Raw genomic sequence first — 61,455 nt, 5'->3', positions numbered from 1 at the left:
CATGTACTGTCTTGTGATGTGTTGCTATTGTGATCTATTGTCCTGTCCTATGTCCTCATCATGTTTTTGCCAGTTACCGGCCTAAGGACTGTAGATTTAAGTCCAGCATATTTACATCTATTGCTGTCGGATTAGATGTTCATTAATGTGAACTGTCCCTATCAAATAAATAATAAAAAAAACATATAAAAAGCCATCCTCCTCCTCAACTCCTCCCCACACACTCTCTCTCTCCCTCTGACTCTTCTCCAGCTCACACACAGCCACAGTACAGTCAACCTCCCCTTGCCCCCCTCCCCCATACTCACATACCAGAGACTCTTGGTTGTTTTTATTTATTACACACTCTTCCTCAGCTATAACTTGTAAATACATATTCCCTGTAACCTGTAACTACTGTTTACTGTTTACATTTGCACTTTAGTCACTTTACTTATACAGTCTGTTTACGTTCTCCATGGACATTTTGGATAGTCATAACATTTATGGCATGGTAACTTGTACATACTTTGTATTTTGTTCTGCCTCTGTTTTTTTTTTTTGCACCTTAAAATGTCTGTACTTGCACGTTAAGCTGCTCACTTGTGCCTTAAATTGCCCCCCGAGAACAAATAAAGTTTTCTGAATCTGAATCTGAATCTAAGAGGAGTTGCGGTTCACGCTTGAGTTTGAGTCAACTTCTACTATGATACAACTCCCTTTGCCCATTTACAACTATATTTACTACAAAATATTTTCTATGAACCAAAAAAAAAACCAAAGATATATTATTAATGCAAAATGCAGTGAGTGAATCTTGGATCTGAACGATCCCATTTTGAAAGCGGAACGGACTTGAAACCGCGTCCGCGTAATCCGGACTTCTAACAGCGTGACGCCGGCGGAAGTAAACAATAACGCTTCTGTTAGCGTTTCTCGCCGTCGAGCCGTTGATGAATATTTTCACTTGTAAATAAAAACCGACAATGCCTTCGGTCCAGTGTTTCAGGCAGTTTCTGAACGAGCGACTAACCGCCGCTGCCGAAGAAATATTCACGGTCTTTGAGAAAACCATCGCCGAGTACGAGGAGGAGATCAACCGTCAGAGAAAACTGCTGGAGATCGTTTTGAAACCCGAATTAAACGTAAACAAGATAGGTCTGTTAAACCAGTCATCTTTAAAACACCGACACAGAATTGCGAGTTGTAATAATAGGACATAACATTTCAAAAAATATTATTATTATTATATTTAATATGGCTGCAGTGGTTAAAAAAAATTAAAAACGGACACGCCCCGTTTTAACAATGGCGGCAGAGATGTGTATGAAGCTGGTTTATCATGTCAGGAGTCAGCTGATGGAGAAACATGTAGCCATGCATCTGTTTTAAACCATAATCTTTTGCAAAATTGAGCTGCAAGCACGCTGATAATGGAAGTAGACAATGATTTAATGTCAAGGGAACGGAGGCTATGAGTTGTAACGACTTTCAAGCTAGATTAACTGGACAGTTAAAACACCTCTGAGGTAAAATTAGTTTTATTTAAGGCAGAGGTCTTCAACAGGGGGTCCGCGACCCCTAGGGGGTCCGCGGAGGTACTGCAGGGGGGTCGCGAAAATGTTTTGATTGATTAGACATTTTTTTATATTCACCTCCACAATTTTTTTTAAACACACATGAAGTTCTTTTTAAATGTTATACAGCTTGGGGATTATGGGGAAAAGAATCTGTCAATGTTAGGCTATAGTTAAGTATTGTATGCATATGCACATGTTTTAAAAATGTCAATTTCAATATTTTTTGTGCATGGTTACATGCAATTGACTGACATTGATAATCTTGGTAGGTATCAGTTTGAGGTATGTTTATAAATGGCAGTGGCACGGCCACCCATACCACTGTACCTTGCATGTTCAAAATAAAAACATGAATATATTAACCTGTTTGTTATTTTAATATCTTAGTATTGAATGCAGAACAACAAGGTACATTTCTACAAGGCACTATAGGACCGGTTTAATATAAAACACAATTTTATACAATATATATATATAAGTAGGGGGTCCCCGCTCCATCTCTCCATCAGATTGGGGGTCCTTGGCCTGGAAAACGTTGAAGACCCCTGATTTAAGGAGTTAATTTATCCCACAGTGGAGGAATTTGTATTATTACTACAGCATATAGTTGAGGACATTTGAATGTAAACATTAAATAAATGCAACAGTATTTCTACGCGTGCAACAGACACGTGCAACGATAATTAAAGACAAATCCTCTGTGGTTTTGTGTAAGAGCAAAGAAGATAAGCACAGTATAAAAATCACAATTTTCTGTCATGTTAATAATCAATTTCTTTCTGCTGCTTCCTCCCAAGAGCTCAAACACCAACATGTCTGTAAGGAGGAGGACTACGAAGACGAGGAGGAGGAGGAGGAGGAGGAGGAGGAGGATGACGTTCTCACCGATCAGCGGCTCCAGGAGAGGAGCTCCAGTCTGGACATAGAGGACTCGGAACCTCCGCAGATTAAAGAGGAACCGGAGGAAGTCTGCACCAGTGAGGACGGAGAGGTGCTCGCGCTGAAGCAGGAGGCCGACACTTTCACGCTCTCCGTTTCTTACGAGGACGGCGACCTCAGTGAGGATCAAGCGCCGTGCTTGAATGAGGACGAAGCTCAGAGCGCGGCGGAGGAAGAGTCCGCGGACAGCCTGCCGGTTAAAAGCTCTGATGTACCGGAAGCAGACGCCGACCAACAGCTCCTGCCGCACAGCTCACGTTCGGCCGGGAGCCAAGGACTCGCACGGGGCAAACGCGAAGGCTCGGAATCGACAAAAAAAAAGACAAAACTGCAGAAAACAAATCATACCAACAAAATCCAGAGCGCCAAGGTGATAAAGACTGCCACGTCAAAAAAAAACAGCAATACGCAGACGGGTCAGAAGTCTTTAAAATGTGACACTTGTGGGAAAGCATTTCCATGTAACTCCAAACTGATCAGGCACCTGATGATCCACACGGGAGTGAAGCCATATTCTTGCAACATTTGCGGGAAGAATTTCACCCAGAAGTCGGCGCTGAACATACACAAAAGGATCCACACGGGGGAGAAGCCATACTCTTGTAACTTCTGCGGGTATAGATTTAGAGACACGTCGACTTTTAAAAGGCACCTGAAGAGGCACACGACTGAGAAGCCTTACCAGCAACTCTGCAACCAGGAAAGGACCGTGAGTCGAAATCAGCCGGGCCCGGAGCCTCCGCAGATTAAAGAGGAGGAAGAGGAGGAGGAGCTCTGCGCGAGTCAGGACAGAGACAGCTTGTACTGAAGCAGGAGCACAAGCAGTGCTGTAGATGAATGTTGAAGTGCAGAGGAGACATTTAACTGAACAGTTTGCACTCAATAAAGATTTTTAAAAATGCTACGACATAAACGACATGTGAGCTTGCCTGCCGACACGGTGTGACATGGTGCTCTGCCTCCTTTGCTCTCAAACGTGCGCCATTTACCTGCATATAGAAATGCTCAAACGTGACACAAGCTGGGACAACTGGACTCAAAGACGTTTCAGCATTAATCCAAGTAGCTTCTTCAGTTCTAAAGGACTGGTGGGGAGTTTGAGTGTAAATAGGAACATCTGTGGGTGTTAACGATTACACTAAGGTGTCCCAAAACTACTCAGACTACAATCAGAAACCAGAATGGGTGCCAAAATGTGTCCCATGCCTACGTATTCAGCATAATCACGCGTAGACACCTGTATAGTTTACAGTGAATCCATATTGATCGAACATCTGAGAGTGCACACACAGCAGTTAAGCCATATTCTTCAAAAACGTCTGTAGTAGAGGACAGATCAACTTCTCTAGGGCATTTGAGGAGGCCTTACCTTTGCAACACACGTGGGAAAAGATCTTGTTGGTTGTGAATCTTCTTGTCAAAGATTTCAGATGTTTTTGGATACTTGTCGGCCCGCGTGGAGTTATGCTCGACATCGTTTTAGTGTTGCACTTGTGGAGAAAGGATTCAGCCCTAACACGTATTTGCCATGTATATATGTACACACATGTAAGGAATTTGTTCTCTGCTTTCAACCCTTCCATCCACGGACGTAGAAGGGGTCAACCTACTTAAATCGTCCTTTTCTTTCTTCCTTCCTTCCTCCATGACACGGGGAGTTTAACGTACTTTAATGCAGTTTACTTTGTTAGTTACAGCTGTTTCTCTGAAACCATTTTTAATCTCCTATATCATGAAAAATGTGTTCATATTGAGTGCATAAAGTTCCTGCAAATGTAAATGACCGACCACTTACATTCATATTTATCTGTATACACTACCTCGGTTACAAAAGTGGTTTGTGTAACCCTGATGTTGAAGCTGAGTGCTAGTTGTTTTTGGGTCACCCATGTTGGCGTCCTGCTAACTGGAATCTTTTTTATTATTTTTTGTCACTTGTAATTTAATTTTGCATCTTAATGTATTTTTTATCTGCATCAACTTGGTGAATTTTAGAGATGAGAGGAGGAACGTGTCTACATGATGTACATTTGACACTGGGATGTCGTCGAACACGTTTAATGCATATTACAGCCAGTTTTGATTATTCCGATAAATGTGTCCTAAGTTTGAAGAATTTGACAAATGGGATGTATACGATGTTACCAATAGGATCATACAGTAATGCATACAATGATCTGTATCTAAATGAACATGGACATCAAAATGATGGTTTTATGATTTTATGTATTTATTCTAAAAATAAAATTGATAATGTAAGAAAATAACTGACAACATTTCCATTTTATACTAATTCCTATTGCTTTATAACCGTGTATTCGACTCTTTATGCATTCAATTCATTCATCTTCTGTACCGCTTGTCCTGTGAAGGATTGCGGGGGGGTGGAGGACAGGTCGCCAGTGTATTGCAGGGCTAACACAGAAAGACATACAACTATTCACACTCACACCTACGGCCAATTTAGAATCACCAATGAACCTAACCAGCATGTCTTTGGACGGTGGGAGGAAGCCGGAGAACCCGGAGAGAACCCACGCAGACACAGGGAGAACATGCAAACTCGTATTCAACTCTTCTTACTTGTTTCATACAAAGGGATAAAGTATTTGAAAAAGCCACCGGTTCAAATGAGTAATGCGGAGAAAATTACCCAAATTATGAGACTCGTGAACTCACTAACTGAAAACAGAAATCAAAGTGAACTCATATTCAAAGTTAAGTTCAAAGCTTAAAGCGCGACACAATTAGTGTCACAGTTGAACGTGTAATACTTCATTTCACCAAGTATAATATGCAAAGATATCATCAGTTTCAGTCATTGAGGAAGATTAAAGCTTTGTAATTTTTCATTCTTGAATAAGACAACAGACAGAGCACCACGTTACATCGTAATATTTTTTTTTTAGAGGAGTAGGGTTTGTGTTTGTTTTTAATTTCTCCACCCTCCAGTCCAGTTGGTGGCGGTAATGCGCTTTTAAGCTGGTTTGACAGCCGTCTTTAAAAAAACAAAAGAAGAAGAAAAAGAAGAAACAACGTGACGTAGGCGGAAGTACACACCAAAACAAATGTCAGTAGCGGTAGCGCCTTCACTGCGGTTGAACCGTAGATAAATACTTACCTTGTAATAAACCAACGATGCCTTCAGTTCAGTTTTTCAGACAGTTTTTCAACGAGCGACTAACAGCTGCTGCTGAGGAAATATTCACGGTCTTTGAGAAAACTATCGTCGAGTACGAGGAGGAGATCAACCGTCAGAGAAAACTGCTGGATGTCTTTTTGAAACCTGAAGTCAAGATACACAGGATAGGTCGGTGAACGCTTTAGGGCAGAGGTCTTCAACAGGGGGTCCGCGACCCCTAGGGGGTCCGCGGAGGTACTGCAGGGGGGTCGCGAAAATGTTTTGATTGATTAGACATTTTTTTATATTCACCTCAGTTTGAGGTATGTTTATAAATGGCAGTGGCACGGCCACCCATACCACTGTACCTTGCATGTTCAAAATAAAAACATGAATATATTAACCTGTTTGTTATTTTAATATCTTAGTATTGAATGCAGAACAACAAGGTACATTTCTACAAGGCACTATAGGACCGGTTTAATATAAAACACAATTTTATACAATATATATATATAAGTAGGGGGTCCCCGCTCCATCTCTCCATCAGATTGGGGGTCCTTGGCCTGGAAAACGTTGAAGACCCCTGCTTTAGGGTCTTTAAAAACTAGAAATAAATAAGTGAATAAAAAAAATAATAAAAAATAATAATAATAATAAAATAAAAAACAGCAGGATTATTACTCATTTTGGACCTCTGCATTTGTTCAGATGTGTTTTGCCTCATAAATAAAATTGCTTAATTAAAAAAAAAAAAGAAAAATAAAGAAAACATATAAAGGAGGATCTTGTGCACGGGGAACCTTCAGATTAAACTTTATGTCACTGACAGTAATTATTCATATTTCCTAACATGTTGCATGCACTTATTTATATCTCAATTATTACTGCTTTGAGTTCTTTCAGTCCTGCATATGTGTTTTCTAATATGTAAGATATAAAGATTTATAAGACACATTTTGTATAATTAAAAAAAATAAATAAATACAGCAGTTAAATACACCAATATCAAGTTAATAAACTCGACAGCTGCAACCACACGGATGTGAAATAGCTTAAACACTGTGGCCTTTTATTTGACAAATCATTACTTAGTGTTGAATCTAAAGTAAACGGCTGTCAAGTGATGTGATGTTGAGGACACACCTGCAGGATGGCTGCATGAAGGCTACTACAAATATTCTCTGTGTTTAATTCCGCTTGTTGTTGTTGTTGTTGTGTTCCTGCAACGGTGTTGTTAACCTACTTCTTGTGCGCCTTTTCCTTCCAGGGCTCCCACAACAACATGTGTGTGAGGAGCAGGTCCTCGCTGACTCACAACCCTTTAACCAGGAGTCAAACTTCAGTCTGGACCGAGGGGATTCACAACCACCGCGGATTAAAGAAGAAGAAGAAGTGGAGGAGGTGGAGGAGGAGGAGGAGGAGGAGGAGGAACTCTTCCCCAGTCAGGACAGAGAGGAGCTTGTACTGAAGGAGGAGCCTGGTCTAGTTTTGTTGTCTCTTTCTTATGGGGTAGATCACCACAATGAAGATAAAACTTTGTCCTTTAATAATGATGACGATGAGTATGTAGACAGCATGCCAGTTAAAATCTCCGGGGTACCAGAACAGAACACTGACCACCAGCTCCTCCCTCACAGCTCTCATTTGACTGAGAACCAAGAGGATTCTGTGTCAAGTACAAATGCACAACACACCGACGAAATGTTAAAATCTACAATGTCAACAATTCCCCGCAATACTCGGGTCAAAAAGTCTTTCAAGTGTGACACTTGCGGGAAAGTATGCGTATGTATGTCCAAACTAATAAGACACCAGAGAAGTCACACAGGAGTGAAACCGTATCCTTGTGATATCTGTGGTAAAAGTTTCATTCAGGCATCAGCTCTGAATGTTCATAAAAGAGTCCACACTGGGGTTAAGCCTTATTCTTGTAACATCTGCAGTAAAACATTCACTCAGACGTCGGTGCTGAATGTTCATAAAAGAATCCACACGGGAGTGAGACCATATTCATGCGACGTCTGCGGTAAAGCATTCACTCAGTCGTCGATATTGAAAGGTCATAAAAGAATCCACACGGGGGAGAAACCGTATTCTTGTGACATCTGTGGGAACAAATTTAGAGACACGTCAACTCTTAAAAGACATGTTGGCAGACACGCCGGTAAGAAGCTGTACCTTTGCTACACCTGTGGGAAAGGATTTCTCGTGAAGTCCGACCTCATAAACCACACTATAACTCATTCAGATGAAAAGACTTGTTCTTGAAGAGCGTAGAAATTTTTTCTTGATTGTTTTTGTTTGCACTGAGTGCAAATTTCTTACAATTGTAAATAATTGAGCTATTAAGACACGTTGCAATGCTATCCCACATGTTACCTTTCCTCACTATATTCTTTTTTCTCTGTTATTCAAATTGCGAACTCTGATGTTGAAGCTGAATTCTTGTTGTGTTTTTCTAACATCTTGCTAACTAGAATCTTTTCATCTGCAGCTTTACATTTTACATGCTTTACACATCTCATCCACATCAACTTGATGAACTATCATTATTTTGATCTTCATAAGCACAACTGTAAGAAATATCCCTTTTGACTCCTGTTCAGACATTTGGGATTTGGATGAATGGGGTAACTACAAAACTCCCCAACAGCAGCGTTGTCTGTGTGTTAATTAACTCGGACATAAAATAAAATACTTTTCTGATCTCGTGTTTTTCCTCAAAGAATAAAGGTGATCATATCAGAATACCAGACTGACACTGAAGCTTTGGATTTCAGTGTCAATCTATTAAGCTCACCTGCTGGAAGTTAATGTTTGAGAGGAAGTTCCTCCTGTTAAACAAACATAGGGTATATGCAATGGTTAAATGTAACTTAATACTGTACAGTATTTACGTGGAACATTGACAGATCTCAGACAACCAAGACTGCACCAAACCACTGCGCTGATATGAAACTTTGAAAAGTAGTAGTAAATTTCTACTCAACAGTAGTTCACAAATGAAAATATTATACTATATTGATTTCATTCACACCTATATAACCTCTAATGTATAAATAACATCTGATGAGCGTATAAAGCATAACACCTTATTGTAATTATTAAAAACAAAAACTGCACACCACTGCATCAGTAACACTCGCAGGGACTCTGTGAGTTATTGGTGCTTTTAATTAACTGTTGTAAGTTCTTGTCTGTTTAAAGAGGCAAAAGTTAAATCCAACACTGCAAAGAGGGTACGTGAACGCCCCTTTGACGAGAAAAGAACTGTAGTAAGTAAAAGCCAACCATGACGGACCACAAAAAGTGTGACACCAGCGGAAGTAAACAGCAACCCCGAGTAACGGCTTCGTGTGGTCGAATCATTGATTGATATTTCTGTTTGTAATAAACCAACGATGCCTTCGGTTCAGCGTTTCAGACAGTTTTTCAACGAGCGACTAACAGCTGCTGCTGAGGAAATATTCACGGTCTTTGAGAAAACTATCGTCGAGTACGAGGAGGAGATCAACCGTCAGAGAAAACTGCTGGACGTCTTTTTGAAACCTGAAGTCAAGATACACAGGATAGGTCGGTAAAACCTTTGATATATTGTGTGTCATTTTTTAGTACAATTTTACAATTTTATTTTACAGACAGCTGTCTTTTGATGTATGTATGTGTACCCTTTCAGCAAAGCTACTCGAATGCTATTTAATTTTTTTTTTTAATTATTATTTTTTTTGGTTTTAATTAAGGATTTCTGGCATACTTGGTTTGCTAAAGTATTATTTAGTAGTCATATATTTACTAACAATGTGTTTCCATACATGGGTGTCAAAACCTTTAGAAGTACGTAAGTGTCACTTTAGCTTCAGAGCCCCCTCCTCTGTGATTTCTTCTTCTGTGGTACCCCTTACATATTTGTTTTGCTCCTATAGGCTTTCCCCTTTTGTACAATTCACTTAATCCTCTATCTTTATAATTTTTTTCTTTTATATTTTTGTTTCAGTCATCATTATTACATCCATTTCTGCCTTACCGTGCCAAGAATGCGATATGCCGTTGATGCTAGAGTAATGTTTGCTAGCTTAAAAGTCACTGTGTGTTAAGCTAACTTTCCTCCCACCACTTACATTTGTTTTATTCACATAGGACTAGGAGCAGGCAGCTGAATTACATGGTGTTTTTTTTTTTCTTGTTGTTTAAATTTGCCTTTTGATTCACCCTCCAGAGCTCCCACAGCGACATGTGTGTAAGGAGGAGGACGTTCTTTGTGACCAGCAACTCTGTAACCAGGAGAGGAGCTCCAGTGTGGACCAAGAGGACCCAGAGCCTCCTCAGATTAAAGAGGAAGAGGATGAAGAGGAAGTCTTCACCAGTCGGGACAGACAGGAGCTCGTGCTGAAGGAGGAGCCTGATATAGTTATGTTGACTGTTTCTTATGGGGAAGATGACCACAGTGAAGATCAGACTTTGTCCTTGAATAATGATGGTGATGAGTGTGCAGACAGCGTGCCAGTTAAAATCTCTGAGGTACCAGAACCAAACACTGACCATCAGCTCCACCCGCATAGCTCTCATTTCACTGAGGGCCAAGATCCCAGAGGAGTAGAGCGCGAAGACTCAGACAAACAAAAGGAGACACATCACACCAACAAAATTCACAGTTACAGTGCATTAAATTCTACCATTTCAACAATTCCCTGCGATACTGACACAGGTAAAAAGTCTTTTAAATGTGACACTTGTGGTAAAGTGTTTCCCTCCGAGTACAGGTTAATGGGACACCAGAGAAGCCACACAGGAGTGAGACCATATACTTGTGACGTTTGCTGTAAAAGATTCACTCAGAAGTCAATATTGAACGTGCACAAAAGAATCCACACGGGCGAGAAACCGCATTCGTGTAACATCTGCGGTAAGCGGTTTGGGAACAGGTCACTGTTGAAGTGTCATAAAAGAATCCACACGGGCGAGAAGCCGTTTTCTTGTATCATATGCGGATACAGGTTTAGAGCCACGTCGACTCTGAAGCGGCATTTGAAGAGACACACGGGCGAGAAGCCTTACCTTTGCAACACCTGTGGGAAAAGATTTCGTGTGATGTCGAATTTAAAAAGGCACATCATAGTTCACACAGATGAAAAACCCTACGCCTGCAAAACATGCGGGAGAGCTTTCAGGTCTTCGGGTTATTTGTCAATCCACATGAGAACCCACACGGGTAAGAAACCATATCAGTGTGACACCTGTGGGAAAGCGTACTTTGTTGCGTCTAGCTTGGTAAGGCATACAAGATCACATACAGGTGAGTGACCATGTATTCATGGACAAAACAAAAACCCCACAGAGACCTTTGTTGAGAAAAGTGCATCAACTCTTCTTTGATACAACTGTATTAATAAGAGGTCACAGTATCTTAATGTTTAATTTAGTAATATAATACCTGTCATTTACTCATTACCGTCTGTAACAACATTTGTCTTTGAAATGTTCATATTGAGCGCATGTTTGCAAATGATGGACCTCTGAAATTAATATTTGTTACAGTACTATCTGTGTACTCTACCTCTGCTGTTGTACTTGTTGAGACACTCAAGTTGGTATCCTTCCGGCTAGAATCCTTTTTTGTTTTTTTTTCATTTTTATGTTTTAATTGCATTCCTTTAATAGACCTCTCACTATTTTAAGCTTTTGTGGTAAAACAAAAATGTACAAATCATGATCTTGGTAATGGTATGGTAAGATTTTCTTCTTTGAGAGAATTGCATAAATGGGGTTACTATAAAATCATCAACGGCATCATCACCGTGAAGCATTGAGTCATTTGTGTTAAGACGAATATGGACAATGAAATGTTGTTTTCTGATCGTATGTATTTATTCTAAGAATAAAGGTGACAATGTACAAATACCAAATTCACAGTGTGAAAGCGCCTAAAATTGCCAAAATGGGCAGTGCTGTTGCCATAACGCGTAAATGTGCTCCGTTTCTCAACTCACAGTTGTTTCATCAAGTAGTTTGTTCATTGGTTTTATGTCTGCTGCATCTAACAGTCTTTTAAACAAATTACAAGTGGCTCAAACGAGGCTGCAAGACTAGTTCTCGGTTGTTCTCCAAGAACTAGTCTGAACCTAAGTCTGACTCTATGAAGTTGTCAGTATTTTATAGGTCAATTGCGTTTTGGAACAGTCTTCCAGGTGAGGTTCGTGAAATTAAGGGAAAGGCTGGTTTTAAAAGAAGATTAAGAATGTATTTGATATCAATACCTTAATTATATCATCATCCTACTTGCGTGTGGTTTGGTTATGTGATACATGACTGTATATTGTTTTGTTTTGTTTTTTCATTTTTATATATTTTATAATTACTTGAGATTGTAATGCCTGTTGTGCTGTATTAAATATTACTGACTGGACCCCAGGAAGACTAGCTGTCACTAGTGATGGTTCAGCTGTTGGCAGCTAATGGGGATCCTTTTTAAATAAACAAATAAACAAATAAAACTGCAATCAAGGTGTATTAAGGCTGCAGATTTGCACGACCACAGTAAAACTAGTGACAATTAGTTCTCTACTCGAAAGTGGTGTGTCGTTTGTAGATTGTATAGTATTGTTAGGTTCTCCCACCTTCCCTTATATGTTTTATGTAACATTATTCTCTACGGAAATCAGATTAACTTTTGTTATTGGAGAATAGATGATGGTCAAACTGGACTTAGTCTAAATTATCGAAATGTTAAACAGTGGTTTAATGTCAAAGGATGGAAGAAATAGGCAGTAACAAATTTTAATTATATTCAATACAGCAGCTATAATGTGCACAGTTTTGTGAGGCAAATATACCCAAACACCACAGAAGAAGAACGATCCGGAAAAACGGAATAAAAAGTGAGGCCACTTTCCACCGTCGGACCGCACAACCGTGTGACACAAGCGGAAGTAAATACAAACTCCTCGTTGCCTCGTCGCCGTCGCGTCGCTTGTTTAAATTGTTTCACCTCTAATTCAGCAACGATGTCTTTGGTACAAATTTTGAGGCAGCTTTTCAACGAGCGACTAACCGCCGTGGCCGAAGAAATATTCACAGTGTTTGAAAAAACCATCGTCGAGTACGAAGAGGAGCTCAACCGTCAGAGAAACCTGCTCTATATGGTTCTGAAACCTGACGTGAACGCACACAGCGCAGGTCTGTACAACTTTAGTGCTCTTTAAAAATAACAGAAAATTAAAGGAGAACTCTGGTATTTGTTTTCATGCATTTTTTTTGTTAGTCAAATGTGACTAACAAAGAAAAAAAAAAAAAAAATGGCGCCCGCCTGGATATGCAAGCCAGACGCCAACTGTGTTCCTTTTTTTTAATAAACTGCCTGTATACTTGCAAAGTTCTCAATGCTTCGGTTTACATGTAGAGACCCTAGTTATGCTACCGTGTAAGTGTGGTGATATTATGAGCCTTGTTAGTGGTGTAGAAATAGCGATTTCTCTTTATGTGTTTAGTGTGCCCCGAAGGCTAGCGTTATACGCTTATTAGCGGTTTACAAGAAAACTGGTCACATTTGACTAACAAAACAAATGCATGAAAACAAATACCAGAGAACTGTCGAACTCGGTACATATGTGTTATTGACCCCAGGTTCATTTTGCGCTGGAGTTCTCCTTTAAGTGTCTCTAAGTATCTCTAACTTCTCTTTACATCTAGTAAAGACTGACAAATACTGTAAATTTATGTACATATACAACTACTAACCCCCCCCCCCCCCCCCCCTCTAAGTTTACCAGTCTATATTTTTATTTTTATTTCATTTTATTTCTCTATCGGTGTACATTACACTTATATTGCTTACCTTGTGTGCAAACTACTGTTTACTGTAGTACTTATATATTTCATTTAATACATTTCACTGTGCATGGGACAAATAAATTCTATCTATCTATCTATAACAACGAAGAGTAATCTCCGCTAGCTTAATGCTAATGTACAATGCGAAACACCATAGACAGGCTAACGGAACTAGCATCGCCATAGCGGCGGCAACATCAAACCACCGCGACCTTATACAAACAGCGGTTGCAGTAACACACATAACTATGCATTTATAATACTCACAGACATATGTTCTCTTAACTCTTGAACGATCGGTAAGGCTGATATTTAGCTATTTATATATTATTAATATATATATATATTTAGCTGAAAAACGACTTCTTCTCTTGAAACTACTACAATCGCAATCGCCACACTGCCACCCTCAGGTGGAGACGTGCATGCCAGAAGCGGCAGCACAGGTAGTCGCGGCTCTTTTGACTGTATTCTCTCTGTGTCATCAAAGTATGTTAAAACAGCCTCACCAATCATTAGAAGTTTAACCAACACACACACACACACACACACACACACACACACACACACCACACACACACACACACACTGACATTCAGTCATCAGAGAGAAATACTTTGGCTCCATCTGCTGGACAAAGTAGCGAACTACGTGCACTGATGATAGAAACAGTGAGACGGTGAAAAATTTCACTTTCACTACCATCACTGGCCAAAGTTTAACGAAAACTCACAATTTTCGCAGGGAGTGATCATAAGTCTGTCCTGACAAAATTTTAAGAGAATCTATAGAGCTCCACAGGAAACACACAACTCCAGGCCCGAGATAGAGAGCCGAAGTCCCGCCCCTTTACTTCCGGGTCATGGGACCTATCTTTCGAAAAAATATGAACGGGAGTCTATGGAGAGATCATGATTATTTTTTGGTCCCGTTCGAATTGTGGCATGAATTTCACATATGATGTGTGTGAATTTAAAAGATAATTTTTCACGTCAAGAGATAAATTGACGTAAATAAGCTGAACAACATTAGGTTTTGTATGAGATCGCTTAGTGAACTACATCTCTCGTCTCAAACAACGTACGTCACTAGAGAACTATGGCTGTCTCCTTGTTGAGCTTTACCGTCTTCTTCCGGGACGAAGGCAGAAGCATCAAACGAGGTGAAAATCATTATAAATCGGGTCATGTCGAGAGCTGTAGTTACACGAAGGGAGTTTTGGTCGGTTCTGTACGCGCCAGCATGCGGGACTTGTAGTTCGTTTAATTACGTATTTTCCATAGCGTTTTACTTAACTATCTTGCGACAAACTGTGACATTCTTGACATGTGAAATCATTTTTTATTCTGAAAAACAACATATGTATAATCCAAGGCACAAGTCGATCGGGACCAGAAAGTAATTTATCTTTCGCCATCGACTGCCGTTCATATTTTTTCGAAAGATAGGTCCCATGGAGGCAATCGGAAGGGGCGGGACTTCGGCTCACTATACTCGCAAGAAGAAGGAGGAGGAGGGACACACAGCAGTAAACATGCTACACAGTAATAGCACAGAATTGCATGACTAGTAGTAGATAGGAAATTAGAGGGCAAGAGCTCTGTGCCAGAGAAAAGAAAGTGGAGGATGCCAGAGAGGAGAGAGAAGAAAGAAGGAGGACATGTGTTTGGTGCACCGTCCCCCAGCAGCTTAGGCCTATAGCAGCGTAACTAAGGGATGGTTCAGTCCAGCCCTAACTATAAGCTTGATCAAAAAGGAAAGTCTTAAGCCTGACCTTAAAATAGAGAGAGTGTCTGCCTCCCGATATGTAAATCGGTATATGTAAATATTATGTTATGTAATATACACTATAGCAAATAATATAAATATATGCGTATATGTGTGAAACTATACAAGATATATAAATACTGTATGAAATATCAGAAACAACACTATAAAATAGCTTTATTCTTGCTTAAGGCCTCATGATGAAATACTTTTTGGCCCTTGCTTTGGTAAATTATTATTTAGTCTGTTTGGATTCTAAAATATAGAGCCGTTAAGTGATGTGAAATGTGCGTACACATTCAGGCCAGAAAGGCTTATGTGTGTTTAGCTTCCACTACCAGAAAGTTTTTCTTCTTGTCGTCATGTTAGTAATCTAAGTCCTGTGTCACTTTTCCCTACAGAGCTCCCACAGCAAAATGTCTCCGAGGAGCAGGTTCTCGTTCATCAGGAGCTCTGTAACCAGGAGAGAAACTCCAGTCCGGACCAAGCGGACGCAGAGACTCTACAGATTAAAGAGGAGCCAGAGGAGTCCTGCATTGGTCAGGACAGAGAGCAGCTTGCGATGAAGGAGGAGTCGGATATAGTTATGTTGACTCTTTCTTTTGGGGATCAAGACCACAGCGAAGATCAAACTCTGCACTTGAATCATGATGATGATGATGATGATGATGACGAGTCTGTGGACAGCATACCAGGTAAAAGCTCTGATGTACCAGAAACAAACACTGCCCAGCAGCTCCTCCCTCACAGCTCTCGTTTATCTGAGAGCCAAGATGACAGAGGAGAGGAAGATGAAGACTCAGAATCAGCTGCAAACACAGAGACGGAACCAAATAAGATGTACAACACCTATGATATTCACAGTTACAGCATGTTCAACACTGTGCCAAAGATCCCCCGCAATATTCAAAGAGTGCAAAAATTTTTCAAATGTGACACTTGTGGGAAAATATTTGACTCTAAATGCAGACTGATCGTACACCTGATAATCCACACGGGACTGAAACCGCATTCTTGTGACGTCTGCGGTAAAAAATTTGCCCAGAAATCTGTTTTGAACAAGCACAAGAGAATCCACATGGTTGTGTTGCCGTTTCCTTGTAATCTCTGCGGTAAATCATTCGCTCAGACGTCACTGTTGATCGCTCATAAAAGAATCCACACGGGCGAGAAGCCTCACCTTTGCAACACCTGTGGGAAAAGATTTCGTGTGATGTCGAACTTAAGAAGGCACACAAAAGTTCACACAGATAAAAAACCGTACGCCTGCAAAACATGCGGGAGAGCTTTCAGATCTTCGGGTTATTTGTCAATCCACATGAGAACCCACACGGGTAAGAAACCATATCAGTGTGACATCTGTGGGAAAGCGTACTTTGTTGCGTCTAGCTTGGTAAGGCATACAAGATCACATACAGGTGAGTGACCACGTATTCATGGACAAAACAAAAGCCCCACATTGACCATCAACTCTTCTTTGATACAACTGTATTAATAAGAGGTCACAGTATCTTAATGTTTAATGTAGTACTGTTTGAAATGTTCATATTGAGCGCATGTTTGCAAATGATGGACCTCTGAAATTAATATTTGTTACAGTACTATCTGTGTACTCTACCTCTGCTGTTGTACTTGTTGAGACACTCGAGTTGGTATCCTTCCGGCTAGAAATTTTTTTTTTTCATCTTTTTTTTTTTCATTATTATGTTTTAATTGCATTCCTTTAATAGACCTCTCACTATTTAGGCTTTTGTGGTAAAACACAGATGTACAAATCATGATCTTGGCAAAGGCATGGTAAGATTTTCTTCTTTGAGAGAATTGCACGAATGGGGTTACAATAAAATCATCAACAGCATCATCACCGTGAAGCGTCGAGTCATTTGTATTGAGATGAATATGGACAATGAAATGTTGTTTTCTGATCGTATGTATTTATTTTAAGAATAAAGGTGACAATGTACAAATACCAAATTCACAGTGTGAAAGCGCCTAAGATTGACAAAATGGGCAGTGCTGTTGCCACAACGCGTAAATGTGCTCCGTTTCTCAACTCACAGTTGTTTCATCAAGTAGTTTGTTCATTGGTTTTATGTCTGCTGCATCTAACAGTCTTTTAAACAAATTACAAGTGGCTCAAAACAAGGCTGCAAGACTAGTTCTCGGTCCAAGAACTAGTGTTGCAGAAATGCATGAACGTCTCAACTGGTTGAGAGTCAAGGATAGACTATCTGCTAATGTACTTGCATAGAATAATTAATACCCAGACTCCTAAATATTTTTATAATAATATAATTTACTGCTCAAATACTCATTCTTAAAACACTCGAGGGGCGAATAGTGGACTGATTACTCTACCACTACCTAAGTCTGACTCTATGAAGTTGTCAGTATTTTATTTGCGTTTTGGAACAGTCTTCCAGGTGAGGTTTGTGAAATTAAGAGAAAAGGCTGGTTTTAAAAGAAGATTAAGAATGTATTCGATATCAATACCTTAATTATATCATCATCCTACTTGCGTGTGGTTGGGTTATGTGATACATGACTGTATATTGTTTTGTTTTTTCATTTTTATATATTTTATAATTACTTGAGATATGTAATGCCTGTTGTGCTGTATTAAATATTACTGACTGGACCCCAGGAAGACTAGCTGTCAGCTAATGGGGATCCTTTTTAAATAAACAAATAAATAAACAAATAAAACTGCAATCAAGGTGTATTAAGGCTGCAGATTAGCACGACCACAGTGAAACTAGTGATAATTAGTTCTCTACTCGAAAGTGGTGTGTCATTTGTATATTGTATAGTATTGTTAGGTTCTTCCACCTTTCCTTATATGTTTTATGTAACATTATTCTCTACGGAAATCAGATTAACTTTTGTTATTGGAGAATAGATGATGGTCAAACTGGACTTAGTCTAAATTATCGAAATTTTAAACAGTGGTTTAATGTCAAAGGGTGGAAGAAATAGGCAGTAACAAATTATAATTATATTCAGTACAGCAGCTATAATGTGCACAGTTTTGTGAGGCAAATATACACAAACACCACAGAAGAAGAACGATCCGGAAAAACGGAATAAAAAGTGAGGCAAGTTTCCACCGTCGGACCGCACAACCGTGTGACACAAGCGGAAGTAAATACAAACTGCTCGTTGCCTCGTCGCGTCGCTTGTTTAAATTGTTTCACCTCTAATTCAGCAACGATGTCTCTGGTGCAGGTTTTGAGGCAGCTTTTCAACGAGCGACTAACCGCCGTGGCCGAAGAGATATTCACAGTGTTTGAAAAAACCATCGTCGAGTACGAAGAGGAGATCAACCGTCAGAGAAAACTGCTCTATATGGTTCTGAAACCTGACGTGAACGCACACAGCGTAGGTCTGTACAACTTTAGTGCTCTTTAAAAGTAACAGAAAATTATGACTTGTGCGTGAACATAATGGTTTAACCCTGTAGTTATTTACCCAGCAGTGGTTTTTTTTTTTCTCTCACGACTGTAAAAAGCCTACACATGCAGAATCACAGTAAATATTTATATGTCTTAACATGCAAAGTTATTTTATATCTCACCGTTATTTGTTCTCTTATTTACTTGTTATGAGTTATTTCAGTCATGCTTGAGTGTTTTATAAGAAAAGAAAAGTCTACACTGTCATTTAAATTGAGTTTTATAATCTGAATTGCAATTTATGCTGATTTCTAACAACCTACATGAACTTGACAGGGAAAAGAGATAGATAGATAGATAGATATTATATCTTATAAGATGTATAAATATTGTGCACAGTATATAGTGATTGAAAAATACAGGGCAAAGTGGATAAGCGTTAATATAATATATAATATATATGTGACAGTATAAAATATGGATATGAGCTATATTATATGTATATGCAAATATTATGTTATGTAATTGTTACGGCCTCTTCTTTTAAAAGGCTCAATAGACACATAACATATCGAAGGGATGCCAGACAACAATTAGAGGTTCTACAAAAAGTGTGTTTTATTTAAACTCAAAACAAGAGCAGGGGAGAAAAAACAACATACAAACTCAAAGAGCTAAAAAGCACTGTAGGTGCCGGCCAAAAAGAACAAAAGAGGAACTCGGAAATGGGACCAGCCCACATAGGGCTGTAGGACCCCGACCTCAGTCCAACTAGATTAAATTATTTAAACTAAACCAAAACAAAAACCGAAAACAGGACTACCGGTCACCTACAATCCAAACTAAAATAATAAAGCCTACAAAGTCTTTAATACTTCACAGGTTAAAGAAATAATCCACCTGCTTAAACACAAAGAAACATGGACATAACCTGCACGCCGAAGTTGTCGCGACGTGCACCGGCGATGGTCAGAGAATGAGAGAGAGCGACGCCTCCCTCGCCTCCTTATATAGTCTTCTCCCCTACCTGAGCACAAATGAGATTCAAGTGCTCAGCAGGCCAGGGGATGAGTGATCAGGAGGAGACGGGAAGAACAGCCGCACGTAACAGTAATATACACTATAGCAAAGAATATATGTATATGAGTATATGTATGAAACTATACAAGATATATAAATACTGTATGAAATATCAGAAACAATTATTATTTAGTCTGTTTGGATTCTAAAATATAGAGCCGTTAAGTGATGTGAAATGTGCGTACACATTCAGGTCAGAAAGGCTTATGTGTGTTTAGCTTCCACTACCAGAAAGTTTTTCTTCTTGTCGTCATGTTAGTAATCTATGTCCTGTGTCACTTTTCCCTACAGAGCTCCCACAGCAAGATGTCTCCGAGGAGCAGGTTCTCGTTCATCAGGAACTCTGTAACCAGGAGAGAAACTCCAGTCCGGACCAAGCGGACGCAGAGACTCTACAGATTAAAGAGGAGCCAGAGGAGTCCTGCATTGGTCAGGACAGAGAGCAGCTTGCGATGAAGGAGGAGTCGGATATAGTTATGTTGACTCTTTCTTTTGGGGATCAAGACCACAGCGAAGATCAAACTCTGCACTTGAATCATGATGATGATGATGATGATCATGACGATGATGACGAGTCTGTAGACAGCATACCAGGTAAAAGCTCTGATGTACCAGAAACAAACACTGCCCTCCCTCACAGCTCTCGTTTATCTGAGAGCCAAGATGACAGAGGAGAGGAAGATGAAGACTCGGAATCAGCTGCAAACACAGAGACGGAACAAAATAAGACGTACAACACCTATAAAATTCACAGTTACAGCGTGTTCAACACTGTGCCAAAGATCCCCCGCAATATTCAAAGAGTGCAAAAATTTTTCAAATGTGACACTTGTGGGAAAATATTTGACTCTAAGTACAGACTGATCGGACACCTGATAATCCACACGGGACTGAGACCGCATTCTTGTGACGTCTGCGGTAAAAAATTTGCCCAGAAATCCGTTTTGAACGTGCACAAGAGAATCCACACGGTTGTGAAGCCGTTTCCTTGTAATGTCTGCGGTAAATCATTCGCTCAGAAGTCACTGTTGATCGTTCATAAAAGAATCCACACGGGCGAGAAGCCGTTTTCCTGCACCTCCTGCGAGTACAGCTTCAGAGACGCGTCGACTTTGAAGCGGCATTTGAAGAGACACACGGGCGAGAAGCCGTACCTTTGCAGCACCTGTGGGAAAAGATTTCTTTTGAAGTCAAACTTCGAAAGGCACACAAGGATTCACACAGAAAGAAAGACTTGCTCTTGCAAAATATGTGGGAAAAATTACAGAACTCCTGGTTATTTGTCAGTGCACATGAAAACACACACGGACAAGTAAGCACATGGGTGTGACACCCGAGGGAAAGGTGAGACATTTAACATCACATTCCCACAAGTGAGCTTAGAGTTGCGAAATATACGCAAGTGGATAGTGGTTAGTTGTAGTGTAGACACATTGGAACCTACTCTTCTGTTGACCGTATTTATAAGATGTCACAATACCTTAATTTAATGTAGTACAAAAAGTACTGTCAATTACTTAAACCTTTTCTTAAATCATGGGAATCTCAATGGATTTTTTTTTTGTGAATGCATAGTTTGTAACAGAAATGGTTGGCCCTATTGAGATGTTAACTAATTTGTGTTACAGGTGGATTGTGAACTAGTTGTGTTTCTTTTTAAAAAAAAATAAATCAGAAAGTTTTCAGCCAACTGTATTAAGATGAGCTTGGACAATAAATAAAAACAAAATAAGTCGTAGTTCTTTCCAGAGTGGTATTCGTTATGAAATATAAGAGGTGTTTCAGTGCTGGAAGTTTGATTTGATGTTGAACAGGGAGGAGTTCCTCATACTGAATAAACTTTTCTGTACTGTATAATATTGTTAAGTTCTTCCACCTCCCTTTGTATGTTTTCTACTAAATTATTGTCAATAAAATTGCACAAAGGGTCATGTGTTTAATGTAACGGCGTAGGAGCAACTAATGTAATGTTCCTGTGAAAAGAAGGAAATCTGATTGAAACCAGAGAGGAAAGGTGGCCAAACAAGTAAGTCTGGATTTTATTATTAAGGGATATGCTGTCATGCACGAAGAAGAAGAAGAAGAATTGAGAGCTGAAAGAAAAGTGAAAAAGACGCCACAGAACCATTTTCTGGTCCAGAGAAGAAAGGTGTATTGGAATGTAGTGGAATTTGTAACTGGTACACTCGTTACAAAAATTAGATAAAGCCAAACCAAGAAGAGCTGAAGAGGCGGGGAAAATAACAAGGATCACTCGGATATCTCATAAAACAAACCCCTGTTCTTTATTAGAGGAGGAGAGGTAGGCGATAACTAACCTTTGAGATGAATATGAAGAATTATACAGCTAAAACCAAAAGGTGCATTCATCAGGTCTATGCCCTGGTAACCTTAACCCTAATGGCTTGATGAAGGGTAGTACAATTCAAGCTATTTTTTAAATTTTATTATTATTCTAGAAAAACACAATGACAATAACAACTTTTATAAATTAAATACTAATGGGGCTGTTACAGAAAGTAATGCCCCAGAAGTTTCTGGCAGAAACTATGTGGCTTTGTAAATGAGAATATTAATGAAAATAGAAAATAACACTCACTGAACAACAGGTATTCTTGATTAATAAGATAAGATAAGACATGTTTATTAATCCCATGTATGGTAAATTTCCTTGTCACAGTAGCATGGAATTTGGCAAAAAAAAAAAATACAGAAAAACAGTGACACCTTCGACAGGGAAAAAGTTACCAAAAAACACAAATACAAAATTTTGATATATAAAAAAAATATACAAAAAATAGCAATACTCCGAAAAAATATATAGAGAAAAACTAGAAATATAAAGACATTCTGTATATAATCTCATTGTCATGTTGCTAAATTTCACACTTATACATATAAATGTGTTGGTAGGAAAATAATTTTAATTTTAATTTCAATTTTGTCCGTGTAAATTGTTTAACTTTTTTTGTTAATGCAGCTGGTTTAAATAAAGCTTTATTCAAAAAAAAAAAAAACACCTTTGCGGTGTGACGTGTTACGCAAGCGGAAGTAGTACAAAAAAAAAAAAAAAACTAAAACAAACGAGAGAAGCTGTTTGTAGCGTCACCACGGTTGAACTGTAGATAAATATTTCCACCTGTAATAAACCAACGATGCCTTCGGTTCAGCGTTTCAGGCAGTTTTTCAACGAGCGACTAACAGCTGCTGCTGAGGAAATATTCACGGTCTTTGAGAAAACTATCGTCGAGTACGAGGAGGAGATCAGCCGTCAGAGAAAACTGCTGGATGTCTTTTTGAAACCTGAAGTCAAGATACACAGGATAGGTCGGTAAAACCTTTATGGACTTATGGTCTATAACGTTTTAATTATTTGTTCAGTTGTGATTGTTCTCATTGGTGCACTGGTAAAACTAATAAAAGGCAGACACACATTTGATGTCTGTTTTTCCAACACGGATCAAAACACGAGAGGGAAGCCTGTTTTTAATGATGTGACAGCACTTGACAGCACAATTATACACCGATCAGGCACAACATTATTACCACCTTCCTAATATTGTGTAGGTCTCCTTTGTGCCTCCAAAACAGCTGTGACTCATCAGAGAATGCCATGTCCATTCTCTGATGCCCATTGTCCATTCGCCTTCTGAGGGTGTCCTTAATGTTTTTTTTTTTTTTTTTTTTAATTGTTCCTAAATCGTTTTTGTGTGTGTGATTGTGTCAGGTTGTTATGGGGGGCAGTTAGGGACATTATTCAGAATTAGCCTCTCACATACACACGTCAAACGCTCTCACATAAACACGTCAAATGCAAAACACTCACATATACACGTCAAAATACTCTCACATATACATGTCAAATGCTCTCACATATACACGTCAAATTCTCTCACATATACACGTCAAATGCTCTCACATTCACACGTCAAAATGCTCTCACATATACATGTCAAATGCTCTCACATATACACGTCAAATGCTCTCACATATACATGTCAAATGCTCTCACATTCACATGTCAAATGCTCTCACATATACACGTCAAAATGCTCTCACATATACACGTCAAAATGCTCTCACATATACATGTCACAATGCTCTCACATATACACGTCAAAATGCTCTCACATATACATGTCAAAGTGCTCTCATATATATACATCAAAATGCTCTCACATATACATGTCAAATGCTCTCACATATACACGTCAAAATGCTCTCACATATACATGTCAAAATGCTCTCACATATACACGTCAAAATGCTCTCACATATACATGTCAAATGCTCTCACATTCACATGTCAAATGCTCTCACATATACACGTCAAAATGCTCTCACATATACACGTCAAATGCTCTCACATATACATGTCAAAATGCTCTCACATATACACGTCAAATGCTCTCACATATACATGTCAAAGTGCTCTCATATATATACGTCAAAATGCTCTCACATATACACGTCAAAATGCTCTCACATATACACGTCAAATGCTCTCATTTTGACATGTGAATGTGAGAGTTTTGCATTTGACATGTGAATGTGAGAGCATTTGACGGGTGTATGTGAGAGCGTTTGACATCTGAATGTGAGAGCATTTTGACATGTGAATGTGAGAGCATTTTGAGAGATAACTATAGCATAAACAACATAACATAACAAGTTTACCAAACTCTCGATCTCACTCCAAATCACTAAATCCATTGAATTCTTCATCCTCTGTGTCACTTCTAAGCAACTCCGCGAACTTCGGAGGTAGACGGCGCACCGCCGCTATTACGCAGGAGTAAAAGGAGTAGCAAATACTGGCACACAAGCCGAGAGTATGAGGGGCCGTTAGGGACATTATTCAGAATTAGCCTCTCACATACACACGTCAAACGCAAAACTCTTACACACACACGTCAAACGCTCTCACATGCACACGTCAAACGCTCTCACATACACACATCAAATGCAAAACACTCACATACACACGTCAAATGCTCTCACATTAACACGTCAAACGCCCTCACATTTATATGTCAAATGCTCTCGCATATACACGTCAAAATGCTCTCACATATACATGTCAAAATGCTCTCACATTAACACGTCAAATGCTCTCACATTAACACGTCAAACGCCCTCACATTTATATGTCAAATGCTCTCACATATACACGTCAAAATGCTCTCACATATACATGTCAAAATGCTCTCACATTAACACGTCAAATGCTCTCACATTAACACGTCAAAATGCTCTCACATATACATGTCAAAATGCTCTCACATTAACACGTCAAATGCTCTCACATTAACACGTCAAAATGCTCTCACATTTATATGTCAAATGCTCTCACATTAACATGTCAAAATGCTCTCACATTAACATGTCAAAATGCTCTCACATATACACGTCAAAATGCTCTCACATTAACATGTCAAAATTGAATAAAAACGGAAGGCGTTTGAGTAGAAAAGGAAGGCGTTTGAGTAGAAAAGGAAGGTGTTCGAGTAAACTGAAACTGTATTGGTGGTTTGCAGTCACGTGATTCCAATGACGCGCAAATTTCAGATGGGGGGGCAGGAAGTTTCTTGCAGGCAGGATACCGGCAGGACAACGGCAGGAAAATGTTCAAGTTTTGTGTAGTATATGGCTGTACTAACCGGGGAAAACAAAAAAAGTGTCTTTAGAATTCCCAAAGTGGTAACCCACAAAGGGGATCAATTTAAAAAAATGACCAAAAACGGCGACGGACGTGACTGAAAAACTTCTTCGGTCCACGTCTTCGGTCAGAGAGAGCGGAGTCCGACAACGCCTGTGTCTGCAGTGACCACTTCGTGAAAGGTAAGGCTACAGTGATTAAGCTACTTACAGAGCTGGCTAAAACTGTCAAAAATACAGAGCAGGGTATTATAATATTACAACATAGCTATACATTTCTGATAACCCTCTGGAGTTCTAACGTTAAGCTATGTGGCGATCTCCAGTGTCTTTGTTTTTAGCATTTCTAGCTAACGTTAGCTATCGCAACCAGTTGTTCTCAAATTGATGACATTGTCTATCTCTGTACAGTGTACAGAGATAGATTGAGATTGAGATGGCCCTATAGACTTAATATGAAAACGGTGGAGAATTATTTCATAGACTAATAACATGATGTAAACTGCAGTTCTCCCTCCTTACTCTCAGTGCATGGTGTTAATCACATTTATTTTATCTAGGCTGCCCAAGTGCTGTCACAGATGTACGGTTCATCCTGGCTACCAGAGAGGTAAACCAGTGACAGAGGCATCACGTCAACATGAAAGATTGAGGGCCAGAAAAGCTGATCTGACCAACACTGATGCAGAAGCGACGTGCACCGACACCACAGATGCATTGCTCCACCTCCGTGAAATACAGAATAATGCATGGAGGTTGCATGTAGCCATGTTACATTAACTGTTTTGATAACTATGTATCATACCCATGTATTTGTTTACCTCAGAATTCATCCTAAACAATTACCACCACCTTGATGAATACAATTTGTAAATTATACAACTAACCTATCTTACTCCCTCTCATCCTCTTGCCAAATATATTCTATATATGAAACTCCTAAAATGTTTTAATGCTATTACTTGAGTAAATTAATTTGAATCAATTGAGTTACCTTTGTGAGGCTGTTTTTACACAAGTATCTGTTCTTCCAATTGAGTAAAGATGTGTACTTTGGGCTCCTCTGTATATTTAACGTGTTTTTATATTTGTTTTCTTACAGATAGGTATTAAAAATATTTCATACTTTGTCTAGAAACTGTGTCATAATATCCCAAAATCATCCTGATGTACTTACTTCCAGCTAAAGATGATAGACAATATTGAGTTATCACCCTGCCATACTTAATTCATAAAAGTCATTTAAATTGACATCACAAAGTGGCCTTGGCATATTTCGGAAACTCATTTATTTTTTTAGTGATAGATAAGATTTTGACCCATTATGGTCACATTCTATGAAAACCTATGGACATACATGTATAGACATGAGAACATATAAACATTTGATTCATTTTGACAGTGTTGGAGAGTGGGTGATAATAGTTAGATATCCACTTGCACTTTTCCATAGTACAAGATTCACTCTTTCATTTTAACACCAGCTTCAATGGCACATAGAACTGCTCCAACATGTGAGCAGGATTCTGACAATCTGTTGGTAAAAGGGACAGAGAAAAGGAATTATGCATTTACAGATCAAATCTGTTTTTCACAGTGACATGCACAGTGATACTATTAAGTAACAAACAACTAACAGACTGCTTTGTTTACGTTGCTGAGAACCTAATTTAGTTGTGCTTCTCTGCTTTCTGAACTTACTCTTAAACACCAGACAGTCCTCTATGATATGATGCTGTCACATTGTCATGTTCAAACAACTGGACAAATTACTAAAGCAGGAATAAAGGTGGTCTAATTTTGACTGTTTACATGTTGATTTGGTGTTCATTTATTATGACGTACCCAACCACTACAATTGCAATGTGCTGTAACAACTTCTCCGTTGTCCTTAGCCACGACCCACGTTTTCAACGGTGTCTCAGTAGACCTCTGACAATGGTTGACCTAGAAACATTAGGTAGAAACCAGTTAGCTACAGGTAGCCAGTTAGCTTGTAGCCTGGTGCCAGTGGTGCATTCATGTAACGTTACATTAAAGTTGAAACAGCAATGTAAAGAGAGTGAATTACATTTACTCACCCGGGCAAAAATATGACAGGAGTCATTCAGTGCTGCTTTGGATCCGAGGCCGCTGACCCAATCACTTGTATGCCTTCATTTGGCTAGCGGTGTAGGAGGTCGGGAGGATGAATAATTTGTGATGTCGATGGCCTCCAAACGAGGCAAGTCCGACAACAGGTACGAAAAATCACCTTTACTTAGTGTGTATGGGTCATATCCTACATATTTTTCTACTTCTTAATAATACCTGCTACGTGCAGGCTCACCCTACTCGAGTTTCCATCATTTCTAATTACCGTTCTCCACTTCCTGCCCCCATCATTTCCGCGTCATTGGAATCACGTGACTGCAAACCACCAGTACAGTTTCAGTTAGTTAAGCCGTTTTGCGCATGCGTCTGTTCTTTTTTCGCCTCTTTCAACAACTTCCTTTCCTACTCAAATGCCTTCCGTTTTTATTCAATTTTGACATGTTAATGTGAGAGCATTTTGACATGTTAATGTGAGAGCATTTTGACATGTTAATGTGAGAGCATTTTGACGTATATATGTGAGAGCATTTTGACATGTTAATGTGAGAGCATTTTGACATGTTAATGTGAGAGCATTTTGACGTGTATATGTGAGAGCATTTTGACGTGTATATGTGAGAGCATTTGACGTATAAATGTGAGAGCATTTGACATGTTAATGTGAGAGCGTTTGACGTGTATATGTGAGAGCATTTGACGTATGTGAGAGCATTTGACATGTTAATGTGAGAGCGTTTGACGTGTTAATGTGAGAGCATTTTGACATGTATATGTGAGAGCATTTTGACATGTATATGCGAGAGCATTTGACGTATAAATGTGAGAGCGTTTGACATGTTAATGTGAGAGCATTTGACGTGTTAATGTGAGAGCATTTTGACATGTATATGTGAGAGCATTTTGACGTGTATATGTGAGAGCATTTGACATATAAATGTGAGGGCGTTTGACGTGTTAATGTGAGAGCATTTGACGTGTGTATGTGAGTGTTTTGCATTTGACGTGTATATGTGAGAGCGTTTGACGTGTGCATGTGAGAGCGTTTGACGTGTGTGTGTAAGAGTTTTGCGTTTGACGTGTGTATGTGAGAGGCTAATTCTGAATAATGTCCCTAACGGCCCCTCATACGAGAGTGCCCTCTCGCGGCTGTCAGTGTGAAAATAACGAACACGTGAAATTATATATTTTAATATATAAGTCGCACCTGAGTATAAGTCGCAGGGCCAGCCAAACCATGAAAAAAAGTGCGACTTATAGTCCGAAAAATACGGTATATGTGAGAGCATTTTGACATGTGAATGTGAGAGCATTTTGACGTGTATATGTGAGAGCATTTCGACATGTATATGTGAGAGTGTGAGAGCATTTTGACATGTATATGTGAGAGCATTTGACATCTGAATGTGAGAGCATTTTGACGTGTATATGTGAGAGCATTTGACGGGTGTATGTGAGTGTTTTGCATTTGACGTGTATATGTGAGAGCATTTGACATGTATATGTGAGAGCATTTTGACGTGTATATGTGAGAGCATTTTGACATGTATATGTGAGAGCATTTGACGTGTATATGTGAGAGCATTTTGACGTGTATATGTGAGAGCATTTTGACGTGTATATATGAGAGCATTTGACGTGTGTATGTGAGAGTCATTGTTATGGGGTGGGGGTGCCTGGTCTGGTCTAGGTGGGTGCTACATGTCTATATAACATCCACACCAATGAATGCCAGGTCCAAACATTTCCCAGCAGAACATTGAATTATCACAAGATGGTCAATGTTACTTACTTCTCCTGTCAGTGGTTTTAATGTTTTGGCTGATCTATGTATTAGTACTACATAATTGTAATAATTGTGATAAATAATTATAAGGATAATGAAGTCTAAATGGAGGTTGTGAGCTGTGGAGTTTCATCGAGTCTAACTATCTAAGATTGAGCTAGATAAAGAGGACATTTAAAATAAGGGTAATGAGAAATTGATGAGATAGTTATCTACCTTTTATTTAACAGATTATTTTGTGGTTAGCCTCTACTACAACACTGTTTTTTTTCTGCCATCATGTTGGTAATCTAGCTCTTAACACTTTTTTTCCTTCCAGAGCTCCCACAACAACATGTCTGCCAGGAAAAGGCTCCTCCTCATCAGCAAATTCATAACCAGGCAAAGAACTCCAATTTGGACCAAGAGGAGCCGGAGCCTTTACAGATGAAAGAGGAACCGGAGGAAATCTGCACCGATCACGACAGCGATCAGCTTGCACTGAAACAGGAGACCGATGCAGTTATGTTGAGTCTTTCATATGGGGAAGAGAGCCAGAGTGAAGATCAAACTCTGCACTTGAATCATGCTGAAACTCAAAAAGATGAACCAGAACCAAACACTGACCACCAGCTCCTCCCTCACTGCTCACATTCAGCTGAGAGCCAAGATCACAGAGGAGGAGAGCATGAGGATGAGGGGTCAAGTAGAAACACGGAGGAAAACCCCAAGGAGATGCACAACACCAACAAAATGCAGAGTAACAGTGTAATCATTTCTACTGTGCCACCTATTTCTTGTAATAGAGGTCAGGGAGATTACATAAACTGTTTCAAATGTGACACCTGTGGGAAAGACTTTCCCTTTCATTCTAAATTGATCAGACACCAGAAATCCCACACTGGACTGAAGCCACACACTTGTAACTTCTGTGGTAAAACGTTCACTCAGAAATCAGCGCTGAAAGTTCATAAAAGAATCCACACGGGAGTTAAGCCTTATCTGTGTAGCGTCTGTGGTAAGAGATTCACTCAGACGTCAATATTGAAAGTTCACCAAAGAATCCACACGGGAGAGAGACCGTATTCCTGCGAGACCTGTGGGGACGCGTTTAAAGACACGTCAGCTTTGAAAAAACACATCAGAACACACACGGGGGAGAAGCCTTACGCCTGCAACACGTGTGGGAAGAGATTTTGTCAGGTGACATACTTAAAAAGGCATGAAATAATTCACACGGATAAAAACCCACATCATTGCAAAACCTGTGGGAAATATTTCAAATCTGGTATGGATTTGTCAATCCACATGACAAGCCACACCGGCAAAAAGCCGTATCAGTGTGACGTCTGTGGGAAAGGATATTTTTTTTCATCCCTCTTGGTGAGGCATATATCCTTACATATAGGCAAGTGACATTGTATATGCGCTTACATCCGATGTAGCGTGAGAGGGTTCATTTGTTGTATGAAGACCAAACACGAAGAACCCGCGGAGGTTTCGTTGATTAACTCTTTTCCTTCATGACTGTAAAACTTAAGATGTCACAGCATTTCTGTTTAATGTAGGACTTTATCAAGTTGATGTGGCCACAAAATACAGGAGAAATGGTGTTACAAACAAGAGTAATTGACCTTAGTTAGAACTTTTATTTTTTTAGGCTTAAGGGGCGAAACACCAACATAATTGTGCTGGATGTGACTTTGAAATCACGATGTTGTCGAAGAGTTTTGTTGATTAAAGTATCAGATTGGTGCTCCCAGTTTAATTAAATGGATGAATGTTGTCTAATCCAGTTATCAGTGGGCAATATAGTGCTGTTTTTGCATAAATAAAGATTTGTGAGAGGATTGTTGTTGTATTTTATACAAATGTGTTCGAACAGACAGTCAAAGGTTAGCCTGACTTCCCCCCGTCCACAATATTTTTGTGGCAGAAAGTTGGTCTGGTGTCGCTGTGTTGGGAATCAATTGTGCTCCAGCAGTGATCGACTGGGCCATTCAGATAGTTTGGCTGAGGTGAGTGGAAGCGACAAAGTTATACACGTCATTTGAACTAATTGGAGTTGAATCTGTTTAAAACAAGAATAGCCAATGGTGTGCAGATGTAAGTTTTCCTGGTGTGTTATCTCCTGATAAGAAATGAATCTACCTATGCCATGCTAGTTAAATGTAGTGCAGATAAAAGTACTTGAATTAATGTCTCTGGGAAAAGAATAGTAGTTACTACATGTAACTCCAGTTCTCTGAGTACATAAGTGGCTCTCTCTAATGCATAGATATAGATAACCGCTCTGCAAAGCGTTTATTACTGGGTCATGACTGACTCTGCAAAAATAGTTGAATAATAAAATATAGACTATATAAATATTATAAACGTATAAACGTCTGTGCTGCATCTACCCACTGCAAGGGGAAGCTCACTGCTCAGGGTTTTAGAGGTGCTGCATACATTTCTTGGAAAGAAAAAACTCACAGCACGTTAGAAAAAGAGTAAAAACTTCAGCTTTTTCAATGAACTCAGTCTTTTCAGTGCAGACTGACAGCTGCCTGTAAGTTTTGAGATAAAGTGACAACTGTGGCAAGGATGGCAAGTGGACGGGAGCATATTTGACTGCTTACCTAGATCCGAATCATTAGTGAATATGTGCCTTAAGCTTCTATGTGAGTGTGAGAACAGACGAGTCACTGAACTAACTGGTAACGTTACACAGCTACCCTTATCAAAGAATACTTGGCTATAAGTGCTGCTGTGAAAACAAATTGGTGTAACATAAAAATTGTTTAATTGTTCAAGATGAAGTCCTACTGGGGTATAGTTTATCGTCACCGCTGAAGGCTACTTAACAATATTCACTAAGTCAAGAGGGCACCGGTGTAGCGTTAAAACTTTGTGGAAGCTTTAAAAAGACAATACGAGTTCTGTGAATCAGGAACAGAAACAGTGGAGGATCTTTTCTGGAACCTGGAGACGCCACTGAGTGTAGGGAGACGCCTGTTTTGATCTACAACAGTAGAAAACTTGGATTTACATTATATAAGACCAGAAATTGGATCCTTTTTTTTCCCTCAACATCTTAATAATAGTTGCCAAATACTTTTTTACACAAATGTAAATTCTTAAAAGCTGTCCCACGTGTCCCTTTCTTTTATTTTTAAAGCAGTCATTAAAGTTGGTTGTATGCAAGAATCACGTCTTTCTGTTCACTCGACCCCAGACAGAAGTATGGAATAGATTATCTCCCTTTTGATTTTGCTATTTTATTTACTTATGTATTTATTTATTTTAATACATATGTATTTTTTTTATTTATTTATGACTGCGTGGCTTTCATTGTGTTCTTGTGTTGCATCGGTTATTATTGTTGCTTTGTTTTTTTAAATTATTATTTTTTCATCATTTATTTTATTATGCCTAATTCACATCGCAATTTACGAATACTCTGCTAAATCCAAATACGCCGATGTGTAAACCTGTAAATTGAACTTGTTGATAAAGTTTAAGGAGAAAAAAAAAATTGCAGTTACATTAAAATGAGTCCGGCGGAAGTAAAACACTAAGCGGGGAACTTAAAGCGATGGTTCTGGTTTTTTTTGTTCCACTCTCCGTCTTTATTTCCCACTGTCAAAACAATGGAAACAATGGAAATTCAGTCTAAAGTTCACAGTTTGAAAACGTTTGTCAACTCGCGACTTTCTGCCGCAGTTGAAGAAATAATCGGAGCTTTTGAAAACACTTTGTCGGTGTACGAGGAAGAGATCGTCCGTCAGCGCAGACTGTTAGATTGCCTCCTGAAGAAGCCCGAGATCAAATTGCAAAGGATCTGTGAGTACGACAGTGTGTTTGCATTGCATTTTAAATCACACAGTCTGCCAAAATAAATGAAATAAAGTAATATATTTGTAAACGTGATACACGTCCTATAAAACGGTCTCCCAATACCTGAACATAATAGCAGCTTCATAAATAGTAGGATTAATGTTATTAAGATTCAATAAAATTAACCGTCAACAGGTTTAGTAATTAATTGTATTTGCGTCTTAATCGGGAATCGTGTGCTATGACCTGGCTAAGCGATTCTTTTAACGGTGTGGGAACGATCGGCAAAAATGCGAGCGTTTTTTCCCCCATTGAAATGAATGGAGAAGGCCGAAAAAATTCAAAAATTCAAAAAAACGTAGGGATTTTTGTTGGCTTTCAGATGGTTTGGTTCTGATTTCTTTTGGGCCTACGGTTTGGACTGCAGGCTCAAGTTCAACCGAGCGGGGAGTGTGCCGACCACTTGTCGATTTTTTTCCCGTATGTGGGTCAATGACGTGACGGCTCAATAGGCATATATTGTCCAACTGCATTTTTTCTTGTTAAAAATATTATTTTATAAATCTGAATTATACCATATATATTTAGTTCCTGTCCTCTAGGTGTAACCACATCATTTTTTCCAAAATCATTAGGCATTTACAATTATTTTGTTACTGAAAGTGTAAAAATATCATGTGGTGCGACCGTCCAGTCATGAATCCAGTTTTGGACATTTATTTAAAATGAATCTAAATCTATTCAAATTTATTTTCTGCCCTATTTGGCATATATTCTAAAGTGTTTTGTAACCTCATGTGAAATTACATTGATCTTGTAATGATATTTCCCTCATGTTACGCAAGTAAACTTTGTCCAAGTATGTCCATTTTATGAAATATCATGTGGTGCGACCATGAAGAAACCACTATTTTGGAGCTTTTATTTTGAAAGCTACCCCAAGACAGGAAGTTCTATGAGATACCACATTTGCAAAGGACCCACAGAAGCAGCTAGCAGGTTTGTAACTCTCTCTCATCTTTTAAAAACAAACGCTTTTTAAATGGCTCGTAGATAGTTTCCCAATCTGGATGTCATGTGGTATGACCTCAAAAAGATGATAAATATTGATTTACTTTCACAAATTCATAATTTGATCATAAATATCATTCTAACCGATTGCGAGAAAATAGCAGGATTTGTTTGGGTGTCCAATGCTATGCCTGTAAATTCTGATTGAAAGTGAAAATATCATGTGGTGCGACCAAATATCATGTGGTGCGACTACTGCAGCTAGCTTTCCATGAGTTGTATACATGATTTAAAGGAAGTTTTTGTGTTTTAATGTCATTTTGATGGTTTATATATGATAAAAGTAGTAAATTGTTATATTATTTTAAAAGATAAAATAGCGCTTTTTCTTCATTTTTTCATGAATTTCAGAGAAAACGCTTTATGTTGAATTCTTGTAGATAATATTGAAAAAAAATAAAGAAAAAGTATTTGGAGCATGTCGTTCTGCCATTATGTCTTCATTTTTAACGTTTTTTTAAAAACAATTCTATTTCATTAGATGCCGCTCTCAAGCAAAGTGAAGACTGCGCGCTACAGGCAGCGTGTGAACTCTGACCCTGCAGCGAGGGCAGCGTATCTTGAAAGGAGAAGAGAAAGGTTTGTTGTAAAAGCTGAAAAAGATTAAAACTATAGATTGAAAAGCAACTTAGACTACATTAAGTTATCTTGGGTGGAGGACATTTAAAATATCATACACATTTTCAGTGAAATATCAATCTGCAGAATCTGAAAAAAGATAAACTGTGTACACTGTAGTTTGACACAATGCTTTGTTTGATGCAATGCAATGATTTGTTTCAGCTACCAGAGAAGAAAGCAGCAGGGAAGGATTCCTTACGTAAAGTCAAGTGAGCTGTCAGACAGAGAGAGGAAGAAGCAGAGAGGGAAATGGAAGGCGGCATCCAGTGCATACAGAGATAGAAAAAAGATGGCAAATGCAGTAACACCTCCATCAATGGAGAACACTGAGGATGATGGTATGGACAGTTTGATGTCTTCAAGTTTGAGGTTTCTGAATTCATCTTGTTCCTTACTGATTTGTGAAATGTTCAGAAAAATATACATGAATGTGCAGTTCACTTCAACACAGTGATTTTAAAAGAATGACAATGACATGTGAAAGTTAATGTCTTAGCAAAAATGAAATGAAATGAAATGGGTTGAAAATAGATATTTGTCTTCAATATTCAAATGAATGAAATCTGTTTTAAATATATTCCATTCAAATTATTGTATCCTGTTCTATTGTTTTTTAAAAGATATAAGATGGTTTCATCATTTGGTGCGACCACCCATCATGTGGCGCGACCATTAATAGGACTATCTGTAGAAAAATGAAAAAGTGATGCCTTCTTTCTGTGGCAGAAAGTTAATCACTGATGGGGTAAGCTGAAGTTAATGGCATTTTATTTATATTTGCATCATTTTTATGCAATTTACAGGAAAAATAAGCGTGCAAACTACATGTAAATAGGTGACCGCGACTTTATAGGAATGAGGATTATATCAGTATGTATGACAATTCTACAGAAATCCGAATAATTAACTTCTAGACATATCATATTACTAAGAACTTGTGAAAAAATGGTAAATATATTGAATAAATATATATATTTTAAGATGATTTTGACAGTCGCACCACATGACATTTTGAAGGGTAATGACCAATTAATTTACGTGAAAAAACACCAAAATATCTTAATTCATTATTTTAACATGTATGCATCTACACATGACATTGTAAAGCTTTGACCAACTGCAATAGAAATTCATATTTATTGTATTTTAAAACTGACCTGTTAAAAAACCTTATCCGTCATTGACCCATGTGGTGATAATCGAGTCCCATTTTTTTTTTCGTCGAAAATCCGTTCGTCATTACTCCATGGGCCTGCATTTCTGTCAAACATACACTGACCATTGCATGTACAGACAAATATGCAAGTTTGACTTGCACCTCCAGCTTTATACGTACATACAATTTTGAAAGTACACAAAACAAACTTTCAAAAGCCAGCCTAACGATTTTTCCCAAACTCGACAACTGTAACTCTGTTCTTTTTGGTATACTCCCGTATCATCACCCGAACTCCATCCATGGTGGACCACATCACCCCTGTTCTTCAGCAGCTCCACTGACTTCCAATAAAATCCCGCACTGAATACAAGATCCTGCTACTTACCTTCAAGACCCTTCACAACCACACTCCATCATATCTATCTGCACTCACGTACTCTCAGATCTTCCTCAGCCACCCAACTTATTGTACCATCTGCCCAGATGTCTACCATGGGTTCAGGAGCATTTAGTCGCACGTTTCAAATCCAGACTCAAAGCACATCTTTTTAAAATAGCTTGCTCCATCTAACCCACTCATTGTTATGTACTTTAATCTGTTTTTATTATTATTATTAGGAGTAATACAATATTACATAAGTACGAAAATAAAATAAATCAGTACAATGGAGATTAAATGTGTAATGGAAGGATAGATGAATTTGCCACATAGAAGTTTAAGGACGTGTAAACCTATAATATGTTTTTGCACATGGTATGATGCACAGCGGAGACGAGCACCAGTGCAGACCAAGATGTCCCGGAGCCTCCCATGATTAAAGAGGAAGAGGACGAGCAGTTTGAACTGGAAACTGAAGGTTTGGTAATTCATTATATGTACGCCTTAATCGGGAATTACGTGCTATGACCTGGCTAAGCGATTTTTCCAACGGTGTGGGATCGATGTCGCTCACAATGTTTTCATTTTCCCCAATAGGACTTGTAGTTTAGAGACTCACGCAGACTGCCATTACATTCTCAGAGCTTTAAAATCCTTCTGCATACAAAACCTGCAGTCATATAATATGTTTTTGCACATGGTAAGAGACACAGAGGGTGAAGTAGCCGGCTGCACAGTGCTGTAATAGTGCCGTGCAGAGGTTGGGTCTTATTAGTATTTCTCTGTGTTTCCCACCAGGTGACCCAGAGAAGGGAATTCTTCTCCGCCTGGACCTGTTTCGCCCGGAGACGAGCACCAGTGTCGACCAAGATGTCCCGGAGCCTCCCATGATTAAAGAGGAAGTGAAGGAGTACAGCACGAGTCAGGAGGATGAGCACTTTAAACTGGAAACTGAAGGTCTGGTTATTCATTATATGTGTAACTTAATCGGGAAACGTGTGCTATGACCCGGCTAAGCAGTTCTTCCAACGGTGTGGGAATGATCGGCAAAAATTGCCATTTTTTTCCCATTGAAATGAACGGAGAAGGCTGAAAAAATTAAAAAATCACCACCCTCACTTTGCTGAGATATCGCTCGGCCATGCTTTGCAGTAGAAAGATGCTTGGAAGTTTGTGTGAGGCGTGGGAAGTCTGGCTTTTTTTTTAACTCTGAAAAAGGCGTTTCGATACCTTTTAGGGTTTTGTCGAGGTTGGGACTTATTAGTATTTCTCTGTCCTTCCCTTCAGGTGCCCCACAGGAGGGAATTCTTCTCCGTCTGGAGCGGTTTTATCCGGAGACGAGCACCAATGTACACCAAGATGTCCCAGAGCCTTCCATGATTAAACAGGAAGAGGACGAGCACTTTGAACTGGAAACTGAAGCTTTGAAGCCGAGTCCTACTCACGAGAAAAGTGAAAGCGGTGAAGAGCAGTTGCAGATTATGGATCTTGATCAGACTGGAAGTGCAGCAGAGGAAGAGCCTCCCTCCAGCTCTCCAGAGCGATTGGTGCCAAGTAAATCTGACAGGAAAACTTTACAAGTCCTTGTGCTACGTCGCGACTACAGTCAGGATGTTGAAACAATCGGGGAGCAGTTCGAGTGCACCGTTTGTGGGGAAGTTTTCAGTGTTTATGCAGACTTGAACCTGCACATGAAAATGCATGCAGACAATAAGCGGTACCAGTGCAAGTTCTGCAAAAAAGAGTTCACCGCGAGTTCATCCGTGTCGAGGCATCATCGAGTGCACACGGGAGAGAAGCCTTATGAATGTGACTTGTGCGGGAAAAGATTTAATATCAACTCGGCACTAAAAATCCACTACAGAATCCACACGGGGGAAAAACCATATAAATGTAAGACTTGCGGCAAAAGCTTCACCACCTCCTCAAATCGCAAACAGCACTCGATTCTGCATACGAAACCTGCACGTCCCCGAATGAAAAGTGTTAGTGAAAGCCGCAGTGAAGAGGTGTAAGTTGTTAACTTAATTTATTCATGTTGGGACATATTGCAGGGGGTATATTGCCTGATATCAAAGTTCAATAAAATTGAAATCTCAAATCTCCACAGCCTGTTACCTTGTTCTACTAGTATTTAGGAAAGAGTAAACTCCTCTGAAATTCATGCTGTAACTTCCATTGACACATAATCATTAAGCATATGCTAATGCTAATGATGTATGACAAATAAGAGTTAAAAAATATAATAGGTGCTGGAGAATGTTGGTCTCAGTCCTGGGGCAACATCTGTTAAAACGTTGGCCAGTAATATGTACCAATCAGGGATAACATTATGACCACCCTCCTAATATTGTGCATCCTGCTGTGGATGGCTGCTGCACATCAAGGAGTGTCATTGCTATGGGGTGGGGGTGCCTGGTCTGGTCTAGGTGGGTGCTACATGTCTAAGTAACATCCACATGAATGCCAGGTCCAAAAGTTTCCCAGCAGAACACAGAATAGTCAAAAAGATGGTCGATGTTATTTACTTCCCCTCTCAGTGGCCTTAATGTTGTGGCTAATCATGTCTATTAAAATAAAAACGTATTTAAAGGAGCAAACCTATTCTAGAAACACACAACCAGATTTATTTCCATCCAGTGTTACATTCATTTTTCACCAAGATCTTGTATTGATGATAGGAGAGTCTGACCACTGCACAAAGCCTTCTCCAGCACATCCCAAAGATTCTCAATGGGGTTAAGGTCTGGACTCTGTGGTGGCCAATCCATGTGTGAAAATGATGTCTCATGCTCCCTGAACCACTCTTTCACAATCTGAGCCCCATGAATCCTGACATTGTCATCTTGGAATATGCCCGTGAACATCAGGGAAGAAAAAATCCATTGATGGAATAACCTGGTCATTCAGTATATTCAGGTAGTCAGCTGACCTCATTCTTTGGGCAACATAATGATGCTGAACCTAGACCTGAGCAACTGCAGCAACCCCAGATCATAGCACTGCCCCCACAGGCTTGTACAGTAGGCACTAGGCATGATGGGTGCATCACTTCATCTGCCTCTCTTCTTACCCTGATGCCCCCATCACTCTGGAACAGGGTAAATCTGGACTCATCAGACCACATGACCTTCTTCCATTGCTCCAGAGTCCAATCTTTATGCTCCCTAGCAAATTGAAGCCTTTTTTTCCCCAGTTAGCCTCACTGATTAGTGGTTTTCTTAAGGCTACACAGCTGTTCAGTCCCAATCCCTTGAGTTCCCTTCACATTGTACGTGTGGAAATGCTCTTACTTTCACTATTAAACATAGCCCTGAGTTCTACTGTTGGTTTTATTCGATTTGATCGCTGATCTTAATCAATCAGGATTTTTTTCCGACCACAATTCCTCCTTGACAACGATGGTTCCCCACTATCCTTCCAGTTTTTAATAATGCGTTGGACAGTTCTTAACCCAATTTTAGTAGTTTCTTCAATCTCCTTAGATGTTTTCTCTGCTTGATGCATGCCAATGATTTGACCCTTCTCAAACAGACTAACATCTTTTCCACGACCACAGGATGTGTCTTTAGACATGGTTGTTTAAGAAATGAGAAGCTACTCATTGCATCAGTTGGGGTTAAATAACTTGTTGCCAGCTGCAAGATAATCACCCATGCAGTAATTATCCAATAGGAGGCTCCTACCTGTTTGCTTAGTTCAGTCCAGGTGGTGACTTCTTTTTTTTTGGCCATGCAGTGTAGCCAAAAAAAAGTTTGGGAACCACTGAGTTAGTGTGTTAGATGTTGTACATACGCCAGACCACTAGGTGGCAGCATAAGCTTCACGTTCTGCGGCGCTGACACTGACTCTGTTTGCTCGTTTGCTCGGGTCTGTCATCAAACGCGGAAGTAAACAGCAGAAGTTCGTGCGCTCGAAGTTGAGCCTCCTCAGCTCAAGAGTTTTACTTTTAATGAAGTTTTAGCGGTCTCCGGTTTTTTAATCCGACAATGTATCCTGTTCAAAGCATGCGCAAGTTTGTCTGCGATCGACTGACGCTGGCTGCTCAGGAAATCCTGGGAGCGTTTGAAAAGAAAGTTCAGGACTACGAGGCAGAAATCGCTCGACAACGCAGGATGCTGGATACGATGTTTACACCCGAGACTAAGTTACAACAGGCAGGTTGGTCACGTCGCCGACTTCTTTATTTATTTAAGCCACTATTTTTGTTCCAGCAGCAGCACAAAGTGTCGCTTCACCCGCATTCATAGTTTTGTCTGGCTGCGGTCAGACCAGTCTGACAGGTGGACGGTCTGGTTTAGACACATGCTGTGGTTATAAATAGCAGAAGTGAAGTTTTCTAGACTTTATAACTATATGAATGCTTATTTAAGCCAATTTTAATAGAATATTTAATGCAATATCACATGCGGAAGTCGCCTCTTGTAATTTAAAGTGCCCTAGCCTTGAGGGGGGGCAATAGTACACAAACTGATCCTAAACCCACCCACCTGACCTCTTAACCTACTGTAGGTATGTTTACAGGTTTAAAGCAAAAAGAAGCTTTTACTTATTTGCTGAGGTGAATTTGATGTATTTGGTATTTCCGTCCTCTGACTTCATCTTAAAAATAGCCACTTATCATCTTAGTCTTATCTCGTGAAAGGATGTAAAGTACACTGTTGGGGCGATTAAAGATTAACCCAGTGCTCTGCAACCCTTTCAGCTCTTCACAGCTTACCACACGGTTCAGTGTTTGAGCTTTATCAAAGTGACGTTTCCTCAGAAGGTTTTAATTATAACGGCGCTTGGAGGTTTCAAAGTAATAAAACGACCCTGTCATTCACAAGCAGCCAACGTTAGAGTGGAAAAGTGAATAAGATTGACCATATTGTGACCATGCAATGTTCTGCTGGGAAACTTTAGGACCCGGTATTCGTGTGGATGTTACTCAGACATGTACCACCCACCTAGACCAGACCATGCACCCCTACTCCTTGATGGGGGTACACAGGCACACACACAAAAATGCTTTAGGAACAACTAAAAAAAAAACATGAAGAACAGCACAAGGTGTTGACCTGGCCTCCAAATTCACTAGATCCCAAACTGATCAAGTATCTGTGGGATGATCCACAGAGGCCCCTCCCCTCAACCCATAGGACCCAAAGGCCCCCCCACTAACAACATTTTGTTCACTCAGACACCACAGGACACCCTCAGAAGGTCCATGTCCATTCTCTGATGACTCAAAACTGTTTTGGATGCGCAAGGGAGACCTTCACAATATTAGGAAGGTGGTCATAATGTTATGCCAGACCAGTGTAGCTCCTGTAGACGATCCACTACATTTATTAACTGCCAGATTTTTGCACATTTCCCATTAAAGTACATGCTGCAGAGATGGTTCAAGGTTAAGTTGCTTACAACGCTTGTTATAAATTATTATCCAGCAGAAGATGTAGTTCACTGCTTCTATGTAAAGGGAATTGTAACATTTATTTTTAGACCTAAATGTCCACCAACACTTAATGTATTTAAACGAGATCATTGCGACAGCACAAATTACTTTTATTTTGTTCTTAAATGTTATTTAAATGACATTTGTGCTGTCTGAAAGTTCATTTCACAATAAAATGGCTTAAAGGACAAATTAAAAATGACAGACCTGCAATGGGACATTGACTTCATTACAGAATAAACCTAAATAATACTATTAAGTCTTAGTATATATTCGAGAAAAATCACATACATTACAGTATGATCAGAATACCAGGGCTCAATAGGGGCTATAACACCTCATTGTCCCTGATATATTAAGTAATACTTACACAGCCATTGCTTAGATTTAAAATGTAAAGGGAAATGCATTCTGTTTAATTTAAATTTGAGATTACTGTAGCTCAGTAACATCCAAGATTTGTTATTTTATTTTAGCGAAAAAGCCTTGGGTATAACGGAAAGTGGCTGTCAATATGTATTTGAATCCTAGTTCTTGGTAAGAGGAACTGCTGTGTTTCCTGTTGGTGTTGCTTATTATAGAATTCCTGGACTGCAGCTGTTAAAAGCTTAAACATGTAGAGCATTTCATCATTGTCCCATTCCTTTGTCCTCTTGTTTAGAGCTGTCACAGACATCTCTCAGTAAGGAGGATGAGGCTCTCCCAAACCGGCAGCAGCACAGTAACGATGAGACCAATTTGACTGAAGCAGATGCTGCAAATATTAAAGATGAGCATGAAGAGATGTGCATCAGCGAGGAACGAGAGCACCGCACACAGCAGCGGGAGACCGACGCCTCCACGTCAACTCCAGCTTGTGACAGAACCGTCTGCAGTGCTCAGCCTCAACCTTTAGGCCTCGACCGAGCTAGTAGTGCAGGGACAGGAGAACCAACTCAGTCCGACACCTCAGATAAAGATGTATTATCTGGATCTGAGAGGGAGAGTTCTGCTGAATCAGCACCCAACAGCGAGCAACAGCTCCTCTCTCAGGAGGAGAGCATCAGTGAGGAAGGAGATCAGCGCACACAGCAGCAGGAGACCGATGCCTCCACGTTAACTCCAGCTTGTGACAGAAGCGTCTGCGATGCTCAGCCTCAGCCTTTAGGCCTGGACCGAGCTGGTAGTGCAGCGATAGAAGATCCAACTCAGTCTGACATCTCGGATAAAGATGTATTATCTGGATCTGAGAAGGAGAGTTCTGCAGTATCGGCACCTAACAGCGAGCAACAGCTCCTCTCTCAGGACTTAAGTGGACCCGAGGGCCAAGACCACTTGATAAGTAACCATGGAAGTGAAACGCTGACTGGAAATGTTGAGTCGACACCAAATAATAAAAGCAATGATGGGAACACATCAGCTGCAAGTACTACTGAGCAAACATTAGATAAAGAGAGCATTGATGAGAACACGGAAGCATCTAGGAGTGCTGAGCCAGCGCCAAACGAGGAAAGTCCTGTTGAAAACACGTCACTATCCATTAGCACTGAGCTAATAATGTTTGAAGAGTGGAACAATGAGATCATATCAGATATACTTGAAGAGCTATCACCAAATACACCATTAAGCACAACTCTTGAGCTAACGGCTTATTCAGAAGAGAATGGTGAGAATGCAGCGTCCCCCAAAACTGCTGAACCGACACAGAATGAGGACTGTAACAATATGCCAACAGAAAGTAGATGCACCAACCTCACTCCAATGGAGAAAAGTTATGATGAGGGCCCAGGATTAAAAGGAAATAGTGAACCAATGCCAAGTGAGATAATCCGTGATGAGAGACCAATTTCATCTGGAAGTGTTGAGACAATAGCACGCGTGGAAAGCAGCGATAAGAACACAACATCAGCCGGAAGTACAGAGCTAACACCAGACGAGAAGGATAACAGGGAGACTGAAATATCAGCTGCAGATACTGAGCCAATACCAAATACTGCATGTCATGATGACACATCGGCTGAAGGTACCGAGTCAAGGACAAGTAAGAGATCGAGCAGAATTCGATCTCTTACTTGTGGTGGGCAAAGCTCTTCAAATGGATTCACTGAGCCAACACAAAAAAAGACTGGTCACAGTGAAAATGCAAGTACTGCACCAACAGCAAATGAAAAATGTACCAAGACAACAGCAGCTGGATCCACCGATGTCACACCAAATGAGAACGGCAAAACGCCAAAAGAGGACGGCAGCAAGGAGACTCCAACGTCAAGTAGAAGTATTGAACGTACAGAGAGGATGAAGGCAAAGGAACGGAGAGATCAGAAGGCAAAAAGGAAACCCAGTGAGGGCAGATCATCTTCAAGTGTCAAACCAAAAGAAACCAAGAAACACAGAGGTGAGAAAAGAACGTCTTCTAGAAACAAGGAGCAAACCCAAAATAAGAACGGTAACGGTGAGAGTACATTATCAGCCAGAAGTACTGAACCAACACCAAACAGAAAATGTACAACAACAACAACAACAACGTGGATCACAACAGATGCCGAGTACACCAACTTCACACCGAATGAGAACTCTGATAATGACAGGCCACCATTAGAAGCAAGCAGTGAGCCATCACCGAATTTGAAAAGCTATGATGATAAGAGCACGTCAGCCGGAAGTGCAGAGCTGCTGCGAGATGAGAACGGCGACAAGGAGGCTGCAACATCCAGTAGAAGTACTGAACTTACACCAAAAAAGAAGCATTCTGACGAGAAGACATCGGATAGAAGTACAGATCGGAAAGCAAAGAGGAAAAGCCGCGAGGGGAAAGAAAGATCAAGTACTAAAGCAACACAAAGTAAGAAGCGCACTAGTGGGAAAACAACTTCTGAGCCAACACAAACAAACGGCGAGAACACAGAATTGACTAAAAGCACTGAAACAACACCAAGTGAGAAAAATAGTGATGGAGACTCAGCATCAACCACAACGAAACCTGACGGTGAAAATACAATATCTGCAAAAGATAAGGACGCAACACCATCACTTAAGAGAAAAAATGGTGGAAGTGCAACACCCTCAAATGAAAGTGCTGACCCAATACAAAAGAAGAGACATAAGGATGAGAAAACCTCATCAAGCAGAGGTACCAAGGAAAAACAAAGTGAGAAACGTCACAGAAGGAGCACATCATCAAGAAAGAGCTCAGCATCTAAAAAGAAAGATGGGAACACATCAAGCGGTAGCATCGACGATGACGAAAACCCCTACAAGTGTGACCGGTGCGGTAAAGTGATGTCAAATTTCAAAAACTACAAATTCCACATGAAATCCCACACCGTCGAAAAGACGTTCAAATGTGAAACTTGCGGTAAAATGTTCAGGGAGAGCTGGGATTTAAATAAACATCTAGTAATTCACTCTGCGGAGAAGCCTTTCAAATGCGAGGTCTGCGGAAACGGATTCACCCGGCGGTACAACCTCGACCTCCACATCAGGGTTCACACGGGGGAGAAGCCGTACATATGCAGCACCTGCGGGAAAAGCTTCACCGCTTGTGTCAATATGAGAAAGCATATGAGAATCCACACCGGTGAGAAGCCGTACACCTGCAGCGACTGCGGGAAAGAGTTTGCAGACTCTTCCTCTTTCAAAAATCACCGGCGAGTGCACACGGGGGAAAGGCCCTTTAAGTGTAACTACTGCAAGAATAAATTTGCCACCAGGACGACTTTGAAGAGGCACATCAGAACGCACACGGGTGAAAAGCCGTATAAGTGCACCGTGTGTGATAAAATGTTTGGTCACAGGACTGACCTGAAAGGACACATGAGGCTACATACCGGAGAGAAACCTTACAAATGCACTACTTGTGGGGAACAGTTTTCCACCTGGATAAAACTCAACAAACATAAACGTATCCACTCAAGTGATGCACAAAACTCCACTTTGTAACATATCTGCATTTGATACAGTTGGAATAAAATAAATACATGCCGTTTTATCAGACTTCCAACAGCCCACTTTGGACTTAAAGGGTGTTGAGGCAGCTTTTAAAAGCACAAAGGGCAGCTTTGGTTTGCTGCTTTTAGCAAGAAGATAGAAATCAATCCAGGAAAGTTGGTGTGAGTAAAAGATCTATGAGGTTTCATGTCAAGTATTGTGACAATCATTTTTATTGACAATCGAGATTTTATTGACACTGTAGATTCACAACTTTCGTCTGAGAAGTCGACAATGAATGTAAGAATGTTTTTTGACGAATGTACCAAAAATCTTGGAATACTGGACCTTAGATTGAAATTGAGCACCTTTATACGTGACCGACAAAGTCCCACAAAGTTTTGTGCTGGATCGTTAAATACCCAGAAATGTTCGCCTTAATTTAACATGTCTTTGCTCTCTGAGATTGTATGATTAAATGGGATGATATTGATTGTACAAGAAGAATGATGAAAAGTAACGGTGCCACTTTGTTGTAGTTTGGTGTCTTAAGCCATTTCTGAAAAAGACATTCCTATTGATATTTCAACTCGACGTCAAACGGTCAGATTCAGAAGCTCAACCCCCGGGATTAATGGATTTGGACTGCCAAGGCACCAACACTAAGAAGAGAGGGCGAATAATGACTCAGAAAGTGATATAACTTGCATTAGCTTGGTAGACGGTTAGCAAACTGTTGCTGCAATTGCTGCTCAAAAGCTAACGTGCAGAGAAGTCCAGATAGCGAAACGGCAATGGCTTATTTCACCAGTAATGCTTTGACTCCTTTTCAAAAAAGTGTTTTTGATCCGTTTTTCTTAGGGATTTTCAAAAATTGCTGCGTTGTTGTTTGCAAGATCACAACATCCTGTTTCGGCGATAAATTTTTGGACTTTTATCGCTGAAACAACACGTGCAAGCAACAACCGCAGCAATTTTCGGCAAAAAAATGCCCGAAAGTGCATTTTCCGTTTTCGGACAAAATTTTTTGGTGCATCCCTAATTTTTCCAGTCGTGTATTTACGTACATGTGCCTTTAATGAATGTTATACGTTTTAATAAATTATATATGTGCCTTAGATCCTGTTTGGGTAGAAGAGACCACTGATGTGTAGAAAATATGCTTCTGTGTACAATTCCATTCCTTCAATACACTTAAAATTTTTTATATTGGATTTGAAGATGTATACGTTTTATATATATTTTTTTTATTGGGACTTTATGTGATGGTAAAACGAGTTTTGAGCAAGTTAGATTTTTTTTTTTTCCTCATAAACGTGGATCACAAGAGAGCTAAGCTGAAAGTTTTACTAAATATTGTCATTTTAGCCTTTGGCGACGCTATCCCCGAAGCCAAGTCACAGTAACTAGGAGCCACATACTGTATGTTAACAGCCAGTGCACTAATGTGTTAATGAACAATACTGCAAAGAGGACATCCTGTTCATCTGACATTGGCACATGTTATGAATTCATCTCAAAAAGCACTCAGGTAGATCCATGCTTTTAATAAATGGGACCCCTCATTTTCTTTCAGAAACAGTTCCCTTTCACTCTGTTCTGATGTATATTATCTGCATTTGAAAGCATAACGTCACTGTATTTCCTGTGAATTTGAACTTGTCTTACAGTCTGTACACTGAACTCCAGTTAATCTGTATCGCTGAATTTGAGATTCGCAATCGATATCAAAATGTCTTCCTACGCGCAAATAAAGGGTGTTTTGACATTAGCTTCCTTATCTTTACAAATACCACATCACAGTATAATGTAAAACTTGGTTGCATCACATGAAGCGTCTACTCAATGCACATACTGTGTGATTTAAAAGCCATTCATGTTTTATAAATGTCAGTAGCCCACCTATTAGTCATTATCATCACAGAAAACAGACTTGGAGTGTAGTCTAGACAGGGTTCAGAAATCGCATGACACACCTTATAGTCTTAACTTTAGTTCTGCTTTCTGTTGTGATGCAGAAGCGGGCAGCAGCTGTAAGGAAGTGGCAGTTTACATCCAGTCGTTAATAACTGCAAAGCTCGACAAGCACCTGTTTCTGAAGCAGTTTATACGGTACAGGCATTTCTAAGTGTCTGATAGTCACAAGGAGAAATGAAACCATGCAAAGGGCACGCCGCTTCTCAATCACATCCTTGAGATCCATATAGAAGATATGTTTTTGTATTGCAGTGACACTAGCCCCTTACAAGAGGAAGCAGTAGTCTAATTTGGGTTGTAGAAACAATGCCCTTCTAATCTTCTAAATTTAGAGAGGCAGTCACACACATTCTGACGTTGAGAATCAGACAGTGGCCCTCGGCTCTCCTCGCTGACACCAGCACCAGTGTAGAAAATAACGAAGGTCTCTGGGGCGAAAACCATGGCAACATTGCGCAATTCAGAGAGCACATCAGTTGCTGAACCCAGAACAAACCAAGCTGACAGCTTTGAAAAAGTCTCCCAACGCTGCAGCAGAGTTGAGTCACTCATGGTCCCATTCCGCCATCATGTGGTCATTTATACAATTTACATCCTTTCATTTTTATGCTGAACAACGGTTTGTAATTTGAGGCTGCCGTTGCATCATTGCATCATTGCATCATCTTCGTATAAAACTGCTAAATGTTAGCACACAAATGGTCAAATATAAGCTAAAATACAGTCTCAGCTTGTGTGTTTCTTTTGTTTTTTCATCTCATTCGAATGCCTAAGGTAGCGAAAACAAGCTAGTTTCACTTTAAACATACTTCTGGGGGGTGCACTGCAACTGCTGGCTATATTTATACGTTTTCCGTAGTTATATTAAAATTAAGGGCCGACACAGTGGTGTGGTGGTTAGCACTGATGCCTCACAGCAAGAAGGTAGTGGGTTTGAAAACAGCGACCGACTGGGGCCTTTCTGTGTGGAGTTTGCATGTTCTCTCTGGGTACTCCGGCATCCTCCCGCCGTCCAGTGGTTAATTGGTAATTCTAGATTGACCGTAGGTGCGAGTGTGAATGGTTGTCTGTCTATCTGTGTTAGACCTGCGACAGACTGTACTCCACCTCTCGCCCAATGACAGCCGGGATAGGCTCCAGCCCCTTGCGGCCCTCCAGAAGACCAGCAGTGACAGAAAATCAATGAATATTAAAAATCCAGGCTTCTGCTCCTGAATTAAAAATCAAACAAACATATATTTTATAGTTTTTTTTATGTGGAATCCCAAGACGTTGCAGTGAAAGATCATTACTACAGTCCAGTTTAGGGATGCACCGAAAAATTTCGGCCGAAAATGGCCCAGAAGTGCATTTTCGTTTTTTTGGGTGATCAAACTGTCGCTGCAGTTGCTGCTCAAAAGCTAACGTGCAGAGAACTCACCATTAATGCTTTGACTCCTTTTCAAAAAAGTGTTTTTGATCTATTTTTCTTAGGGTTGCACTGAAAAATTTCAGACGAAAAACCGAAAATGCACTTTTGGGCCATTTTCAGCCGAAAATTGCGGTTGTTGCTTGCATCACCACAACATCCTGTTTCGGCCGTGTTGTTTAGGCGAAAATTGTTCGGACTTTTATTGCCGAGACAGCACGTGCAAGCAACAACCGCAGCAATTTTGGCCGAAAATGGCCCAAAAGTGCGTTTTCGGCGTAAAATTTTTGGTGCATCCCTAGCTCAGTTCCAAATCTTTCCAATAGCAAGTCTATAGATTTTAGCCCTTACCCTTGATCTAACCATAACCATCTCAACTAACTGCCTAATCGTCTGTGAAGGTTCTCAGTCATCCAGGTCATGGTATATCCAACAAAGGTTCAAAAAGGCAAGTCAAGTCCAGTTGCCTTTTTGAACCTTTGTTGAACCTTTTTGAACCTTTGTTGGTTAACTGCCTAATCCTAACCCTTACTGTAACCTCTATCCTAAAACCTTAACCCGTTTTTACCATCAAAAAGTTGTGGGGTCCAAACAAAATGTCTCCACAATGTAAGTGTTTCATGAGAAAATTGCCCACCATAACTTAATAAATAGCCCTGGATCACAAGAGACCTAAGCTGGAAGTTTGACAGATTCAATAAATAGTTGTTGGCGACACTGTTCCCCAGGCCAAGTCTTGGTAACTACCACATATGTAAACAGCCATAATCTGAGTATATAGACACACAAAGAGGACATCCTGTTCATCTGATGGGACTCTGGAACATGTTCTGAGTTTATCTCTCACAGCATTAATATTTCATGAAAAACTGCCCCCCTCCCCCCCCCAACTTAATAAACGCAAAACCACACACACAAACTCTCTCCAATCTCTTCATCGTTCCTTCTCTCCTGTTATACATACAGTCACACAATCAAAGTTTTTACTCCGTGCAAAATATTATTTTAGTGCAGAGGCTGCCGTCAGATAGTGCATGTATTAGGCCGTGGCCGCATATACAAACTGATAAAAACGGATTAGAATGGAAGACACGCAGCCAAAACTGCCCATTTGTCCGCCTGTGGGACCACCTACCGTCCTCTTCGTACTGTACATTTATCAGTCTGATTTGTGGCGGCTAATCAGTGGGTCGAGGTTCCAGAGCTGCGGTGGCTCCAGTGTCATTTCGAACCATTAAGTAGCTCACAGGTGGCTTCATGAATCATCCAGATTGTGTTTACACAGCTGGCCGCAAACCTCTCCTGACTCCAGCCACCACTGCCGTATCACTTTCAAACAGGCAGGTATTTGTAATCACCTTGGATGACTTGTGCTTTGTAATTTTGTCGTGTGATGGATGGAGTGGTGTGAGGAGCGGGCCTGTGGGGAAACAACACCCAGCCTCAAACTACAGGATATAAAAAGGTATTTTTCTCTTTATATTGTTTTGGAAGCTCTTTATCTACCACGTCGTATATGGCCGTGTGTGTGTCTGCATGTAGTCTTGATAGAACATATACACCGATCTGCCACAACATTATGACCACTGACAATTCAACGTTCTGCTAGGAAACTTTTGGACCTGGCATTCATTCATGTGGATGTTAGATATGTAGCAGCCCTCATCCCCAGCAGGACACAAAAACGCTTTAGGAACAACATGAAGAACATCACAAGGTGTTGACCTGGCTTCCAAATTCACTAAACGGATCAAGTATCTGTGGGATGATCCACAGAGGCCCCTCCCTTCAACCCACAGGACCCAAAGGCCCCCCACCATGTCTGTTCTGTGATGAGTCAGAACGGTTTTCGAGGCAAAAGGTAAACCAACCAAATTTTAGGAAGGTGGTCATAATGTTACGTCTGATCGTTGTATTGTTTTAAAAGAAACGTTTGATTGGAAACGCTTTGCTTTAAATTGTACAGAAAGCATAAGTGCATGGAGCCACACAGAATAATTAAAGCACGGAGCTAATCCTGATAAGTTCACACACATATAACAAACTCCGTTCACTGCAACTAGATTATTAAACGCACCTTTTCACCTTCAGCATATTGGGTTTTCCAGAGCTTCTGCCTAATTCATGTAGCACTGCTTCTGCACCTTAACAGGTTTTGTTGTTAACCTATTCAACAGCCCCATCATGTTGCTCTGTCGGTGCACGCCGGTGTAGTGGTTAGCACTGTTACCTCACGGCAAGAGGGGCTCTGGGTTCTGGGCCACCTGGGGCCTTTCTGTTTGGGGTTTGCATCTTCTCCCTGCGCCTTCAGGAGTTTTCTCCAGGTGCTCCAGCCTCCCTGCCCCCACACAGTTGATAGGTTAATTGGTGATTCTAAATTGCTCGTAGGTGTGTGTGTGTGTGATTGTGAATGGTTGTTTGTCTTTCTGTGTTAGCTCTGTCCTGGATGTACCCTGTCTCCTCTCCACTGACAGCTTGGATAGACCCCCCACCCAGGCCGACCCTACGACCCTCTACAGGATAAGAGATAAAAGACAATGGATGTATGGATACTCTCTTTGATGACCTTTGGGAAAACACCCTTCCCCTCATGCTGAGATCATCTGCTTTGCTTCTGCAAGGTAAGAACCTGCTGCTGGTGTGTTGTCGATTGTGACGCCGTGACGTCCCGCTGGCTTTTTGTGACGACATTTAGAGCTGAGAGGCTGCTGATGCTGGCGGCAGTTTAGTATTCTGTGCACATTCGCTTGTGGTCACTTTTTGGCTTCTGCTGGCTGCTAATTTGTGCCTTCTGCTTCACCCGTGCAGGGTTTTCATTGGCTTTTTAATGCGAGTTGATCTGTTTGTTTCCTGTTTGGCAAGTGCACCGTGGTGTTGTTGTGGCCTGCTGGTGAATCCCCGTGAGCTGGGGACAGAGGAGGTGGATGTTTGAGATTGTTTTTGTTGCATATTTATGTTTCCTGCTTTGCTGTTCTCAGTCGCATTTAAACTGCTGTGGCTTACACTGTTGTTGCATTCATCTGTACATATCTATGTTCTGATGCCATTTTCTATTCTTTTGCTATTTTTCTTTCTATTCCACCTCCATGATGGAAATGTAACTGCAGCAGCCAGAGTATCTGTGAAAGAAGACGGATATCTGGCGGTGATTAATGGAAACGGGAAAGTGCCGTCCGCTTTGAAAATGGCCAGAATATGTGAAAGGTTTTAACCCAAACAAAGACTGCTATCGAGATGATGGAGAACAAAGATGTTTGTCCCGGCTTCTGGTTTGTGTCAGTTAAACCTGGTTTCACGGCTGCCCCCTTTGTGTCCCTTTTCACATCCTCGGGAAACCTACAAATCTAAACGTCGTATCATTCCCAAAACACGGCATTGTTTAAACTCTATCTTTTTACTCAGGGCTGTTTGAATTGGTGTTTGTGTCATGTTTGTTATGACGTGTCTGGGTATTGTAGTTCTTTCATATTTATTTACTCGTCCGTGTGTCTATTCGCTGGCTTTACGCGACGCAGCTGTCTTTAAGGCTGCTTTACGGTCGCTGTCATTTTCTTTTTAAGTAAAGCCCTCTATGTTTCCTGCTTACAGTTCAGCAGTAACAGACACACGCACATCGCTGACGTGATGATTACTCATTGTTGTGGCGATAATGTGGATCAAACGTTACTTGAATGTAATTGCTGATTCATCTTCTATCCAAGAACTCCCAATGGAGAATTGCATGATCTGTTACTGGTAGGTCTCATCGCCAGCCTCACAGCTAAAGTTGGAATATACACCGATCAGGCATAACATTAAAACCACTGACAGGAGAAGTAAATAACATTGACCATCTTGTGACAATTCAGTGTCCTTTTGGGAAACTTCTGGACCTGGCATTCACTCATGTGGATGTTACTTAGACATGTAGCACCCGACTAGACTAGACCAGGCACCCCCACCCCATAGCAATGACACTCCTTGATGGCAGCAGCCATCCCCAGCAGGATACACTCACAAAAACGGTTTAGGAACAAAATAAAAACATAAAGAACAGCACAAGGTGTTGACCTGGCCTCCAAATTCACTAGATCCCAAACTGATCAAGTATCTGTAGGATGATCCACAGAGGCCCCCCCCCCCCTCAAAGGCCCCCCCACTAACAACATTCCAGACACCACAGGACACCCTCAGAAGGCCCATGTCCATTCTCTGATGAGTCCCAACTGGTTTGGTGGTACAAGGGAGACCAACACAATATTAGGAAGGTGGTCATAATGTTATGCCTGATCGGCGTATAGAGTATTTGTTATGTCCTACTATATTTGCAGTTGTATGACTGTGCACATGTAGGCAAACCTTAATCCATGTCTCATTTTGCACTAAACCCAACACTAACTACAACACTGTACTTCCCTGTCTCTGCAGCCCTGTAATGTGTTTAACAGAAATATCTGAAATCCAAATTTTTGTCTGAGAACACAGCAGAAAACAAATGTATGCTGTGTCTTGCAGCAATTCGCTGGAAAAGTTCCCTAAAGCAAAGTTGTTTCCCCTAAATGCACCCACGCAGCATCCGAGATAACGGTCGAAACCTTTCGCAGCTTAGAGGGATTAGAACTTTAAATACACGGGGATCGTCGCAGGTCAGAAAACAAGCCGTCGTTAACAACTCTGTCTGCCTGTTGTGTTTCTCATTAGGCTCAGAAGCGTCAGTCACTGCCCATATTGCCTGGCTGACATTTTGTTTTTCAGTAAATCATTTTTTTTTTCTCGTTAGCGCTGTGTAAATTGGATTGGACGCCGGTCAGGCCTGGAAGCTGAGCCGTTCCCTTATGCTGGTGCCAGCAGAGCTCTTTCAACAAAACACCGGAGCAAACTAAGGTCAAACATTGCTTGGCTTTACCTTCTGTCAATCAGCGTCGCCCTTATACTTTGGCATATTTACACATGCACTCTCTTTTTCTCACACACACATGCAGGCACACACACAGAAGAGTTTAAGTTTCATAAAAGAAGTTCATTTCAACGGGAATTTCCCCCTTTTCCATATCATACTTTCCAGTAACGCTGCTGCGTCCAATATGGACACATAAAAAAGATAAAAAGGATTTAGTATATTTAACCAAATTACATAAAAGCTTAAATGGATTTGTGATGAAAACCCAAAGCTCAACAGCCATGTCTGCGAAATCCATCATGGTTTTCACAAGCTTTCCCCAGCGATTAGCATTGGCTGGAGCGTTGGCATGTACTCCAAATCAAAACCATACTCATTCCGGCCCGACACACTCGTGCGCTCTCAGAAAGTGTCTGTGCTGCTAACCCCGTGATTTATAAACGTTTATCTCGCCCGCACTGGCCGAATCAAAGGCCCGGGGAAAAGGGGACAAATTAACAGGAAGGTATTTAGCTTTTCTGAGAGACCTAATTTTGAAAGCCACAATATTCATAAACCCGCGGTGCATAATTATGTTTTTATAGCTGTATAAACTGTAAAAGTTACCTTGTAATTTCACGGTTAGCAACGTGGCAATTTTGAGACCCCAGTTTTGCTTGGGCTTTGTTTGTTTGCGTAAGACGTTCTGCGTGTCTTTTGAAACGGAGATCTAGTTTGCGCAGGATGTGGGATTTTTTTTTAATATATATAAATGTTTGATTTGTGTCCAGAAAGCGCACGAATCCAGAGCGACAGGTGCACTGTGGAGAGTTTGAGCACTCGTAGGCCTAAAACTGTTGATCAGACTCTCATTACCGAACAAAAACGTTTCATTCTGACAATTGTTTATGGATGTCCTGATGTGTTTAGGCAGAAAAAAACTTCTTGTGTGTCTTTTTATTCTGCTTTTGACGCCTGGCATTAGTCACGGACATAATTCTCCAGAAAACATCCACAGAGGTTTGCTCTCAGTCTTTGCCTCAGTCTGTTTTCCAGACTTCCAGTACTTACACTGGAAAACAAATAAAAGCGGTACAATAGCCAGGGAAATATCTCTCGTCCGATATTCCCATGACCTCAGTATAATCATTTAAGAGCTCTGAAAACAAATAAAATGTAATGAAAGAAGCGAGACAGGGGTTTAATGGAAACTTTTGAGTGGGAACCTGGGATTGTCAAGGTGACATGGTGTGATAATAGTCGAAAAGCTGTTTTTTTTTTTTTAGTGTTTTAAAGTGAGGCGACTGTGGATCCGATCACAGTAGGACACAGTTATTCCACCACCGCAGAGCCAAGAGGGAGCGATAGTGACGTTGCTTCTTTGGGCTGAGACTGCACCGTTTCCTCCTTTTGCTGCTGCAGAGATGAGCGCTCTGGTCTCTGCCGGAGCTCTAACATAAATAATGACCTTTAAGTGCTGCTCGGTTGTTGCAGTGATATAGACAGAGTGCAGTGAGGCTTTTCCTCGCTTTTTTTTTTTAAACAGAAATATAATGGTGAGCCCTTAAAGGTCTTAAAGTTTGGGCCTTAAAGCAGCAGGGGGAGCATTAATAAGCCGACTGTTAAACAATACATCTGTTGCCATAGATGTAAATGTGAATCGTGTCAGCAGATCTTTATACGACAAAAATAACCACACAATTTCTGTCTTTTTTTCAAATGTGAATATTTACTGATTGACGTGAAATCCTCCCCAAAAAATTAAGTTAAATTATTGTGAAGTAGCATGTACAGTGTGTGCAATACATCAATACAAATCTCTTACATACAAACTGATGCATATCAGTCAATGTCTGTACGCTGACGATAACTACGGCGATCAATGACATTTAAGCAGAAGCTCAAACGACCAGTGAGCAAGCAGCCCAGGAGTTTTGTCATATCATTTAAAAGGACACACTTATTAGAAGAACTACCTTGGAAAGTTCAAACAATAACTAGAGTTAGTCTTAGACAGACTTTATTGATCCACAAGGGAAATTTCTTGGTCAAGGTAGCCCAGTTGCACATAAAAAAAAAAAAAAAAAAACACTCTTGAAAACCGCTAGTAAAAATAAAAATAGGTGTAATACAGATAAAAAAAATAAAAAATAAAAGAATATTAAAATTAAGCATATAATCATAAAATAAGATATAAAAATATGAATATAAAATAAATAAAATACAATAGTATTAGCAAAACAAATATAATAATAATAATAATAATAGAAAAATGTAATAAAATATAGTAATATAAATAAAAAAATAATTATAAAATATAAAATAAAACAATAATGAAATAAATAAAATACAATAGTTGCACAATAAGTAATACAATAAGTAATACAAATAATAGTGATAATAATAATAATGATAATAATAATGAAATTAAATTCAACAATATGAGCAAAAATATACAAGATTTGCATATGTACAAATCTACAAGACATATAATTTTAAGTTAATACACACTATACACATATGAAAAATAAATGATAAGGTGCAGTAATATAGTTGGAAAAGCATTGACATGAATAAGATGGAGTTATCTGTTACAGAGAGGTACGGTATGAATGACTTCCTGTAGCGTTCACTGTGGGAGCAGAGCTGGATGTAACTATTGTTATGATGATCAGGTTAACTGTTATGATTTATCTTTCAACTGATTATACTTAATATCATCCAGCCCAACTAATAACCTAAGTATCAAATCAGATTTCTTTATAAGTCTACATAAGTCAATACTGAGTGCAGCAGGTCAGCAGGGGGCACCAGTTCACTGGTAGATTGATCTCTGAGCCTCAACATAAACCAGTTTTCCCTATAGTCTGGATTTGGGCTGGGCACGGTTTAACAGTTTGCCAAAAGGATCAGAATTAAAATTCCAATGCTATATTAACACCATACCTGCATTAGGAAATGATTGTAGTTTCACTCCTCAGAGGCTCACACACATTAACCAAAGCTTTGTGTGTAAATACTAAATCAGCCAGTGCACGTGTTGCCGTTTATGCGGGTCTTTATCAGTTGCCCTGCCAAACTGTCACCGGCTGATAGTGTGAAAGCAGCTGTTGGAAAGCAGAGGTGAGCGCGAGTGGTCGTAAATCTTCCTCAGCTCGCTAAAGTGTTGGCTCGCTGACCAAGTGACACAGCTTCAAAGAGAGCCTCTGTCTTCAAATGAACTTGTTGCCTTCACTGATGCAGGTTTAGTTTAGCTTGGCCAGCTGTTCCAACCGTGTGTGTGTGTGTGTCTGGTGGGGCAAGTATAGTCTTGAGATTGACATCAGTGGGCCACCAACCAGGAGAAATGACTGACACCTTTTGGATGAGGTTTGGTGTGTGTGTGTGTGTGTGCCAGTACAAATGATGCCTAACTTTGCTGTGTGTACCCTTGTCTACCTCCAAGGTCTGTGTTTAAGTTTTTATGAATATGATTGAACTGTGGACTTTTGGTCTGTCAAAATTATACATATTTTTTAAAGATGGGTGGAAAATACTGTAAAAAAATATATTTTTACCCTTTTTCCTAACCAAACATTAAACTGATGAACTGAAATAAATTAAATGAAATAAAAAAAGATTATTACTGTTATTTTTAGGACCTTCTGCATTGTCTGATTGTTAGCGTCGTTGTGTACATTTTGTCAAACTTGCTTTATTTCAGCTGGTTTTGCAGACCCAAGGGCTGCTGGTCATCAAACATGTAAAGTACACGGGGTCTTCAAACAAACAAACCTGTCAAACCGTGCAGAGTGTATTTTATATTTCTCGAGGAGGGATCCAATTTGGAATTTTTGCTGCAGAACAAAATAAAACATACAAAGCGGGGAAGAGAGCGCAATGTTGTGGCGTTTCTGTCTCCTGAGTGAGTCTCGCTAATAATAATCAAATAATACCTAAAATAGTTGGAACAGCAGCATCGGATGGTCGCGGGATCGGTTGCTTAAATAGAAAACTAGTAAAACATGCAGGGACACGTCTAATCTGAGACCCTAAGCTGAATTATTCAAAAAGCAAACCTTTTTATTCTTATTTTCTTAAGATTTGTGGTTAAAAATTATCCTCAACCCTGCCACGTGATACAGCTACTCAGCAAATGGTTTTAAACAGCGACGCTAGAAATTGGGAAACAATTTTTCTCGATATTGTAATTCTATAACGTGCGCGTCTTCTGTATTCGTGAAGGAAATTGAATTAACCTGTTTGCAGTTATCTGAAAAAGCCCAGACATCCCTCTGGCTGCTTATTATAATTAACAAAAAAGCACCTGATGTTTGTACTTCTTAATATTCCTTTAAATGGACACATGACTCTAACAAGTGTACAGTCTGGCTTCCACATGTTGTGAAAGCAGTCTTGGCTAGTTATGCATCATGGGGCCTGCAGGGTCTTTCCCATAACAGTAATGTCCTTCCAACATATTCCTGGTATTACCCTTTCTTCATGGAATCCGTCTTTGTCCAAACTTTGATCTTAACCGTCAGTCTTTCACCCACCCACTTTTCGTCTCAGCCCCTCTCCTTTTTTTTTTTCTTCCCTCTCTCTCTCTCTCTCTCTCTCTCTCTCTCTCTCTCTCTCTCTCTCTCTCTCTCTCTCTCTCTCTCTCTCTCTCTCTCTCTCTCTCTCTCTCTCTCTCTCTTCCCATCTCTCGTGTTGGTTGTCTTTCCGTGTCAGAGACTAAGCAAACACAGTCGTGTGTGTGTGTGTGTGAGCGGCCTCATAACTCCCCGTTCCTGAGAGACTGGGAGCTCTCAGACGAGCGCAGCTGTGTCTTCATTTGTCGGCCATGTTCGGCATTCTCCAGATATCTCCAGGAGGCTCCTGGGCTTTTTCTGTGTTCTGGTTTGACCCCGTGGCCCGTGGAAGGATGTGTGGAAATGTGAGACAGACAAACGCAGGAGATGCACGACTTTAGAAAACAGTCTGGGATCATTTGAAACCGACGGCTGAGGAATACAACATCCCCAGACATGACTTCTTCCGTTATTTACAGATACGGCACGACCTTATCTGATAATTGAGAAATTGTCCGGTCGGGAAGATGTTTATTAGTTCATTTCTATAAGGTCATGTGTGCTGAGGTACCTGTTGACATACAAGGACTTAGAGCTCAATGGGAAAGGGATCTTTCTCTCACAATTGATGACAATGAACGGGAAGATATATAGAGATAAGATAAATCAATCTCAGTCTGCAATCGTACCAAAGCCATACAGCTTAAGATTATACACTTAATTTATATATCCTAGGGGTGCGCATCTCTCCAATACAAGACAGTGCGATACATATCTCAATACAGGGAGTAAGATACGATTCAGGAAGCATGCGTTTTAAAATTTGGTTCGGTTCGATTCGGCACGGTCCAATTAGAGGGGGTACGATGCAATCTGATGCCTTGTTGAAAGCAGACAATCCTTTTACAATACGAATTAACACGTCGGTACTATAAATGTGCCGTTTCCTTGAAAAAGATCTATCAAATTGTAATTTTTGTCATGTTTATTAGCGTAACGTGTAACTGTAAGAACTCCACAAAGCCCTTCTGGCTGAAAAAACAAACAATGCTCAAGTTTTGTTGGATCAAATGAATTAAGTAAAAGAACTAAGATAGGGATCTGTGGATGTCTGTGTCTTTGTCTTGCCGCGTCTTTGTGCCAGCTGTGCTAGCCTCCTCATCGCCGCCTGTTTCCCCACGTCGTCTTACCAAGCCGGCGTGGAAGTTTTACACACTTTGCATATGGCAATGCTTTTACCCGGTGCTCCATTCTTCGTGTAAAATCCAAATTTCTTCCACACTTTGGACTTTAAACTTGTCGGTGCGTTGGAAGGGGGCGAGAAGGAGTCATAGAGGGAGATCAGCGTCATTAAATCGATTTATATGTTTGTAATCGGGCCATTGGCCAGTTCAAGCTACATTAGGACCGATTCAGGAGTCTGCGTACCGACACACTATTTTCCGAGTTGAATCGGTTATTCGTTACACCCCTAATATGTCCTCTAACTTTCTTCGCCCATGTGCCTTAAACACAAGAAAATAGTACTCTAACTCACTGTCTTTGGTCATGTTACAAGCTGAAATGGTACTGGTCTGATGTTTTATTAGAAATAGAAAAGATACTGGTCCAGAAACTGGAAGTGGACCCAGTGTCTCTTGTTTTGGTCCTCCCAACCAACCATGTGAAATTAGAGAGACTGTATTGTGTTCTTACTTTATTCTGCAAGGAAGAACATCTTACTGCACTGGATCAGTGTAAAGGAACCAGGTGTCAAAGGCTGGCATGGAGTGTTGTTAGATTTAGCGCTGCTAGAATATCTTACGTACATACTATGTAATCAGATAAATCTCGAAATCAGATAAATCTCGTGAATTATTCGGAGCCTGGTGTCTCTGCTGCAGGGGTTTCAGAAGTGTCCTGATACAAGAGAGATGATTATACATTATTACAGTGTACAGTATTGTTGGTTGAGTACATGTGACTGAGCCGATGAGATGTTTTTATTGTTTTATTTTTTTTACTGCGTCTGTCTGCTTATCTATGCTCTACAATGGATTTTAGAACAGATTCATTGTTAATTTCTTGTAAAAGTAAAAAAAAAAAAATATTAAAAAAATAGAAAAGATATGTAGTTGATAAAGAATATGTAGTTGTTTCAGCTCTTATGCCGAGATAGAAAGAAGATATGCAAATATATGACTGCTTAAAAACAGGAAAGAGAAAGAGGAGGAAACGAAGAGTGGATGGAAAATGGAGAAAGAGAAAGCGAGGGGATCGGAAGCGATCTCATGGCTAACACAGATATCACCGGGAGGCCAGCATGTGTTTTCTTCAGCTTGGCCAAATGAGCTTCACACCCCCCATCCATTTCTCTTTCTTCCCCTCCCTCCCCTATTCTCCCTTACTTTCCTGCCCCTTGACCTCTCTACTCGATGCCTTCACCTTGCAGGCGTGAATCATCAGACACTTTTCTATGCACTCACCTTCTCCTCCCTTCCATCTCTCTCTATTATCTCCTTTCCTTTACTTTGTCAAACGCCTCCTCATTATTCTCACTCTCTTCTGTCTCCTTCTCTCCTCCTGTCTTTGTCACTCTCTCTCATCTGTTTCCTGGTGCATCTGGCGAACATTAGCCGTGGAAAGACAACAGACAAGTAATGGGAGAAGTGTGTAGGCGGGTGTGTGTGTGCGAGTGTGTGTGCTGTGTGGGGGCGGCTGTGCACATCTGCATGTGTGTGTGCACATATGTGCAGATGACAAAGGCAACTGTATGTCTTTGTCAAAAAAATCCAGTCTGCAAGTATTTTTTATGTGAGCTTTTGGTTCCGTACCCACACTGAACCGACACCCACAAAACCACAGACACTTGAGTCTCGAGGCCGTCCAACAACCTCGACAGAAGTCTCTCAGTATGCACCGATTCATCATGATATCAAGAACATTTTGGCAAAGACGCCTGGTGGCTGGTGAGTCCGTCCGGTAACATGATTATCAAAGATTTGATCCCCTTGACAGCAAGTGTGGCCATCTGTCTTGGTCCAAGAAGCAACTGGACAGAATAAATACAGCGGCTGATATGT

At 40.2% G+C, this 61,455-nt stretch overlaps 7 protein-coding genes across 7 annotated transcripts; all 7 read left to right on the top strand.

The window, feature by feature from the left end:
- Positions 1–914: 914 nt before the first annotated feature.
- On the top strand, positions 915–8,507 carry LOC311493239 (uncharacterized protein). The gene is made up of 6 exons (XM_084551798.1): positions 915–1,182; positions 2,357–3,299; positions 5,451–5,464; positions 5,647–5,808; positions 6,890–7,014; positions 7,093–8,507. The coding sequence occupies exons 1-6, from the start codon at positions 966–968 to the stop codon at positions 7,888–7,890; spliced, it is 2,259 nt and encodes a 752-aa protein (XP_084407924.1). The 5' UTR covers positions 915–965; the 3' UTR covers positions 7,891–8,507.
- Positions 8,508–8,896: 389 nt separating this feature from the next.
- LOC311492929 (uncharacterized protein) lies at positions 8,897–11,623 on the top strand. The gene is made up of 2 exons (XM_084551380.1): positions 8,897–9,195; positions 9,839–11,623. Exons 1-2 carry the CDS (start codon positions 9,024–9,026, stop codon positions 10,921–10,923), a joined length of 1,257 nt encoding a protein of 418 aa, XP_084407506.1. The 5' UTR covers positions 8,897–9,023; the 3' UTR covers positions 10,924–11,623.
- An 810-nt stretch (positions 11,624–12,433) lies between these two features.
- Positions 12,434–17,377, top strand: LOC311492932 (uncharacterized protein). Its single transcript, XM_084551383.1, has 2 exons — positions 12,434–12,795; positions 15,618–17,377. The coding sequence occupies exons 1-2, from the start codon at positions 12,624–12,626 to the stop codon at positions 16,640–16,642; spliced, it is 1,197 nt and encodes a 398-aa protein (XP_084407509.1). The 5' UTR covers positions 12,434–12,623; the 3' UTR covers positions 16,643–17,377.
- Positions 17,378–18,264: 887 nt separating this feature from the next.
- LOC311492933 (uncharacterized protein) lies at positions 18,265–21,615 on the top strand. The gene is made up of 2 exons (XM_084551384.1): positions 18,265–18,598; positions 19,980–21,615. The coding sequence occupies exons 1-2, from the start codon at positions 18,427–18,429 to the stop codon at positions 21,002–21,004; spliced, it is 1,197 nt and encodes a 398-aa protein (XP_084407510.1). The 5' UTR covers positions 18,265–18,426; the 3' UTR covers positions 21,005–21,615.
- A 1,082-nt stretch (positions 21,616–22,697) lies between these two features.
- On the top strand, positions 22,698–31,225 carry LOC311492931 (uncharacterized protein). The gene is made up of 2 exons (XM_084551382.1): positions 22,698–23,015; positions 29,543–31,225. Exons 1-2 carry the CDS (start codon positions 22,844–22,846, stop codon positions 30,616–30,618), a joined length of 1,248 nt encoding a protein of 415 aa, XP_084407508.1. The 5' UTR covers positions 22,698–22,843; the 3' UTR covers positions 30,619–31,225.
- A 2,472-nt stretch (positions 31,226–33,697) lies between these two features.
- On the top strand, positions 33,698–38,767 carry LOC311492930 (uncharacterized protein). The gene is made up of 6 exons (XM_084551381.1): positions 33,698–34,020; positions 34,574–34,671; positions 34,876–35,051; positions 36,640–36,729; positions 37,050–37,208; positions 37,539–38,767. Exons 2-6 carry the CDS (start codon positions 34,574–34,576, stop codon positions 38,264–38,266), a joined length of 1,251 nt encoding a protein of 416 aa, XP_084407507.1. The 5' UTR covers positions 33,698–34,020; the 3' UTR covers positions 38,267–38,767.
- Positions 38,768–39,674: 907 nt separating this feature from the next.
- Positions 39,675–48,303, top strand: LOC311492928 (uncharacterized protein). Its single transcript, XM_084551379.1, has 2 exons — positions 39,675–40,412; positions 42,353–48,303. The coding sequence occupies exons 1-2, from the start codon at positions 40,241–40,243 to the stop codon at positions 45,607–45,609; spliced, it is 3,429 nt and encodes a 1,142-aa protein (XP_084407505.1). The 5' UTR covers positions 39,675–40,240; the 3' UTR covers positions 45,610–48,303.
- Positions 48,304–61,455: the final 13,152 nt, after the last annotated feature.

Source organism: Chelon labrosus (assembly GCF_963514085.1).
Source record: "Chelon labrosus genome assembly, chromosome: 9".
Lineage (NCBI taxonomy): Eukaryota > Metazoa > Chordata > Actinopteri > Mugiliformes > Mugilidae > Chelon > Chelon labrosus.
The sequence above is the reverse complement of the archived record's forward strand: the minus strand, read 5'-3'. Positions and strand labels throughout refer to the sequence as shown.

What these genes read in the sequence shown, in the direction of transcription:
- LOC311492928 (XM_084551379.1), top strand. Translation starts at nt 40,241, where the DNA reads ATGTATCCTGTTCAAAGCATGCGCAAGTTTGTCTGCGATCGACTGACG. An exon ending in GACTAAGTTACAACAGGCAG is followed by an intron (nt 40,413 to 42,352) that starts GTTGGTCACGTC and finishes CCTCTTGTTTAG; the next exon opens with AGCTGTCACAGACATCTCTC.
- LOC311492932 (XM_084551383.1), top strand. Translation starts at nt 12,624, where the DNA reads ATGTCTTTGGTACAAATTTTGAGGCAGCTTTTCAACGAGCGACTAACC. An exon ending in CGTGAACGCACACAGCGCAG is followed by an intron (nt 12,796 to 15,617) that starts GTCTGTACAACT and finishes TTTTCCCTACAG; the next exon opens with AGCTCCCACAGCAAAATGTC.
- LOC311492933 (XM_084551384.1), top strand. Translation starts at nt 18,427, where the DNA reads ATGTCTCTGGTGCAGGTTTTGAGGCAGCTTTTCAACGAGCGACTAACC. An exon ending in CGTGAACGCACACAGCGTAG is followed by an intron (nt 18,599 to 19,979) that starts GTCTGTACAACT and finishes TTTTCCCTACAG; the next exon opens with AGCTCCCACAGCAAGATGTC.
- LOC311492929 (XM_084551380.1), top strand. Translation starts at nt 9,024, where the DNA reads ATGCCTTCGGTTCAGCGTTTCAGACAGTTTTTCAACGAGCGACTAACA. An exon ending in AGTCAAGATACACAGGATAG is followed by an intron (nt 9,196 to 9,838) that starts GTCGGTAAAACC and finishes TTCACCCTCCAG; the next exon opens with AGCTCCCACAGCGACATGTG.
- LOC311492930 (XM_084551381.1), top strand. Translation starts at nt 34,574, where the DNA reads ATGCCGCTCTCAAGCAAAGTGAAGACTGCGCGCTACAGGCAGCGTGTG. An exon ending in GTTTGAACTGGAAACTGAAG is followed by an intron (nt 36,730 to 37,049) that starts GTTTGGTAATTC and finishes GTTTCCCACCAG; the next exon opens with GTGACCCAGAGAAGGGAATT. An exon ending in CTTTAAACTGGAAACTGAAG is followed by an intron (nt 37,209 to 37,538) that starts GTCTGGTTATTC and finishes CCTTCCCTTCAG; the next exon opens with GTGCCCCACAGGAGGGAATT.
- LOC311492931 (XM_084551382.1), top strand. Translation starts at nt 22,844, where the DNA reads ATGCCTTCGGTTCAGCGTTTCAGGCAGTTTTTCAACGAGCGACTAACA. An exon ending in AGTCAAGATACACAGGATAG is followed by an intron (nt 23,016 to 29,542) that starts GTCGGTAAAACC and finishes TTTTCCTTCCAG; the next exon opens with AGCTCCCACAACAACATGTC.
- LOC311493239 (XM_084551798.1), top strand. Translation starts at nt 966, where the DNA reads ATGCCTTCGGTCCAGTGTTTCAGGCAGTTTCTGAACGAGCGACTAACC. An exon ending in ACACCGACACAGAATTGCGA is followed by an intron (nt 1,183 to 2,356) that starts GTTGTAATAATA and finishes CTTCCTCCCAAG; the next exon opens with AGCTCAAACACCAACATGTC. An exon ending in AGTCAAGATACACAGGATAG is followed by an intron (nt 5,809 to 6,889) that starts GTCGGTGAACGC and finishes TTTTCCTTCCAG; the next exon opens with GGCTCCCACAACAACATGTG.